General features: G+C 40.8%; 2 protein-coding genes across 6 annotated transcripts in view; both read left to right on the top strand.

The window, feature by feature from the left end:
* The first annotated feature begins 762 nt into the window (after positions 1-762).
* On the top strand, positions 763-35,450 carry LOC106875735 (uncharacterized). Of its 4 annotated transcripts, none has more exons than XM_089360213.1 (17): positions 763-902; positions 1,825-1,938; positions 3,773-3,942; positions 6,962-7,414; positions 13,362-14,123; positions 14,577-14,807; positions 16,017-16,244; positions 17,340-17,576; positions 18,810-18,936; positions 20,037-20,146; positions 21,309-21,458; positions 23,472-23,596; positions 24,492-24,586; positions 25,807-25,861; positions 26,054-26,224; positions 27,813-27,960; positions 34,262-35,450. In XM_089360213.1, exons 3-17 carry the CDS (start codon positions 3,776-3,778, stop codon positions 35,370-35,372), a joined length of 4,170 nt encoding a protein of 1,389 aa, XP_089216339.1. In that variant the 5' UTR covers positions 763-902; positions 1,825-1,938; positions 3,773-3,775; the 3' UTR covers positions 35,373-35,450. The 4 variants fall into 4 exon arrangements, with proteins under 4 accessions (XP_089216339.1, XP_089216340.1, XP_089216338.1 ...); XM_089360214.1 differs by having other exon boundaries at positions 763-1,086; XM_089360212.1 differs by lacking the exon at positions 1,825-1,938.
* Positions 35,451-51,024: 15,574 nt separating this feature from the next.
* LOC106883360 (transforming growth factor-beta receptor-associated protein 1) overlaps positions 51,025-60,948 on the top strand; it is an 83,077-nt gene continuing 73,153 nt past the window's right edge. The window contains exons 1-4 of one of the 2 annotated variants that reach the window (XM_052971885.2): positions 51,025-51,313; positions 56,518-56,570; positions 59,105-59,201; positions 60,495-60,593. In XM_052971885.2, the coding sequence (XP_052827845.1) occupies positions 51,239-51,313; positions 56,518-56,570; positions 59,105-59,201; positions 60,495-60,593 (324 nt within the window). In that variant the 5' untranslated portion in view covers positions 51,025-51,238. Of the gene's footprint in view, positions 51,314-52,001; positions 52,226-56,517; positions 56,571-59,104; positions 59,202-60,494; positions 60,594-60,948 lie in introns of those variants that run through there. The other variant, XM_089360211.1, reaches the window with a different exon arrangement.

Genomic DNA, 60,948 nt, shown 5'->3' with positions numbered 1-60,948 from the left:
AACCCATGCCAGCATGGAAAATGGTGTTAAATATTGATGATGATGATGATGATCTTGCATGCAGATCTTTCGCTAAAATACATTCAGCATTTAAACAAATTTATACTAATGTTACTATTCATCTCACAAATAGTTAGGTTATGCACACCTCAATTTGCTAAGCATTATTTTAAAGCAAAAGTTGAACTAGCGTCATCATTTGTCCCTTGTAAGCCTTGACCAGCTTGAAATTCTGCATATGAAATGCATACCATAATGTAGGAACGTAAGGAGGAGTTGGGTAGTTTCCCTCGACTAGAATCACCAAAAGATAATGATGACAGGTATTAGGCAAACACATTTTGTTGGGGACAAATGTAGTCAACTGTATAGGTCCAGTTCATAACTCTTACCTATTAAATCAATGTCGAAAGGATAAAAAAACATGAAGCCAATCCTGGTGGGATTTGAACTCAGATAAAATATAAAAGGATGTAACTAAAATTTGCAAAGCATTTTGTCCTTCACTTTACAGCTCCAACGACGGGGTTCTCGTGAACATTTGACAGGTTCTTAATATATTAGTCCTTGAAAGTCGAAAAACTGAATTAATCCCGGACAGTGTTTGAATTCAAAACGCAAAGTGTTGAAACTAAATACTGTTAATTTAATTTATCGGCGACTCTGCCGTTTCTGCCGAACCAACGTCCTGAAAGTTTATAATAAAAATGTTCTTATTTTATTGGTGAATTAATTTATTGTAACACCGTCTATTCCGCTAACGAAGATATATGTGCTTCAGTAATCAAGATGGCAGCATATATGTGATTAGAGGGTTGCCTCGACATAAACGGAACACGCGTACATGGAATATTGACTTTGTATTTATTTTACTACATCAATATTTAATACAATAATTGAAGGTATTTAATAATTTCCGGCAATTCCTTGTAGTTCATCTAATTCCACGATACGTGCATGTGTCAATGCGTGTGTTGTCTTCTTTAAAGACTTAAATTATTTCTTTATTTACACGTCTTACTCATAGATATTTAAATTCAAATTAATTATTGCAAATACTACTCATAACTATTCTGAATTATTAAGGTAAAACGTTTTTGTTGTTATGTTACGTATCGTTCAAGATAATTATTATTTCTGACTGACTGGTATTGCTTTTATTAAATAATCTTCATAAGCCGTTTTCTATGACCATTCATGCTTCACCGTGTCGTGTGTACACACCGATAACGAAATAGCTATTAATCCCATATATATCATTCTTTAGATAATAATTTTAAAACGATAGTATATACCGCAAAATAAAGAGGTACTCATTTATTATATCCATATAGTACCTTTAGGTAATCTTCAATAAGATTGATTTTTAAAATTACTTATATTCATTTTTTTTTTTTTTTTTAGATAATTATGTCACGTCGGCATTCTAAATGGTTATTTTCGCTCGTCCTATCTCCATGAATTTAACTCGCCAAACCATTTTAAAGTTATCAACGTTTTATTACTAAATCATTTGCTTGTGTTTTCTTTTTCTTTCTTAACTAGTTTTAATATTCTCCCATTTACTGGTTCACTTGGAGATAAATACTTCTAAGTACATTTTCCACTACTCTAACGTGACTCAAACAGTCCATTTGACGTAGACTTTATTGTAAATATTCTAATTAGTTGTCTGATAGTGAGAAAGGGACATTGGTTTATGTCTTAAGTTAATGCTCTCAGCCAAAGTTTTATAGGTTGGACAAATTTTCATTTGCTCAGAAAGTTCATTAAAATAGGTACCACTATTACATTTCGGCCCGTTTTACACTGTCTTTTCTATAGGAATAATAAACGAAGACCAGAATTTATGACATTTCTGCATATGTTCAGGGAGTGGAAGCTGAATTCTGTGATACTGTTTTAGAATATATTTGGCTATTGAAGTAAAAGATCTTTGTAAGTTTTTTTTTTTTAATTAAGTGGTGGCGAAAGTAAAAACAATATATAAGGGTTTTTAATATTGGTAGAAGACCCTAACATTTGGCGATAGGGGAAGTGTAGAATCGATTAAATCAACAGTTCTTTTACTGGTACCTATTTTTATTTTATACTCCCACCCCACCCCGAAGAATAGAAAGCTAAGTAGACTCTACTGTATGGCTGACAGAAATACCTCATGGATGTGTTCCGCATGCTGAATACAAATACAGTAGCGTTTCAGGAGACTTGACAGTATTCGACTTTATTGTGCTTTGAACTCTGACTTAAAAGGACTTAACTAAATGCCGCAATGCATTTATTATAGTATTCTACCGTTTCGGCTATTATTTCATCATCCTAGTGATAATAGTTACAGTGATAAGATATTTATTCCTCCAGGGATCACGGATGTAGATCATTACTGGGACACTCGGCGAAGATAAAGAATACGCACACCCGGTGTGTAAGGGGTTAGGGTTAGGGTTACGTCGAAAACGGGTGGTGTGCGTATTCTTTACGTCTGCCGGACACTCGATTTACATTGTAATCGAATGGGTGGGGGTGGGGTGAGTTTTCGTGGATAGCTTCCTTTTAGTCCATTTTCTTTAGCTTGATTGGCTATTCTTGTAACTTATTCCCGATTTTTCCACCTTGTTGATAACCCTCTACATTGGATGGCATGTAGCAAAGATTACAGTGGTCAGAGTTCTTCCTCACAAAGATCAATCCTCAGTGATGGCAATGGTCAAGAACATGTAGAGGTTATAGAACACATAACAAAACTATAAACAACAGGCATAGGCGTGGCTGTGTGGTAAGAAGCTTGCTTCTCAACCACATGGTTCCGGGTTCAGCCCCATTGTGTGGCACCTTGAGCAAACCTTGTGAGTGGATTTGGTGTGTCTTTGTGTCTGCTTCCTCCCTTCTGCCACCGCTTGACAACCGGTGTTGGTTTGTTTTCGTCCCCGTAACTAAGAGGTTCGGCAAAAGATATTGGTAGACTAAGTACCAGTCTTAAAAATATATATGTACTAGGGTCAATTCATTCAACTATACACATTCGTCAAGGTGGTGCTCCAGCATGGCCACAGTCTAATAACTGAAACAAGTAAAAACTAAAAGAACAATTCTTTTCTACTCTAGGCACAAGGCCAGAAATTTTGTGGGAGGGGGCCAGTCAATTAGATCAACCCCAGTATGCAACTGGTACTTAATTTATGAACCCCGAAAGGATGAAAGGCAAAGTCGACCCTGGTAGAATTTGAACTCTGTATGTAAAGACAGACAAAATACCGCTAAGCATTTCATCCGGCGTGCTAATGTTTCTGTGAACTTGCCACCTTAAAAGTAAAAGAACAGAACAATTGTTGGAATTGTTGTTGTTGTTAGGGTGATGGATTTGTAAAATTGTAAGAGCATCAAATTTAAATACTTTGTGAAATTTGTACCTGCTCTTGTTGTTCCGAATTCAAATCCTGCTGAAATCATCTTTACCATTCATCTCTCTAGTCTTGATAAAATCAAAAACTAGCCAAGTACTTTGGCAGAAGTAGAACAGTCAATAATACTGACCCGTTTCAGACCTTATACCTCTGTTAGAATCAGTTGTCAGTGGCATTTTGTCCATCTTTCTGTTACAAGTTCAAATTTTGCTGAGTTTGACTTTGCCCTTTATCCTTTTGGGGTTGATGAAGTAAATACCAATTGAGCACTGGGGTCACTGTAATTGACTTACCCCCTCCCCTGAAATTGCTGGTCTTGTGCTAAAATTTGAAACCATTGTTATTATTATTGTTGTTATTTGTTGTAGACAATGACTGCCAGACGTGCCAAAATACAGATAAAACCAAAGATTGTTCCAGGAATCTCAAAACGGGATCCAAACCGAAATGGAACAAATAAAACTTCAAATGAAATTCCAGGAGAACATTCCACTCTTCAAGAGTCAAGTTCTGGACCATCTGATACAGATAAACAAAGGTATGATTGTTTGTTGCTCTAGTTATTTCTCTTGTTGATTCTCCACCCCTCGAGTCAGCTTTGATCCAATAGACCTGAGATTAGATTGTCTAAATATATGCAAATCATAGAATTCTTGATATGTAGTTGGGTAAGATGTTAGAAATTCAGCCCTCACTGTGGAGATAACATAAAACCAAGATGTTAGTAAACGCATCCAGCATGCACCAGCATGAACAACAGAATTTAGAATGTTGAATTTCAATAAAAACTGTAGTTTGGTGCAAAGCTATGATACAGACCTCATACAGAAAGGACCTACACAAATGACTGGCATAAAGTCATTCACAGTATCTGGCCTATAGTGCTGTCAAGAAATTGTAAGCAGGAGAAACAACTCCAGTGTTTGTTGTCCAGCTATCTATCCATCTCTCCAGCAGAGAAAAAGTATAAAGGGTACTTGGAACTGATATTAGGATTCATCTTAAAGTGAGACTAAAGAGAAACGAGCTGTATTGAAACTCCAGTATGCACTGGCGCTTTTACATAGCACCTGTATGGACACTTTTACGTGGCACCAGCACCCATGAGCTTTCAAGACTAGGATATCTTGGCTGAGAGAGGGACGTAGAGGACATGCCTGTATGCATGGACAGACATAATTTTACTTAGCTTGATGTCTTCTCAAGCACAGCAAACCATCAGAAGCTTGGTCTCTTGCCATCTCTTCTGTGAGGCCCAACATCTGAAGATCCCTTCTCACCACTTCATCCTATGTCTTCCTGGGCCTACCTCTTTCACACATGTCCTCCACTATTAGAGATAGGCACTTCTTTATGCAGCTGTCCTCCTCTATATGCATCATTTGACCATACCAGCATAGTCTTCTCTCTTGCACACTACATCTGATGTCTCATGTACCCAGTTTTACTCTCAAATCACTTACACTCTGTCATCATCATCGTTTAACGCCCGCTTTCCATGCTAGCATGGGTTGGACGATTTGACTGAGGACTGGTGAACCAGATGGCTACACCAGGCTCCAATCTGATTTGGCAGAGTTTCTACAGCTGGATGTCCTTCCTAATGCCAACCACTCCAAGAGTGTAGTGGGTGCTTTTATGTGCCACCGACATGAAGGCCAGTCAGGAAGTACTGGCAACAGCCACGCTCGAAATGGTGTATTTTACGTGCCACCTGCACAGGAGCCAGTCCAGCGGCACTGGCAACGATCTCACTCGAATGTCTTTACACGTGCCAGGAAGGCAATGCTGGGCACAGGTGCCATCATGATTTTGCTTTCATTTGCCCCAGACATTACCAGTCCAGCGGGGCATGCTGACTTCATGTCTTTTAAGCCTTTGCATGTCCTCAGTAATCACAGCCCATGTCTCACTGCCCTGTAGCAAGGCTGTTTGTATACAGGCATCATACAATCTGCCGTTCACTCTGAGTGAGAGGCCCTTTGTTGCTAACAAAGATAGTAGCTCTCTAAACTTTGCCCAGTCACTTCAGTACTCTGACAGTTGAAAAGGAATTCAGCTTGGGTTTAAAAACCACGCATTTTGTAAACCCAGAATATATTGTACTGAAGTAAGTGACAACATTATACTGGAGATTTGTGGTGATGAGAGGATGTTCAAGGAACTTCTACCTGCTGAAAATACCTTATTGCAGTTGAAAATCAAGTATTAGTGAACCAAAAGCTTTAAAATGTCTTCTTTTAGCCTTGAAGGGTTTAGATGAACACATCAACCCCAATACTTATTTTTTTAAAGACTGGTACTTTTTCTATCAGTCGTTTTTATTGAACTGCTAAGTTACGAGTGCTTGAACAAACCAACACTGTCAAGCAGTAGTGTGGTACAAACGCAGACACACACACACACACACACACACACACACACACACACACATGTATGACAGGCTTCCACACAGTTTCTGTCTATGAAATTCACTCAGAAGGCATTGATTGGCCTAGGATTACTGTAGAACAGTGGTTCCCAAACTTTTTCAGGCTGCCGTCCCTTTGACACCAACCTCACATTCCTAGCACCACCACCCCCAACTAACAATCACAAACATAGACCTGTTTCTGAAGCAAATTCAAAGCAACTGCATTTCACAAATAAAACTTAATGAACCCATTATTGTGTTGCTTTTACATGAATTGCTACCCCATTATAGCCCAACATTTTACATGAATCGCTATCCCATTGCCCCCTTGGGAACCACTGCTGTAGAACACATGTCCAAAGTGTTGTGCTGAACCTGAAACCCAGTGGTTGTAAAGTGAGCTTCTTAGCAAAACAGCCACACCTACACCTAGATAGTAAAATGGTCTGCTCTGTGTTTAGTGGAATATCAAGAGAACTTGACCAAATCCTTGACATGGAAGGCAGCAAGTGTTTTACAAAAATAATGATGCAAACCAGGGTTACTTAGCCAGGGTTTGTATGCCCTCCCCACTAGGTCCATCTATGATTTTTGGGGGTCTACAGATGCAATATAGTAAATTGAGAGTCCACGGTAATTTTTCAGGGGCCATAAAAAAGCTGTGCTTCAGACCAGTAAAGTTTATGAGTAATAAATTGGTTATACATCCATACACAAAATATTTTAACAATTTTTACACAAGTCCTAATAATATTTAAGTATAAAAATACCAAAGGATGGATTTTTTAAAACATGGAATGACTATGAGGGTCCACCCAAGGGAAATAGGAATCAAAGGGTCCATAAGTAAAAAATGGTTTAAGAACCCCTGGTGTAAACGGTAAGTGATATGAATTAAAATTACTTCAACAATTGAAAGTTTACTCTGATTTACCATATTTTAATGTGTATAAGGAACCCTTTTTTGTCAAACATTAGGTTGAAAAAATATGGGAGTTTCTTATACATGGATAGTATTATAATCTGTTACAAAATCTTTTTTCCAAATTAGGGGATTCCTTATACATGTTAAAATACGGTAGTTTTTCCTTTAATGCTCTTCAAAATTTTGCTAAAAAGAAATGTTTTTTCTTTATTTCTTCAGTAACACTAAACCCATTCAGCAACAATCTGCATTTTCTCTTCGACCAAAAACTGGTTTGCGTGGTTCTGTTGCACCTCGTCTACATGGCTCAATGGACTCAATGAAACACATTCCAACAGCAGCACCTGGTAATGCGCCATCTGACCCGAATAGTGAGGCTGCAGTTTCTGTTGCAACTGACCAGTGTAGCAGTGGTGGTACAACATCTAGTACTGTAGTAGCTGCTGACCAGAGTATTAATGCAGCACCTGGAAATCAGGTGGCTGAGCTGTCTACTCCTGTTGTAGCCCCAGTTAAAGACTTAGAGAAACAACCCGATCAGGCTATTGAAGGGACCCTCACTGCAAATATTTTGGAGGCTGAAAATGCTGAGAACTCTTCCCAAGTATCTTCTTCTGTTAAAGAAGTGGAAAAAGGTCCACTGACTACAGGAAATACTTCAAAACCTGCTGTGTGAGTAACTTTATATCTTATAAACAGTGAAGTTCTTCCAGTTTTTTTTCTCTCTCTCTCTCTTTTGTGATATGTTTCTTAGATATTTTTTCTAGTGAGATCTCTTGATTTATAAATTATCAAATGGAAGTATGATGTGTGGTAGTGGATGTTGATTAAGAGGAATGAGTTAACTATCATTTGGATATGCAAGTTTAACTTTTGAGAAAGTTTGCGTTCAAATGAGTTAGAAGAAAAAAGGGATTTGGTATCAACAATTAGATCTAATGTCTGTACAAGAGACTTATATTGGTTTGGACTTTTAATGTAAAAGGGTGATACATACTTGGTAAAAGATGTTGGTGTCACAAGGTACACTTATTTTCTGGATAACTAAAGGAAAATATTTCAGTTTTTGTATACTGTTTGCAAGGTACTTGACATGGACTTACGTTGAAACAGATTTTGTTGGAAAAATTGTTAGGCCTAATAATAAACACGTGCACTAGTTCAATTTCACTTATTTATTATTCGTTAATAATTAACCAACTAACTAATTGATTGTTTGATTAATTATTCGGTCAATCAATCAATCAGCTCAGTTTGTCATTTGCAGCCTCATCAATGATATACTGTCTCTACCCCAGGTTTGGAAGCAGATGAAAGGTGATGAAAAGACTTTTAACAAGTCTAGCTGATTAATTGAATGAATGATTAATCAAATAATCAACTAACTAATAATAATAAAAGTAGTGAAATAGAACCAGAACATGTGCTTATTATTTCCATACCTTATATACTATAACATAAAATAATGAGATCTTTTTTAAAACGGGGGCCACATTTTTCATTAATGTTTTACGTAGTGTTTTTGGTACCGAAAGACCTTCAAACTTCGTATACTTATCTATTTTGTGTTATAGAACAGAAAAATATTTTTGTATTCGAATTTATTTCATGTAAAAAATTGTCTTATTTCGATAATTTCAACCAATCACTGACAAGTATTCAGTTGTTTACATTTACTCCTTTGGCTCATTAAGCGATGTAAAGCGTATTTAATCTCCATACCTTCGTTTTATTTGCTTTTTTCATTTTAAATTTGCTTTAACCCTAACCGTGGGGTTAGGGTTAGGGTTAATTGTTTCAGAAGCGTTTGTTTATGTAGTCGGCACTTAATGTATATCGGCTGAATGGACGTCAGTGATTGGTTGAAATTACAGAAATACAACTTTAACATGGAATAATTTATGGATTTCTTTTTTTTTTAAGAAGACTAAGAGAAAAAGATGTTTTATATGACACATTCTACCAGTGTTCCAAGTTTCAAAGTGTTTCGTTAATGAAAAATGTGGCCCCCGTTTTAAAAAAGATCCAAATAATGTCCTAGTATACTATACTATAACATAAAATAATGTCCTACAGAAGATCACAGTGCAATACCAGCCATAAATATCAACTGGCAACATTTAAAGCAATTAATCACAGCACAATTATGTGCGTGTTAGTATGTAATCCATTTGACAATCACACTGACTGATTTATACTTTCATTTTATAGTTTATTATTTCAGTGTGATGCCTTCTTTGTTGACCTCCCCCCATGTTAGATGATTTCATGTTGATGTTTTTGCAAACTAAATTATTCATTTTCTAATGTTGCTTAAATGAAACAGCTCCCCATTAAAATTGTATTCCTCCAATGATTTTGCAAGGTCCCAAACTTAGTTTGATTGTCTCTTATAAATCTTCCAGTCTCAGTGAGTCATTGGAGAAAGTCTCTTCCTCAGCTCTTATTAAAGAAAACATTCAAAAAAAGATTTTTTTTTTAAGAAAGAGCCAGAACCTTCTTGTTGATGTAAAAAGAAAGACAGACAAAAGGTTGTGTTAAGACTTTTTTTCATAAACAAAAAAAAAAATGAAGATATATGTGCTTTTAGGAGCTTATTAAAATCCAGATGTATTCAAATGATTTGACAAGAAATCTAAATGAAACATATTTATATTATTTACATTTGACTGATATCTGTCCTCATCTTGTTTGTTGTTAACACAATGTTTTGGCTGATATACCCTCTAGCCTTCATCAGGTGTCTTGGGGAAATTTCGAACCTGGGTTCTCATTCCTAAGGTATTTTTTGATGTTGTTATTATCATTATTATTATTATTATTATTATTCAGGTCACTGCTTGGAATCGAACTCGGAATCTTGGGGTTAGTAGCCCGTACTCTTAACCACTATGGCATATGCCCTTGGGCAATTATGGAGTGAATTTTAGGGCTTATAAATCTAATATTCTCCTATCCTTCCTTAATACTGGTTCCCATATGCTGTTCATATCTGCACTTGGTCTGCTTAGGCGGTTGTGTCCTAGCATATGTGCTGCTTCTTTTAGTTTTCGTATTTTCCAGTAGTGTTCTCTGTCTTATTTTAACTTCATCCCACTATGCCATATGCCCACAGGCTTATGGCGTAGTGGTTAAGAGCGAGCGTGGGCTACTAACCCTAAGATTCCGAGTTCGATTCCAGGCAGTGACCTGAATAATAATAATAATAACAACAACATCGAAAAATACCTTGGGAATGAGAACCCAGATTCGAAATTTCCCCAAGACACCTGATGAAGGCTGGAGGGTATATCAACTGAAATGTTGTGTTAACAATAAAGAAGATGTGGACAGATATCCGTCAAATGTAAATAAACTAAATAATGTACATAATTCATCATCTTTTAAATATAGAACTGAAACATATTTAGTTAACCTGACTGTTAAAATTGAACTCAGTGATCAGTCTTGGTTAATTCAAGAGAAATGGAGTCAGTAAAATATTTATATTGTAGTCATTGTAGAAACAATTCTTGGATATCAGAGCAGAAAGTAGTGACCTGACATTATGTATTTCTTTTATTGCTTATTCAGGAGGAAGGAGCAGTACCCTTGACTCTTTCTAGGGCCTCTGAGATTGATGGGAGGGAGAGAGAGGAAGGAGTCCTGAAGCTGGAGCCTTAGCTTAAATGTTAAGGTGCAGAAGTACCTTACTTGGAGACATGTAAGGGTTGGGAACAGGAAGGATATCTGGCCATAGAAAAATATACCTCAATGCATTGCCTCTGTCAGGGTTAGGGTTAGGGTTAGGGTTACCATGCAAGCATAGAAAAGTGGGCGGGTGATAGGAAAGGCATCTAGCTGTAAAAACAATCTGCAAAATAATGTACGTACCAATAGCAGTGTTGGGTGGTTTTTGTTGTTGCTGTGTCAGATAATGAAAAAATACTGAATCAATGGAAATTCCTGTATATTTACTATAGAGAGAGCGAATTATAAAGATAAGACAATAATATAACAGAAGTATAGAGAGTGAGTGAATGATATTGAAAATATGGTAGTGAAATTTGTATGATATCAAACTCTGTGTAGTGTAGGTGTAGTATGTTAGGAAATGAAGAAAAGGGCAAGAAGTAGAATTTGAATGAGAAAACATTATGTAGATAGAGAAAAGTATGTGAGTGAGAATAATGGTGAATGAGGGAATGAAAATACAAGGATGAAAAGTGAAGAGCCAACTTTTCAAATATATGACAGGTAACTGCAAGTCAGTCACAGAAGTTCTCAGTCACAATGACTCTAAACTTGGAATACAGAAGGAAGATGACTGTCACAAAAAGGGGTCAGTGCTTGGCATGATTTTGAGAGAAATTCTGCAAAACAAGTAACACAGGAAGAAAGAGAAGCATAGTTTGAAGTAGAAAGAGTAACTGGAAGAAGACCAAAGGAAACACAAGAAGAAAATGGAGCAAGGCTTGAAAGATTAAAAGAAACAAATAAATCCCGTCATTTTTGACAGGTACTATGCTAGTATATTTATCTGATATATCTCTTCTAGCAATCTTCCTACAGTTATGAAATAGACACTTCATGATGGCAGCAGGCAGATATAGATATTATCTTTTACTTGTTTTAGTCATTGTGCTGTAGCCATGCTGGGGCACCACCTTGAAGGGTTTAGTTGAACAAATTGACTCTGGTACCTATGTTTTTTTAAGTATGATACTTATTTCATCAGTTTCTATTGCTGAACCACTAAGTTAAGGGGACTTAAACACACCAACATCACTTGTCAAGTAGTTGTGAGTGGGTAACCAACATACACACACACACAGGGTTTCCACTCAGTTTCCACCCACCAATTTTACTCACATGGTATTAGTTGGCCTGGAACTATAGTAAAAGACACTTGCCCAAGTTACCACACAATGGGACTGAACCCAAAACCATGTGGTTTCAAAGTGAGCTTCTAATCCATGCAGCCATGTCTGCAATTATATTATACAACTGCTTTTATTTTGGGTTTTTTTTTCTCTTTGTCTGGCTATTCCTCAGTTCTATTTGTCTATTGGTGTCACAAATCTGTTTGACTGTTGCCATGTGTTAAAAACAATATAAATTGTCACTGTGCCAATGAATACTTATAAAGGGGAATGAGTTGGCTGCTGTTAGTCTGATGTGCAAAGTTAACTTGTTATAAAGTGCCAGTGCAAATGAGTTTAGAAAGTAACTGGATGTCAAATGTATGCATGAGACAACCTATGTGCTATAGGGTGTGTTTGTGCATATGGACATTCACATGTATGCTTCTTGTAAAGTAAGGAATTTGTTTGTTGTTAATTACTATGCTGTTTTCTCTACTTAGTTTGCTCTATTGTAACAGTGGAATGCTGATTTGTCTTTGTGTGAGTTTCATCTTTGAGAGGTTAGCTGAGACTGGTAACCAATTTTAGAAGTTTTCTTTACTAGTAAGATGGCAAAATAGTGATAAAGGTTCAATAATGTATGGTGGTGGTTGCTGCTACTAATAATAATAATAATAATGCTTTCAAATTTTGGCACAAAGCCAGCAAGTTTGGAGAATGGGACTATTCGATTACATTGACCTCCAGTGCTCGACTGGTACTTATTTCATCAACCCTGAGAGGATGAAAAACAAAGTCAACTTCAGTTGAATTTGAACTCAGAACATAAAGACAGACAAAATGCTGCTAAGCATTTTGCCTGGCACCCTGACTGTCCTGCCAGCTCATCACCCTATTACTACTAATAATGATGATGATGATGATTTTTAAGAAAATGAAATATGATTTAATAATATATGTACTCAAATTATTTTTTATCCATGTAGCACTAAACATTACACTCATTGACTTAATCCACAATCACTGACCATGCAGATAGCTAACCCCTTGAGATGTAGCAAGTTATTTGCTAGCATTTAAGCAGAAATGTTCTTTCATAAGATGTTTTTGCTGGAGTTAATTCATATATAGGTTTCAGTGCTCAGTTTTTATGTAAAATATACATTAGTAGGAGTGGCTGTGTGGTATGTCAAATGACTGAAACATGTAAAAGAGTAATTAGTAAAAAAATTAATCTTTAATAATTAACCATTTCTCTTCCACTGACCTTTATATCCAAGTACTGTTCATGGTTTAATAGTTTCTACTGATACAGAATCCAGCATTATCCAAAATGATATATATCTGACCCATGCAAGCATAGCAAAGTAGACATTAAAATGATGATATATCGTGATCTTCACTATAAATTTGACTCTTCTCTCAATATCATCACATTACCAGTAAATATTCTCCTGTTCTTAAATATGCTTTAAAATAATAGCTTTAAGTTACACATCTACATATATATAGTATATGTGTTTGTGTGAATTTTGAAATGGTATGAAAATTGAAAATTATGTCCTTTTCTGTAACTTTAAGTTTGTAGTTTTCTCTTTGTGATTACCAAATTGGTTAACATATTTGAATTATCATGGTATGAATGAAAAATAGTAAAGGAAACATCTATAAAGAAACATCTTTAATGGAAACATCTATAAAGATTTTTGAGACAATCTGTTAATTCTGGTTATTTATTATGAAATGCTAATTTCAATTGGTTTGTCATTTTTCAGGAAACCTGTTATTTCTAGACGGTCACGGTTCTCTGTGCAACCAAAGATCAGGACAAAAGTTCCAAATCAGTCTGGCGGCAGCAGTAACCCCAGTAAACCAGCCATTCCTTCTGTGTTGGAAAACCAACATGTTTCTTCAGAAGTCCAAAAAGCCTCTCCTGCAACAAAGAATGATGAACCAAAATTGCACTCAAAACCCGTGTCAGAAAATAATGATACGACTGAATTGGTAGAAGGCATAACACAAGAGACTCGGATAGATTTATCCAAACCTAACACTGATGCAGTTGATAAGATTGAAAAAGATGTATCTAATGACAAAACTTTGTCCAGTAGTGATAAACCAGCTATAGGTGCAACAGCAGATGGTAAAAGCTTAACCAACAGTGGTAAAACAGCTAATGATATAGTATCAGATAACAAGACATTACCTGTCAGTTGTAAGACACTCATTACTGCATCACCTGATGATAAAGACTTAGGTAGTAGTAAGACAGCTAATGATGTGACAACAGATGGTACAAACTTACCTGCCAGTGGTAATACAGTTACTGTTGCGACATCTGATAAGAACATACCAAGCAGTGGTAAAACAGTTGCTGATCCAACATCTGATAGCAAAGCCCTTCTCAGCAATGATAAACCTACTACCGATGCAGCATCTGGTGGTACGACATTACCCAGTCCTGGTAAACCAGTTACTGATGAAACATCTAATGATAAGACCTTATCCAACAGCAATAAACCAACTATTAATACTCCGTAAGTATATCCTCTCTCAATGTCATTGTAAACTTTTTATTTTCGTTTTTTCTAATACATTCTTTTCCATCCCACTAACTAACATGGGTTGAATGTTTATGTAAATTTAGATGTTTGCATCAGAGTTTCTGCATTAGTTCCTACATACTTTCCTTGTCATTTTTTTGATTAGTACTTAATGGAGGAAAAGTTTGTAATCAGTAATTAGAATTGAGTGGCAAAACTAATTTCAGCAGGATTTGAACTCAGAACGGTTACTACCAAGCAATCTATCTAATGAGCAAACAATTCTGCCAATTCACCACTTTATAATCGAGGTACAAGGCCAGTAATTTTGAGTGGGGGAAAGTATCATTATCATTATTTATGTATCAGAATCCCTACGAACAAGAAAAACCCAAATCCTCCAAAATGCAAGCAAAATAACTCCAGCAATTTTTTATTTTATTTCAGTCAAAAAGTTATTTCCAGGAGGTCAAGGTTTGCTCTTCAGCCAAAAATCGGTGCCAGGCCAGGCAATCGTCCTTATTGTACAAGTAGTCCCCAAGTGAAACCAACTGTTAGATTTCAAGAGCTGGAGAGAAAGCAACAGTTACCAGAACATATAAAAAAACTTTCTGAAGAGAAAACAATTGGATTATCAACCGTAGTGGTGTTTCAAGATGGTAAAGAGTGTGAGTTGATGTAAGTGTTTTGTTGATTCCTTCCTTGTTTTACACCATTTTTTAGTTCTTGTAGTGGTGGTAGTGGTAGCAGCAGAAGTGTCTGCTGTGTGTATTTGTGTGTGGGTTGTGCATTGCTGTTACTCACAAATGGGGTTGACATGGTAACATGTGCCATGCTTTTGCTAATTGTTTTAGGTGTTTCTCTGTTTGTGAGCAGACCCAGACGCTATCTTGGCTCTCCCTGCCTTGACCCAGTAAACATCAAGCATATGACAGCTGGAAGGAGAGAGGGGGCTGCACCAGTGCTGAGTTGGTTCCGATCTCCACCAGAGTAGATTGATACAACATGTTACAGAGTGTCTTGCTCAAGGAGGCAATGCATTATCCAGTCCAGGAACTGATCATGTGATTGTGACCCCACACCCTTAACTATGAGGCTTAGTGCCTTCACAGTAGTTGTATTAATAGCATTTTATAGAATATAATAGAGGCAGATGAAATGTTGATGTGACAGTCTTTGAATGCTTTTAATGATGTTTGAGTGTGACACTGGCTGTGGTGTTGTGCTGTGACTCTTATGATATTGCTGAGCTGCACTGTTTTTGCTCATCAGTTGCATTTCAGTTTCAGTCTGTGATTCAAGTAGAAGTTAGTTTACGCCTCATCGTCAAAACTTAATACTGATATTTCCTCACGTTTCCTATATATTGTCAGCCATCACCCACTCTCTCCCTTATAAGTACTTATAACTCAGGGGTATCAGAGGTCACCCTCACCCCTTATCCACTCCTCAATCCTACCCAGTCTCTGCAGTTGCCACTTACTCTTTCCTATCTCCCCTACTAAACGTCTCTCTACATGTATCCAGAATGTAGAGAGTTGGAACAAATACTGCAAAGCATTCTGTTCAACATTATAATGAGTCTCTCAGTTTGTCACATGTGAGAGGATATTGGTATCTGCAGTAGAGGGAGCTAAGAGAAATTTAAGAGGATAGTATTTAGTTTAGACCTGAAAAGATGGGTCTTACAAAGCTTAAGTTAGATGCAAAGATAGACTGACTGGAAGTGTTTTTATTCTTTTTGAAGTTAAGGCTATGCTTCCTGTTAGGAGCACCAAAATGACTTATCTTAAGAATATAATAGATTAACCAGTTGAAAGTAGACACAGATATAGATTAACAATTTCCACTTTATCTAGCAACTGAATATGATTGATCAATTTTCAGTGACCCGACACCCCTTTCAGCTGAACCTGAAGCATCTCCATCACCAAAAAGTGCCACTTCAGAAATATGTTCAAGCAGTCAGGTGGAATCCCTCAGTCCATCAGCAGAATCTGGTGATGTGACAGACTCATCATCACTAAGTGAGAAAAACAAACTGATTCCACAGATAAAATCTTCTGATGAAATTGTTGCTGCTGCTACAAATGTTTCTAAAAGCCAAGAGCTTGAGTAAGTTGTCTCAATATTTTCTTCATCTTTATAATTGGAACTATTTCTGGTTTTCTTTCTCAATTTCAGTAGTTTTATGTTTTCAAATTATGATATTTTCTTACAAATTGTTGGAGCAAGTTATTTAGACTATTGATGTTTTACCTACTTTTAACTCTTCAACTGTGAAAAGTTTTCAGCGAGGCAAATGAAGCAAGCTGTGTGATACATCCAGATAAATTGCATTGTATCCCTATATCACAACACAATAGATTTAGTAGGTGTTCAACTTTTAGACAACTGTTCTGTTTGGTAATTCAATGTAATCAACTATAAAGGTGGGGAGAAGTTATACCCAATTTTCAGCTGAGAAGATGGAAGAAATGGGATCATGCAGTGATTTTCAACCATTTTCATCCACAGCACGCTGAAGAAGGCACTAGAAGTGTCAAGGAACACCAGAAGCATTAAAAAAAAATTTATTATGCCTGCACCATAAGTGTATGTTTATCTACGAGGCATGTCAAACTTGTTTATGAAGATATCACAATACAGTTTGTGTGCCTAATTTTTTTTTATGTCCCAGTCTTACTCGTGTATTTCATTTATGTTGTTATGTATTCACATGACATTAAAGCAAAAGTACAACATCATACAAATATGATTGATGGGGTAGGTTGAGTCAGTCAATCCATTTAGTTTCCCCTCTCCTCTTTTATATTACTGATTTATTTTATCAACTTATGAACAAAAAGAAATTATACTTGCCAAGATCTGAATTCAAGTTGTGTGGTACTAAACTGTAAATTATTCATAAGCTGAATTGTTTTAAAGTACATGGCCGTATTTCATTCTTTCTAAGGCAGCTAGCTAACAGAATCATTAGCATGCTGGGCAAAATGCTTTGTGGCATTTTGTCCGTCTTAATGTTCTGGATTCAAATTCTGCCGAGGTTGACTTTGCCTTTCATCCTTTCAGGGTTGATAAAATAAATACCAGTTAAGCACTGGGGTTGATGACACCAACTTAACCACTCCCCAAACTTGCTGATCTTGTGCCAAAATTTGAAATCAATATTTCAGTCTTTCTCCATTTTCTTTTATATTTTCTGTCTAGAACCAAATCCCCTGTTTCAAGACGTTCAAAGTTTCAAGTACGACCAAAGTTGGGAATTACTAAAAGACCAGAGAACACAACTGAAGAATGTGTAAACCAAGAAACTCAAAAGTCAACAAAAAATTTGAAACCAACCATCTCCAAATTACCTTCAACCAAAGCTGTTAAAAGTTTGGGAACTGCCAATAGCTTTACTAAGCTGGTCAATTCAGAACCAGATGGATCTTCTACAGACCAGTAAGATATCTCTGACTTATATATATATCTATATATATAGTTTTGCATGTTTTTATTTAAATATTGGAAGAGAAAAATGTGGTTTGAAACAGCTATTTCAAACAACTATTTAAAAAGATAGTTATATTATGTTTCAAAACCTGAATTTTTGTTTTTTTATTCATTCAGTTACCACTCCTGTGTAAGATAAAAAAGAAAAATACATTCAATAGAAAAATCTTCTGCCTGATTAACATACCTTTTCTTAGTGAAAAAAACATCAATTTCTGATGCAGCTCTTTTAGATTAAAAATTGCAGTCTCTGCATGAATACCACCAGTGGTAACTGGAGTTCTGTTTCTTGCTATCCATAATTAGTTTCTTCCCCTAGACCATACAGCAAACATTTCTTGCTGTCTTAAAATACTTCAGACCTGTGGGAGATGTTTCCATTTGTTTTCATGGTACACTACTTCACATTTCAACTACCTCGATTTTCTCATCATTCTTTTGATGTAAGAAGGCCTTCGTTGGCTATCAAGCTACATATTTGTTCAGATTAATCACTGAAGAAGTTTATTCTCCTAATTTCACTAATTAGTATATGTCTTATGACTTTACTGAACACTTCCCCCTCCTCTATTTAGAACCCTCTCTTCTGACACACACTCCTACATACCCTCTTTCTCTCACACAGTCATCTCTGCATATTGGGTTGATAATACTTCTCTAACTACCATTTTTAATGGCATAAAAGACGCACAGACATATTAGAATCCCCTCCATTTCAGCAGCACATATTAAGGCCAATGAAAGGTTTTAGTGCATTAAAGCTTATGGGAAGCATGATTCCTTTTATAGTATCTGGGATGATTCTTTGAAACATATCTTTGGGGGAAATGCTACAAGTCCTATGAAGTAAGTATCTTAAGACTTTAGGGAGGTGGTTGGGAAGATATCATTATGCTGTTATTTGAAATGAAAAGATTTTTGGTATTCTACAGTGAAGACTCTATTGAGTTGATATATGAGATATCTTTGTGTCTTGCATTCTATATTCTATTAGTAGCACTACTACCACTAAACTATTACTAACACTTCTACTAGCTCTGTGACCACAATAAACTACAAATAACACTACTAGTACAGTTGTAGCTCTACTACTACTACAACTATTATCACCACCACCACTACTACTAGTACAACTACTATTACCAATATTCTATCACTACTAATACCATTTTACTATTGCAGCACTCCTCCCAAAGTTCCAAGGACCATGAAGGATGATAGCCATGTAGACAACACCAAACAGAAGGATTATCCGGTCACCTTGCCTAAGACAGTTACAAAATCCAGAAAAACTCTTCCTCTTCGAGAGGTAAAGTCTTTTTTCATTCACTGTTTCTCAAATAAACATTTGTGTGACTTTCATGTGGGGAGTTAATTGAATGTTTTTCATTGATCTTTGTGGTGGATTCCATGGGGTTAACCTGATGTTCTTTCATCACTTTGCTTACTATATGGAACTAACTATTTGCTCTCCTGCTTCTATCAACCATTTGGTACATTGACCAATTGACCTTTTCCAGTTGCTAATTAAGAGGCCTTTCTCATTCCTTGCCATCTAATGAGGCTTATTAATTGGATGTTCCTCCTCATCCTCCCCTCATTGTTCTCCTTCTCATCCTTCTTCCATATCAGTGAAAATACTAACCAGACATAACTGGTTTTAAATTTTAGCACAAGGCCTGCAATTTCAGGAAAGCAAGTAAATTGATTACACTGACCCCACTGTTCAATTGGTACTTCTTTTGTCAACCCAGAAAGGATGAAAGGTGAAGTCGACCTTGACAGAATTTGACCTCAGAATGGCTGAAATGCCACTAAGTATTTTGCCAGGTGTGCTAACGGCTCTGCCATCTTGCACCACCTTAAAGGCAGAATAAACATTGATTTCAAATTGTGGCACAAGGCTAGCAATTTGGAGGGAGGGGTTAAGTTGATTACATTGACCCCAGGGCTTAACTGATACTTATTTTATCGACCCCAAAAGGATGAAAGGCAAATTTGACCTTGGTAGAATTTGAACTCAGAACATAAAGGCAGACAAAATACTGCTAAGCATTTTGTCCAACATGCAATTAATTTTTCCAGCTTGCCATATTATAACCAGACACAATAAACCAATACAGACTACACAAGATACATTAGGATTTAGAAGAATGGTGATTTGTCCAGTGTGCTAACAACCACCTTATAATTTGTAAATCTACAACTTATATTAGCTGGATCTTTCTTCTTCTGCATTTAAATGTTAAGGAATTTGAACATCTCAGTGGTTAAAATCGGTAAAAAAGTTTAAATAATTGTTATGAGTGACAAAACTAGATTTAAAAAAGAAAATTTATAAAATTCAAATTAAAAGGCAAAACAACAAAAAAACTAGTTGTTAAGAAACTTATTCCTGGATGCTTTCAGAAACAAAAGAAGCCTGACCTTTCCGAACATCCTGCTGACAAGCCACCAGATCGATCTAAAATGAAAATGAGGGATTTAATATATTGGAATCCAGTATCAAGTCCTATGAAGTAAGTATCTTAAAACTTTAGGGAGGTGGTTGGGAAGATATCATTATGCTGTTATTTGAAGTGATTTAGAAGAGATTTTTGGTATTCCACAGTGAAGGCTCTATTGAGTTGATATATGAGATATCTTTATGGTAACTCCATATTTTAAAGCTGCTCAAAGCTGACAGGAGGTATGGTTATTCAAAGAGAACTGACCATCTATTAGCAATATCCAACTGTAGAAATATTCGCCCCATCAATTTATATACTTGTATTAAGATGCAAGAATCTTAATACTAGTATGGTTCTAGGTTGTCTCACTGTGTGACCCACTGGGCAAGTGTCTTCTTATATAGTACGTGACCAATCAAAGCCTTGTGAAAGGATTTGGTAGATGGAAACTGAAAGAAGCCCATTGTATGTATGTGTCTCCTTCTCTTGACATTACATGATTGTCACTGTCATAGAAACAGTGTCATTTATTTCTAATATTCTGCAAAAATATGTCTAGCCATGGAGAAATATTTGCCTTGCTTCGAAACAGGTAAGAGTTTGCAACAGGAAGGGTATCCATTCATGGAAAATCTGCCTCAATAAACTCCTTCCAACCCATGCAAAAGTGGATGTTAAAATGATGATATTAAGTCGGTCAAAATTATCAAAAAGGAAAATGGTGAAAATTGCAATGGATTGGCTCCTGTGCTAGTGGCCTGTAAAAAGCACCATTTGAGCATGATTGTTGCTAGCTTCACCTTACTGGCACATGTGCCAGTGGCATGTGAAAAACAACATTCGAGCGTGGTTGTTGCCAGTGCCGCCGGACTGGCTCCCGTTCAGATAGCATGCAAAAAACACCTTTTGAGTGTGGTCGTTGCCTGACTGGTCCTTGTACTGCTGGCACGCAAAAGCACCCACTACACTCTTGGAGTGGTTGGCATTAGGAAGGGCATCCAGCTGTAGAAACTTTTCCAGATCAGATTGAGCCTGGTGCAGCCTTCTGGCTCACCAGTCCTCACCCTAACCCTAACCCTAAGCCTCACCAGTCAAACCGTCCAACCCATGCCAACATGGAAAGCAGACGTTAAACGACGATGATGATGATGAATAATTATGAAATTTTGTAATGTATTAATATCTGCTGTGGTTTTATCGTTATCCTTCTTCTCCATGTTTAATTTTACAGATCTCCCGAAAAGAAAACTACTCGGACAATACGAATTGGAGAAGAAACGCCACCTAAGGTCCCTGAAACACAAAGTAATGAAAACGAGCCTTTTGCAGTGCCTCAGGTTAAGATTGGTGCCGATGGAAACATTGTTATCAATGAAGAAAGGTAATCCATTAAAGTTAATCCAAAGTCATATTGCTATTTAACTTCTAGGATGTACCCGGTGCAAGCTATGGACACATAAGAGGTGCAGCAACATCAAAGGCAGGTTGACTAGCAAGTTAGTTTTTGTTTGTGGCAGATGTTCAGGTGCAATAAAGACTGTAAACAAACAGGAAACAACTTCTATCTCATTCCAGGGTGAAAAACTAGAGGTAGACGATAGCTTCCGCTATCTGGGCGACCAAGTTAGTAGTGGGGATGGGTGCGCTGAAAGTGTAGCTGCTAGAATAAGAATAGCCTGGGCAAAGTTAAGAGAGCTCTTACCCCTGCTGGCGACAAAGGGACTCTCACTCAGAGTAAAAGGCAGACTGTATGACGCATCCGTACGAACAGCCATGCTACATGGCAGTGAAACATGGGCTGTAACTGCTGAGGACATACGTAAGCTCGCAAGGAATGAAGCCAGTATGCTCCGTTGGATGTGTAATGTCAATGTGAATACCCGTCAGAGTGTAAGTATCTTGAGAGAAAAGCTGAACTTTAGAAGCATCAGTTGTGGCGTGCAAGAGAGACGATTGCGCTGGTATGGACATGTGGTGAGAATGGATGAGGATAGCTGCGTGAAAAAGTGCCACACCCTAACAGTTGAGGGAACCCGTGGAAGAGGTAGGCCCAGGAAGACCTGGGCTGAGGTGGTGAGGCAAGACCTTCGTACATTGGGCCTCACCGAGGCGATGACTACTGACCGAGACCTTTGGAAATGTGCTGTGCGTGAGAAGACCCGGCAAGCCAAGTAAGATCGTTGCCAGCGCCCCTGGACTGGTTCTTGTGCGGGTGGCACATGAGATGCACCATTTTGAGCGTGGCCGTTGCCAGTACCGCCTGACTGGCTCCCGTAGGATTTTCGAGCGAGATCGTTGCCAGTGCCCCTGGACTGGCTTGTGCGGGTGGCACATAAAAGACACCATTTCGAGCGTGGCCGTTTTCGTGTGGGTGACACGTAAAAGCACCCACTACACTCTCTGAGTGGTTGGCGTTAGGAAGGGCATCCAGCTGTAGAAACTCTGCCAAATTAGACTGGAGCCTGGTGTTGCCATCCGGTTTCACCAGTCCTCAGTCAAATCGTCCAACCCATGCTAGCATGGAAAGCGGACGTTAAACGATGATGATGATGATGATGATGATGTTAGGTAATTCTCTACTTTAATAAATTTGTCAGAATATTTTAGAATTCATATTGAGGAAACACTCTGTAATACAGTGGAACCTTGGTTTATGAATGCCTCTCATCACAGACAAATCAGTTTGCAAACAATTTTTTAACATAAAACATCTTGGGTGATGAATAGTATTTCAAGTAACAAACATGCATACCAGCAACAACAGTTGGCAACAAGCTGGGCGTATCAAAAGGAGAGCATCAGTTGTCTAGCTTTCACCCTGCACATCTTTGCTCTGATTAACTGCTTCCTCTTGACTTTCTTATGGGATAAATAGTTTCATTTTACAACCATTTTGGGTGATGACCGGCCTTCAGGAACGCATGAAATTCATAAACCAAGGTTTCGTGTACTTACACTACTGCTAATTTTATTCCTATACCAGCGTCATCTTACCGGCAGTGTGATTGTTACCAGCGTTGCCTTACTGGCACTTGTGCCGGTGGCATCTGAAAAAACATTTGAGCGAGATTGTTGCCAGTGCTGCTAGACTGGCTCTTGTGCAGGTGGCACGTAAAAAACACCATTTGAGCGTGGCTGTTGCCAGTACCGCCTGACAGGCCCTCGTGCTCGTGCTACGTAAAAGCACCCACTACATTCTCGGAGTGGTTAGCGTTAGGAAGGGCATCCAGCTGTAGAATCTCTCCCAGATCAGATTGGAGCCTGGTGCAGCCATCTGGTTCGCCAGTCCTCAGTCAAATTGTCCAACCCATGCTAGCATGGAAAGCAGACGTTAAACGATGATGATGATCTTCAGTTTTCTTCTGCTGTAAATATTTCTTAATTCCTTCTACAGTTTAGTAATCAGCAATACTCAACCATCAGCTCCTATTTGCTCTGAGACTGTAGACGAGACGGATATTTATTCAAATTATGGTAGTTTCCGGAAATATACTCCCAAGTCTAAATGGTCTCTGAAAGGTAAGTATTTCCTTTGGAAATTTTTTTTTTTTTTTTAACAACCCTGCCCTGTTCTTTGGGATGGCTAAGATTCTGAAATATTGGGCTGAAGGTCAAACCTTTACTTAGCCTATCACCAGTCAACTTTAGTCAGTGTGTGTCTAACTGAAAATAGAATTCACCTTCACAACAATGTTGAGTGTTGGTTATCTGTTTGAAAGACATCCATCCATTTGTTTTCACTACCTACTATTGCTGGGAAGGTCGTTGTGGTAGAGTCCTCAGGCATTTCTTCTATAAATTTTATCAGAAGCAATTACCATTACATTTTATGGCTGAATTCCAAGTATGACCGACTGACACTATGGATATCCTTCAACCATCTTGCTCTTAGGTCTCCTGCCAGTTGGATTGGCTTAAAGAAGAATCTGTCTTGCAGTCCTTCTCTGTGGCATTTTAACCACATGTCCATAGTACCAAGCTGTAACCTCTCAGTGAACTAAAATTATTTGCTCTAACAATTCTTGAAATATATTACCCAGAATTTTCATTTCATGATTAATAGAATATTGGAGAATTTATTGACAAGAATGTTGTATAGACTTGATATTTTTAATTTCAATTAAACTGACTATACCCATGTCAGCACTGAACTGATCTTTTAACTAGTCAAAAGAAACATATTTTGTATTGTAAAAGTGTGGTAACTAAGTTTTGTTAAAGGACCTTTTTTTTAAATACATAGTGTCTCGTTAGTATAAGGGAGATAATAATTTCTTGCATAATATTTAGTGGGATTAGAAATTTGAAATCGAGGTTCAAAGAAGATGTATTTCTCCTTTTCAAATTCAAACTTCTAATTCTGTTTTAAATTTTATTTTTCATTTTGTTCCTTTTTAAATTTTGTTATCTTCAGAAACAAAGAAATTTTTCTTGGCTCTAAGTACAGTTGGAACTGATTTCTCAATGATGTCAAATTTGTTTCCCAATAAAACTAGGAGAGATCTAAAGGTCAGTATTAATTCTATTAGAATTTCATATTTGTCATGTTGTTCAGTGTTTATCCAAATACAGTTGTATTTTATATATGATCCTTTACATTGAAGTTTTATCACAAATAAATAACCAAGGTGTTACATTGAACTTGTAGCTACCATAAATAGACTCAATCATGTACAAGCATGCAAAGTGAATGCAATAATATTGACACATACACACACAGTGTGTGTGTGTGTATATATATATATATATATATATATATACAATTTAAATATAGGATAAAATCTTTATAAGAATTTATCAATTAGTTAGCGTGAAAAACCTCATAAGGGAAAAAATTTATTAATTATTCCCTATAAATATATTTATTTATATTAAGGGCATTACTATACATAAATGCCTCATGCTAGGAGGGACTCTGAAAGTCAAAACTACCATAATAAACACATTTTACCGAACGCGAGGGAATGCAACTCTTGAAGCGAGCCTTTTAAAACCAGACTCAGCTGCAGATCATATGATTTCATAATTCGGTACAATGTGTTTATTATGGTAGTTTTGACTTTAAGAGTCCCTCCTAGCGTGAGGCATTTATGTATAGTAATGCCCTTAATATAAATATATATATATAAATTAAAAAAATGTATTTGTGTATGTGTACCCTTGTTGTGACATAATGTTTTTGAATGATCATCATAGTCATAGCATGTTTGACCATGGGAAAATATTACCTTGTTTGGAAACAGGTGAGAGTTAGTATCAGGAAAGGATTCAACCCATAGAAAACCTACCTCAACAAATTATGTCTGATTCATGCAAGCATGGAAAAATGGATGCTAAATGAAGATGTTGATGGCTTGAATGTTTAATTTTCGTTTTTAATTCATTTTGCATGTAATTCTAGTTTCATATTTCATAAGCATTTTGTGATTTGACAGAACTAGTGAAGATTGGCAGAGAAAATACCTTGTTGTATTTAGTTACACCCCTTCACATTCTAAGTTCAAATCCTTTCAATGGTTATGACAAGGTAGGAGTCTATAAACTAAATACCAGTCAAATACTGGGGTTGAACTAATTGACTGTACTCTCCACAATTTATAGCTTTGTGTTTATATTGGAAAGTATTTTTTGTTTTTGTAAAGCAATGCATTTATTATAACTAATTCAGTGCTTTAAAGAAAATGTATTTTATCCTATTATTGCTTATTGAATATTATTTTATATAATAGAATAAATTTAAACGTGAAGAGAGAAAAAACAGATGGCTGATAGACAAAGCAATAAGTAAGTAGTCACTCAGTTTTTCCTCGGTACTTAAGATCACTAACACATTTACACTTGAAATATGTGAATAGTATTTCCTGCCAAGATGAAAAGATTTCCCTTTCATCTTACATTCATTATTGACCCAAATATGCTTCTCTTTTAAACGGTTTGAGAATAAATTTTTGCTGTTGTTTATGTGTTTATGTGCAGAACAACAGCTACATTTTGATGAACATTTGTTTGAAGACAAATCTGAGAGTGAAGATGAAGCAGACGAAGAGGAAGCTTCTGCCAAGAAGACAAAGCAAGAGAAAACTGCCAAAATAAAGAAGAATAATAAAACAGCAGCTGCAAATACTCCCAAGAAAAAACAAAAGAAAGGTTAAATTTTTTGTTAATGGTTTTCATTTCTTCTTGTCTTTCCCTTTGTACCTTCAGTATTGTGTAACAACTGAATTGTCAACACACTCTTTTTCTTATGTTTTCACACTGATTCTTTAACACACTGTGTTTGTCTGCAAATTAGGTCATGCATCTACACATAGGCTGGCACATCTATGCACTGAGTGACATAGTTGTTGTGAGCTATATAATATGACTGGCCTCAATCAGTTTCTGTTTACCAAATCCACTCACAAGGCTTTATTTGGACCAGGGCTATAGGAGAAACAACACTTGTTCTAGGTGCCATACAGTGGGACTGAATGTGAAACCATATGGTTGGAAAGCTAGCAACTTGACCACACTATTGTCTCTAGGTGAACGCATGGAAGTGTGATTAATAAGTTTGTTTTGTAACCATGTAGTTTCATGTTTGGTACTACTTTGTGCCATGTTGGCAAGCATCTTCTGTTATTTCACTGGCTTGACTGAGACCTGTTAGTGAAATTTGGTAGACAGAAACTGTACAGAACCTCGTGTGTGTGTATTTATATCTGTGTTCAGCTTCACTCTGGTACCATTTATCAAATTGTTTTCATTTTTACGTTCCACATGTTCCAGGTCTGCTGTTTATGTAAAGTTATGAAATAGAGTACTATACTTGAACAAAAAGGCTAACTGACCATATAGTACAGCCCCATTTAGTGGTGGCAGCATGTTATTGAAGAGAGACAGACACAGAGCTATGACTAGACTAGTTAACAGAGTATCAAGTGATGTAATCATTTTCAGAAAAGATGACATTTCATATATTGTCATAGGTTATCATATAGAATTATCTCTGTGTGCCCATTCACCCATTTCACTTTTTTTTTCAGAAGATTTAACTTCTGTTGGAAACAATTAACGATCACATTTTAGCTATTATATGAAATGTAATTTATAAAAATCCTCCAAAAACTAGTTATTAAATCATTAATCAGTGATTTTTCTTGGGGTTGATAAAATAAAGTACCAGATGAATACTGGGGCCTCTATAATCAACTAACCCCTTTCCTGTAAAATTGCTTGCCTTGTGCCAAAACTTGAAACCGTTATTATTATAAACATTGAAATGTAAAAAAAACGTTGTTAACCCTTTAGCATTTAAACCAGTCATATATTCTACCTGTTTTATGTTCAAACCAGCTAGATCTGGTCTCTCACACCTACCCTATAATATCACCATTTCATCATTTTGTCTATGTTCCATGTTGGCATGGATTGTACAGGAACTGGCAAGCCTAAGATCTGCAGCAGGCTCCAGTTGTCTGTTTTGGCATGGTTTCTATGGCTGGATGCCCTTCCTAATGCCAACCACTTTACAGTGTACTGGGAGCTTTTTACGAAGCACCAACATATCATTCTAAAAATATACAATCCTATCATTGAAATCTGAAAGCTACGAGGTAATGCATGATAAATTCAAAACAATTTGAATAAATAAGCATTACATTTGACAATAATTTAAATGCTAAAGGGTTGCTATTATAATTGTCTCAAAAAATTTTTTATCTTCCATTCAACAATGAATTTTTATCCTGCACAGTTTGCAAAAAGGATTTCATCATTGAGTCAGAAGCTGGTTCCTCTCCCACACAAGAAGTTGTTATGGAAGAAGCTGTCCAAGATGATATACTCATCATACCAGAACAGGAACCTTATTGTGAAGGCAATAAGACCAACCATGATTCAAGGTTCGTTTGTCATTTTTTCATTGAATTCGCTTTCCTCTCCTTATCTACCTTCACTGTTTACTGTCTTACAGTCGGCCACCATATTTTATCAATCCCTATATGTTTTTTTTGTTGTATGGTCAGACTTGTTTGTTTAGTAGTTAGTGGCCTTTTAAGGTGGGGGAAGAAAAAGAAGAGAAAAAGAAAAGGAGTTTTAGTATTTGAATTAGTCATGGTTTTAATTTAAGATTTTGAATTTTCCTTCACATATCTCCAAATGTTTGCTCAGTGGAATTTTCTGTAGCTCCTCTCGTCAGATGTGTTGTTTGTGGATTCTTGCATGTTGGCAAAGGGAATTATTGGTTTCGCCAATATAATTCTCTTTGCATTTGGGGCGAGTAATGCAGTATATGCATTGTGTTGTTTGTCTTGTTTTCCATTTGTGTCTTTCGTTGTTTGAAAAATAGTTCATATTACATGTACTCGTGCTTCGTATTTTTTGCTGTACATGTTTCATGACATCCATGCCCACATATGCATATATATATATATACGTATAGATGTATGTACATGTACGTATGTATATATGCACATATATATATTATTTATATTATATATATATATATATATACATATACATATATATATATATATATATATATATATATATATATATATATATATATATATATATATCTACCTACCTACCTACAGTTATCACATTCGGTTAAAATGTCTTACGGTTAAGCTGGTTCCCATGTATTTCCCTGATGAGAAGATTACATCTTTATCAACATCACTTATTCCTTTGGAAGGAACCATTTGTAATCTTTGAAACATATGTTGGAAATAAAGGAATTCATTAAACATATGCGTATTACTCCATTTATTAAATTTTTATATTTACTCAATTACCCAAAATAACGGAGTTTCTACCTCATAAACAGAAGTTACACCACAGTCATTTTGTGATCTTTGCTACCCTGGTATCTATTAACCAATTTATTTTGTCGGAGTTAATTATTAACCAAGAGAAAATAAATACATATAATAATATATATATATATATATATATATATATATATATATATATATATACTTTATTAAAAAGCAGCAGAAATATCACAAAAACTGTTACTCAGATTTTGAACAGGAATAGTAACAGTTTTTGTTATATTTCTGCTGCTTTTTAATAAAGCATATTACTCTACCTCTGGTATTCAAGTACTATTTTTTCCACCTTGTTTCACATTTATGTGCTTATTCCTGTATATATATATATATTTAAAGATAAATGTAAATTATGAACCCTCAACTTCTTTTCAGTAGTTCTCTTTGATTTTTACCAGTTTCAGGTGAGACCTACAAACCTATAAATTATTTATGTAACTCAGGTCTTACATCTTTCCAATCATATTTTTTAAACAAAGTTTTTTTTTTTTTCAATTCTTGCATTATCTTTATTTTGAATTTCTCTCTTATTAGGTTGATCTTTCCATTATTTTGTGGGTTCAAAGTTGGTTCCTATACAAAAAAGATTCAGTGGTTTACATTTGAGGTAGTCCATAACCAATGAGGTTCATTTGATAGTCATTGTGATCTGTTGGGAATAAATGTTTTGTTTTTATGGGTGTAACTGAGATTTTATCATCCTGTGGCACTGCCTCAAAGGGTTTTATCAAAGAAATCGACCCTAGCATATATTTTTTAAGCCTGGTACTTATTCTATTAGCCTCTTTTGCTGAACTGCTAAGTTATTGGGATGTAACTCTGTATTTTTATTTATATATTTTCTCAATATTTCATTTTTTAGAACTTTAGAATTTAGAAAAGCTTGAAAGATCTGAATTGATTCAGTTATAACCATGGAACTCAAAGTTGGTGAAGCTATAAATAATAGCATGTAATAGTGGAATGTCTGTCTTGTTTACTGGAGATGTGGGTTCAAGTTTCACAGGCACCAATCAACTTTTTATACCCAAAGGATTTTTAAACCCAATATTTATATACTATTATTTATAGCTTTATCTACTTTGAGTTCCACTGTTGAAATCAAATCATTTCACTTTTACAGTTGTACAGTTTTACATGTACAGTTGTTGTTTCTGTCAGCACATATTCCTAGTTGGTTGCAATTAACTAAATTAAATGGTGAGATTTCTTAATTGCAGTTGCACAAGTCTGTTTGCACAATAATTTTAGCATAATATTTGGGTTTACTAGGCATTGAATTTTGAGGTAAATTCTTGCCTGCACTGTTATTTAGGGATCAATTATACGGGGAATTTTCTGTTTTTATTCCAGACAGCATAGGTGTGTACCTGTGCACATATATCAGTGATTGTTTACTCACAGGTTCTCCTCTTTCCTTCTATATCTACACAGAACTATGAATTTAGAATTTGGCACCTCACTGTCACTACAAGAGAAAGTTGTTTGCCATATTGGTATCATCTTCATTTTCATGATCGTTTTTTTTTTTTTTTTTTTTTTGGTAACTGCTTGTTTCAGTCTTTGGACTGAGGCCTTGCTGTGGCACTGCCTCAAAGGGTTTTATCAGAGAAATCGACCCTAGCATATATTTTTTAAGCCTGGTACTTATTCTATTAGCCTCTTTTGCTGAACTGTTAAGTTATTGGGATGTAAACAAACCAATACTGGTTGTCAAGCAGTAGTGAGGAGACAAACACAGACGTATACACACATACATAAATATATACTGACTGTCCCACACTTTCTATACTGCTTGCTCCCAACACACTTACACTGACTCCTCCCTTGCACACACCTTACACTGCCTGTCCCCCAGACACTCAACACTGCTTGTCATACACATTCTACACTAGCTGTCTCCAGACATCCTTTAGTACCTGCCCCTAACAAACCCCACAATTGCTACCCCCCCCCCCCCCCCCGCCTCCTGCACCATCTGCCCCACCACACTCTAAACACTTATGCAATGCAGAGGAAATCACAGTAGCAAAATCATCTTTATATTAACAAAGTCTTTGTCAACATGTTTTGGAAACCTTTCAGTGACATCCTTTTTTCTGTCCTATCTATACTCTTAGCTGATCCTCTAAACATGTGTTGTTTTAACTGACCATTCTATAGCTACTCTTCTAATTGACTATACTGTAACTACTGTCCTGACTGACCCATACTATAATGTCATTGTCATCATTTAATGTCCATTTTCCATGCTGGCTTGGGTTGGACAGTTTGACCGGAGCTGGCCTGTTGAAGAGCTACCCAGGCTCCATGCTGTTTTGGCATGGTCTCTACAGCTGAATGTCCTTCTTAACACCAACCACTTTACTGAATGTACCGGATGCTTTTACACAGCACCAGTGGAGGTGCTTTTATGTGGCATTGGTACAGGTGCTTTTCACTTGGCATCAGCACTTGATATCCATTTGCATGCTGGCGTGGATTGGGCAGTTTAACAGAACCCAAAGGACTGCAGATCCAATGTCTACTTTTGCATGGTTTCTATGGTTGGACACTCTTCCAAATGCCAGTCACTTAACAGAGTATCCTGGGTGCTTTTGACATGTTAGTGAGATAATATAATGTATATATCCCTTTGGCAATATGTCATGCTTGAGAAGACCTGTCAAGCCAAGTGAAATTGTAATCATAGCCTATGCCAGTTTTGCACCTTTCAAACTTTGGGCCTCACAGAATCAGTGACCATGACCTTTGGCAATATACTGTGCTTGAGAAGACCTGTCAAGCCAAGTGAAATCGTAGTTGTGGTGTTTCGTAACTGGCACCCATGCCGGTGGCATATATAAAGCACCCACTACGCTAACCACTCCGCGAGTGTAGTGGGTGCTTTTACGTACCACCGGCACAAGGGCCAGTCAGGCGGTACTGGCGACGGCCACGCTCAAAATGGTGTTTTAAAAATATGGAACGCTTCACGAATTTGCGTATCATTCCAATTTTAGTATATGTATTGCTGAAGCAATGCTCGAGTATTTCAAACAGTCTTTTATAATCTTATTTCTCATTAAATACATTGCCTGTGTTTTTCACATACCATAATAATAGTAAGACCATTCATATAATTGATCATTTACTATGCTCAGTTAGGCAGTAGTGGTCATAGTACAGTCAGTGTTGACTGTAGTGTTAATGTACAGTCAGTTTAGGTAGCAGTGAGGAGCCTTGTCTTGTGAGTTACTGGTGACCTCACTTGTGCCAGTGCTTTGTGGTTGGCATTAGAAAGGGCATCCAGCTATAGAAAACCTGCTAAACAGACACTGAAATGCAATACAGTCCTTGGGCCCATCAGATCCTGTGAAATCAGCAAACCCATGCCAGCATGGAATGGGGACGTAAAAGGATAATAATGATAGTTCCAACCATTTATTATCCAATCATAGTGCGTTAACGTTTGCATCATTCAGTGCCTCATCTTTTTAACATAGGAGGGTGTAATCTGAAGATTTGGTTGCTATTTGTCTGAGGTCAGATGAACCTGTAGATCATTCAACCAACCACACAGGTACTTTCTTATTCATTGGTCTTCCAGCTCACTTGACAATTGTGGATTTAAAATTTATTATTTTTCTCTGCTGATGGTCTTTTTTTTTTTTTTGGTGTGTGTGTGTGTGGGGGGGGGGGGGGGCTATCACATTGATCTAAAATTTGGTCAGTCTTTGTCTCTGCTATGTTAGTCTATCTTTTTGTATGTCATGTTGGTCTAGAACAAGTACAAGTAACTTTTTTCCAGAAGTGGGCTACATGAGACCTACTTCATCATCAAGTAGGCTATGCTACTTTAAAAAACTCAAAATAATTTTTTGTTGGGTATGCCATTCAGAAAGTCCTGTAGGTTGCAATTTGCCTGGTCTATCTTTTTTGCTGCTGTTGTGCTGGTCTAATATTAGGTCTGTCTTTTTTCTCTGAGAGCTTAGTCTGAATTTTCCATTTGCAATATTTAGCAACATCACTAACCTCTAACTATACTTCCATCTAACTTACTTTCATCAGTAGCAGTGATTCGAATTTGATGTGAAAATACCATCAACTAATTATTATAATTAACAGCTCATTGTTTTGTCTCCTGAAACTGTTATATTACATGACTTATTGTCTTAATTACTCATTTTCTTAATGACACTGATTACTCTATTGCCTTCAGTTAATTCAACTTATTATTCATCATCAATGTTACCTTTGTCTTAACGTATTTTTCATGCTGCCATGACATGGACCAAATTTTCATTCATCTATTTAATGCAAGCACTTTTACTACTTAATATCTGGACCATTAATATTAATTGTTGCTAAATTATAATTTGATACAGGAAGTATGAAATTGTTTCTTTTTTTAATTCTCATTATGACATTTTTTGTTGTATCTTGAGAGGGTCATTATGCTGATAATACACACATGCACTGGTTCTATTTCACTTGGCAAACTAGCAGAATCGTCAGCACACCAAGCAAAATGCTAAGCAGCAGTTTGTCCATCTTTACTTTCTGAGTTCAAATGCTGCCAAGGTTGACTTTGCTGTACATCATTTTGGGGTTGATAAAATAAGTACCAATTGAACAGTGGGGTTGATGCAATCAACATGCTCCTTTCCCCAAAATTGCTGGTCTTGTGTCAAAATTTGAAATTATCATTATTATTAGCCAATTAGTTAACACCAATTAACTAATCAATTGTTTGATTTATCATTTGGACAATCAATCTATCAGCTATGTTGGTCAAAGTCATTTAGTTACCAATTGTGATATTATCAATGATATTCCCTCTCTACTCCAGGTCTGTTTGCCTAGCTGATTGATTGACTGAAAGATCAATGGAAGACCAGTTAATTAATTGATTAAATGTTAGTCTATTAACAAATAGTAATTCAAGAAGCAAAATAGAACAAGTGCATGTATGTTTGTTATTGGCATAATGACCTTTCCAAGATACAACAAAATCTGTTTCAACACATGAATTCACAACAAGAATCTTACAAACCAAATGAAAAAACAAAATAAAACATCTTTACTGTGTATATATAATAACATTGTACTGAAATTACGTTTAAAACAAAAGAAATCTAATAAAATACCAGATGCAACTCATGTTGTCTCTTTCATTTTCTCCCTATTTTTTTCCTATCTTATTTTCTCTCTCTCTCCCACCTTTTTGACTAGTTTCATCATTTTGGTTGTCTCGCAAACATCTATATATATATATAGCCCATGATTGTTCTTGAATCTGTATAGTTATTGCTATTTTTATAAAAGCCAAAGAGATTTTTGATATATTGTCTGTTCTTCAATTTGTTGATTTCATGAACTTGTTTTGCAGCACTGGGAATGAAACCGGTAAAAAGCCTAACAATGTGGTCCAAAGAGCTCAACAGGAGAAAGTCAGCAACAACCAAACAAATGCAGAGGAAGAGGTTGTGGGCATATTAATGGAACTTGGTCGGAGCGGATCAATGAGTACGGGTGAAGAGAATGCTACAACCAGTGCTGTGGACAGCAGCAAGACTTGTCCGTCCACTATCACAGAGGAAACTCCAGAGTCAACCAAAGCAGTTGGTGGCAAAGAGATTCCTGCAACTAATCAAAATGCCACACCAAATTTGGTGGATAACTCTGCTGAAGTTGTTAAAGATAGCAGTTCATTGGCAAGAACATTTCTACAGCAAATGGGCTTGAACAAACACATCAATACTTTACAAGATGAGATTGTCAGCATCACTGAAGCTGAGATTAGCAATGATAACGGCACTCAAAAAGTAATATTAGTTGAAGTACGTCCTAAGAATCAAAAGCAGACTGTTGTTCACATGTACCTTGTGTCTCCAACAATGGCATCAAAGACAGATGCAAGTCAAAACAGCTCAGCTGAGAACCCAGCGAATGTAAATTCTGGTGTTCCCCAGATGTCAGTACCAGCACTGGTAACAACAACTACATTACCTCCTCCTCCTCCACCAACATCCACACTGGAAACTGCAGCATTACCTCCCACTCTTGTGCAAGCACAAGTAACTTCAACATTACCACCCCCTCCTGCACAAATACTGGCCACCACGTTACCTCCTCCTGCACCTACACAAGTAACCTCTGTGTTACCTCTCCCTCCTACTCAAACACAAATAACTACAACATTACCTCCTCCTCTTCCTGCACAAACTCAAGTAACCTGTATGTTGCCACTGCCTCCAGGACAAACACTAGTAACCTCTACAATACCTACCCCTTCTACGTCCACTCTAGTAACTGCAACGTTACCTCCTACTGTGCCTACAGTGGTAACTTCAACGTTAACAACTCCTCCCTCTGCCCCCAAACTGATAACCCCACTGTTACCTACACAAACAGAAGCAACAACAACTAGTTCTACAGCTATTACTACTAATGTTACTGCAGAAACTGCTTCTGCTACAGTATTTGCACCAAGTAGGTGACCAAATCTGTAATTTAAGTCTTATGTTAAATATCTGTATGTTGAATCCCTGTAATATATTTACTGATTATCAAATGAATTGATTGTTATATGTTGTCTGTCATACATACATACATACATACATACATACATACATACATACATACATACATACATACATACATATACATATATATATATATATATATATATATATATATATTACAATTAAGAGGAATGACCACTAAAGTGGATTCCTATATGCTAGAGATAGATGTACATTTTGGCGTTTGCTGGTTTTTTATTTCTTGAGAACACACTCTTTGTGGTAAGGCGATTTGACGTCTATCTCTAGCATATAGGAATCCACTTTAGTGGTCATTACTTGTATTAATTGTAATATAATTTTTAAATCTTTGGGGTTTTTTTTAATATGCTAGACCACTGGTTTAAATTGATGTTACTTGATTGATATCTATTTCTACTCTCATTAATTTGTGTGTGTGTGTGCGCGCGCGCACATGCATGCATGCATCTATGTATGTATGTATGTATGTATGTATGTGTGTGTATCATTTAGAAAAATTGACAAGAGAGAAATTGACTAGAGAGAAATTAAAAAGAGTCAGTAGCAGAATTTTCCTAATGTAGAGAATGTAAAACTCTGCAGTCTCTTAATTTCTCTTCTGTCAACTTTTCCTCAGAGAAAAAGACTGTCCAAAACTTTCGGTTTTTCCACTCCCCATGATGGAAATTCAGGCACAGACCAACACAAGTCTCATCTCTTTTTGGAGTCGTTTTGATCACACACACACATGCACACACACACACACACACAATGAAGGCATATGGCTAAGTGATTAGGGTGTTGCACTCCCAATTGCAAGCTTGTGGTTTCAACTCCCAGACTGGTGGTGCATTGTGTTCTTGAGCAAGACACTTCATTTCATATTACTCCAATCCATTTGGCTGTAAATGAGTATCTTGCAATGGACTGGCATTCTATTTCAGGGAAATGTCGACCTGCCTGCCTTGCCACTGGAGTGACATCATTTGAAAGCTTCAACAATGCAATGAGCTGCCATTCTAGCAGCAGTGTATAATGCTACCAGACAGTCTGGTTAATAACAATGACACATATATATATATATGTATATATGTATGTATATGTATTGATTGATTGATTGTCATGTTTTGTTTGGTTTATCACATGTTAAAACTGAGGGCCATATTTCATCTGAAAAATAAATGGTGAATGACTTGGTACTTCATTGTTAAAATTCTGCCAGTGACCTTCTATGTGATCTAGATAAATGTGAATGTATTGCTGTGCCATTTCATGTGACACCAGTACCATTCTCAACTATGGTCATATGATATTTAATGCATTTAGTCTTGAAAATTGTAACAAATAAATGTTTTCTCTTACATGGTTCTCACTGCCAAAAAGAAAGACAATGATGAGGATGATGAAGATAATGATATTAATAATAATAATAATAAAATGCTGAGATAATAATCTTCCCAGATTATTTTTCAAACCAATAATTTATTCTGATTGCTTAATATTTTCTCTTTATTTGACTGATAAATATAGATATTGAATCATTGGAGATAAAATGATACGAGGGAATAATAAATAAAGACAAAAAAAAAAAACTGGTGTAAGACCAGATGAGTTTTTGATTAATTCATTTCTTTAATTCTATATATTGTTATCTTGATGTCTACTTTTGACATTCTATAGACTCACTCTTTTTATTATGCCATACCTTTTCCTTTTCTTCCTTCTTGTCTTCTCTCTTTGTTCTTTTTTCCCTTTCAGATGCAGTCACATACATTCATTTTATTATTTACTGAATAACTACTTTTTTTCATTCACTTCATCACCATCATCTTTCTCTCTCTGTCTCATTCCTGCCACATCCTAATTGTTTTCATAGACCTTGTATAATGTGAGTAGAAGCGGTTGACGGATAATGTGTTGGTCGAGTGAGTCGTAGCAGTGAGAAGGAAGGTAGCAAGCAAGTAACCGACGATGAGTGCTCCAGATAATGAGTTGGTCGAGTAACTTGTTGCAGTGAGAATTAAGCGAGCAAAGAGCCGTCCAATGCTCTGGCGGCGGTGGCCGCCGGCAAAGCCGTGGTGCGATCGATAGCCTGTCATGTAGGCGGTGTACCAAGCCGCATGAGAGATGCGGTCGATACCACGACACAGTCCAACATGCAGTTTTCCGAGACACTAACGGCTCATAATGAGCCTCACACCCAAAGGAGGCGGGGTCGGACTATATTAGGGGGCAAGAGACGGCAGTTCGATGCTTACGAACTTGGCCATACCACGGCAGTACACGCCGATGGTCGCCGCCACTTACACGCAGCGTCGTTTGACACTAGCGAACTAAGTGCACATACTTCGGCGGCAGCTGCAGCCAACGGACCACGGGTGCAATCGAAAGGCCATTGTCTCAGCGGCGATATTGACCACGAGTGTGTGTGTGTTCGTGTGTTACACATGCTTGAGCACGCTGTCGACGGATAATGAGTTGGTCGAGTGACTCGTAGCAGTGAGAAGGAAGGAAGCTAGTGAGCAACCGACGATGAGTGCTCCAGATATGGGCAGCTGAAGCGTTTTCCAGGGGTGGGCAACCAAGGTAGAGTTTTCCACATGTAGGCAACCGATGAGGACTACTTGAGACGAGTAATAAAACAGCAGAGGAGTGATCGAGACGGAGCAAAATGTGTCTGAGACTTGCAGTGGAGGGACACGCTAAACTGTCGATCGGCGGTCGCTGCCGCTTACCCGCAGAGTCGTTCGGGGCGACCAAATTCAGACCGACGCTTATGCGCTGGTCGAAGGTTAGGTGGCAAGCTGCCGGTGCGATCGGAAGGCAGTCGTCCCTGCGGCGATTCTGAACGCGTGTGTGTGTGTCCATGTGTTACGCACGCTAGGACACGCAGTCGACGGATAACGAACAGGTCAAGCGAGCGAGCGATTAGGAGCAAGCAAAGAGGCTGCAGACGCATCAGCGGCGGCCACCCGCAGGCGAGGTGGCAGTGCGATCGAAAGGCCGTAGTCTCGGCCGCGATATGAGCGGCGGGTCGGACTCAGCGGAACAGTCACGGGTCAAGGTGATCCTCATACCCCAAGTGGATCCAGACTATATTAGGGGGCAAGAAACGGCAGTCGGACGCTGACGCGGTCGGACCCAAAGTAGATGGACACGCCGACGGTCACCGCTGCGTACCCGCAGAGTCGTTCGGAGCGGCCGAATTCAGACCGACGTTTAGGCGGTGGCCTCCGCCGGTGCGATCGAAAAGCCGTCGTCTCGGCGGCAATGCCAATCGCGAGTGTGTGTCCGTGTGTTGCACACACACTATATAACTCTGGGACACGCGGCCGAGGAGGTCGACGGACAACGAGCAGGTCGTGGGAGTGAGAAGGAAGCGACCGAGCGATTAGGAGACGAGGAAAGAGCCTGCAGAAGCAGCGGCGGCGGCCTCCCACCGGCGAACCGCTGGTGTGATCGAAAGTCCGTCTGCACCGTTCAAGAGGAATTCGAACGTATGTGCGTCCGTTCGGCCTCCCTGCGCACCGGTCGAGCGGAATTCAAAACTACGTGCGTCCGTTCCGCCTCCCTCTGCACCGTTCGAGCGGAATTCCAACGTACGTGCGTCCGTTCGGCCTCGCTCTGCAACTTTCGAGCGGAATTCGAACGCACCTTCGTCCGTTCGGCCTCCCTCTGCACCGTTCGAGCGGAATTCGAACGTACGTGCGTTCGTTCGGCCTCCCTCTGCACCGTTCTAGCTGAATTCGAACGTTCGTGCGTCCGTTCGGCCTCCCTCTGCGCCGTTCGAGCGGAATTCGATCGTACGGCGTCGGCTCGGCCTCCCTTTGCACCGTTCGAGCGGAATTTGAACGTACGTGCGTCCGTTCGGCCTCCCTCTGCACCGTTCAAGAGGAATTCGAACGTATGTGCGTCCGTTCGGCCTCCCTCTGCACCACTCGAGCGAAATTCGAAAGTACGTGCGTCCGTTCGGCCTCCCTCTGCACCGTTCGAGCGGATATCTAACGTACATGCGCACGTTCAGCCTCCCTCTGCACCGTTCGAGCGGTATTCGAACGCACGTTCGTCCGTTCGGCCTCCCTCTGCACCGTTCGAGCTGAATTCGTACGTACGTGCGTCCGTTCGGCCTCCCTCTGCGCCGTTCGAGCGGAATTCGAACGTACGGCGTCGGCTCGGCCTCCCTGCGCACCGGTCGAGCGGAATTCAAAACTACGTGCGTCCGCTCGGCCTCCCTCTGCATCGTTCGAGCGGAATTCGAACGTACGTACGTCCTTTCGGCCTCCCTCTGCATCGTTCGAGCGGAATTCGAACGTACGTACGTCCTTTCGGCCTCCGTCCGCGCCGTTCGAGCGGAATTCGAACGTACGTGCGTCCGTTCGACCTCCCTCTGCACCGATCGAGCGGAATTCGAACGCACCTTCGTCCGTTCGGCCTCCCTGCGCACCGGTCGAGCGGAATTCAAAACTACGTGCGTCCGTTCCGCCTCCCTCTGCACCGTTCGAGCGGAATTCCAACGTACGTGCGTCCGTTCGGCCTCGCTCTGCAACTTTCGAGCGGAATTCGAACGCACCTTCGTCCGTTCGGCCTCCCTTCGCACCGGTCGAGCGGAATTCAAAACTACGTGCGTCCGTTCCGCCTCCCTCTGCACCGTTCGAGCGGAATTCGAACGTACGTGCGTTCGTTCGGCCTCCCTCTGCACCGTTCGAGCTGATTTCGAACGTTCGTGCGTCCGTTCGGCCTCCCTCTGCGCCGTTCGGGCGGAATTCGAACGTACGGCGTCGGCTCGGCCTCCCTTTGCACCGTTCGAGCGGAATTTGAACGTACGTGCGTCTGTTCGGCCTCCCTCTGCACCGTTCAAGAGGAATTCGAACGTATGTGCGTCCGTTCGGCCTCCCTCTGCACCACTCGAGCGAAATTCGAAAGTACGTGCGTCCGTTCGGCCTCCCTCTGCACCGTTCGAGCGGCTATCTAACGTACGTGCGCACGTTCGGCCACCCTCTGCACCGTTCGAGCGGTATTCAAACGCACGTTCGTCCGTTCGGCCTCGCTCTGCACCGTTCGAGCTGAATTCGAACGTACGGGCATCCGTTCGGCCTCCCTGCGCACCGGTCGAGCGGAATTCAAAACTACGTGCGTCCGCTCGGCCTCCCTCTGCACCGTTCGAGCGGTATTCGAAAGTACGTGCGTCCGTTCGGCCTCCCTCCGCGCCGTTCGAGCGGAATTCGAACGTACGTGCGTCCGTTCGGCCTCCCTCTGCACCGATCGAGCGGAATTCGAACGCACGTTCGTCCGTTCCGCCTCCCTCTGCACTGTTCGAGCGGAATTCCAACGTACGTGCGTCCGTTCGGCCTCCCTGCGCACCGGTCGAACGGAATTCAAAACTACGTGCGTCCGTTCGGCCTCCTCTGCACCGTTCGGGCGGAATTCGAACGTACGTGCGTCCGTTCGGCCTCCCTGCGCACCGGTCGAGCGGAATTCAAAACTACGTGCGTCCGCTTGGCCTCCCTCTGCACCGTTCGAGCGGAATTCGAAAGTACGTGCGTCCGTTCGGCCTCCCTCCGCGCCGTTCGAGCGGAATTCGAACGTACGTGCGTCCGTTCAGCCTCCCTCTGCACCGATCCAGCGGAATTCGAACGCACGTTCGTCCGTTCCGCCTCCCTCTGCACCGTTCGAGCGGAATTCCAACGTACGTGCGTTCGTTCGGCCTCGCTCTGCAGCTTTCGAGCTAAATTCGAACGTACGTGCGTCCGTTCGGCCTCCCTGCGCACCGGTCGAGCGGAATTCAAAACAACGTGCGTCCGCTCGGCCTCCCTCTGCACCGTTCGAGCGGAATTCGAACGTACGTACGTCCTTTCGGCCTCCCTCTGCACCGTTCGAGCGGAATTCGAACGTACGTGCGTTCGTTCGGCCTCCCTCTGCACCGTTCTAGCTGAATTCGAACGTTCGTGCGTCCGTTCGGCCTCCCTCTGCGCCGTTCGAGCGGAATTCGATCGTACGGCGTCGGCTCGGCCTCCCTTTGCACCGTTCGAGCGGAATTTGAACATACGTGCGTCCGTTCGGCCTCCCTCTGCACCGTTCAAGAGGAATTCGAACGTATGTGCGTCCGTTCGGCCTCCCTCTGCACCACTCGAGCGAAATTCGAAAGTACGTGCGTCCGTTCGGCCTCCCTCTGCACCGTTCGAGCGGATATCTAACGTACATGCGCACGTTCAGCCTCCCTCTGCACCGTTCGAGCGGTATTCGAACGCACGTTCGTCCGTTCGGCCTCCCTCTGCACCGTTCGAGCTGAATTCGAACGTACGTGCGTCCGTTCGGCCTCCCTCTGCGCCGTTCGAGCGGAATTCGAACGTACGGCGTCGGCTCGGCCTCCCTGCGCACCGGTCGAGCGGAATTCAAAACTACGTGCGTCCGCTCGGCCTCCCTCTGCATCGTTCGAGCGGAATTCGAACGTACGTACGTCCTTTCGGCCTCCCTCTGCACCGTTCGAGCGGAATTCGAACGTACGTGCGTTCGTTCGGCCTCCCTCTGCACCGTTCGAGCTGAATTCGAACATTCGTGCGTCCGTTCGGCCTCCCTCTGCGCCGTTCGAGCGGAATTCGAACGTACGGCGTCGGTTCGGCCTCCCTTTGCACCGTTCGAGCGGAATTTGAACGTACGTGCGTCCGTTCGGCCTACCTCTGCACCGTTCAAGATGAATTCGAACGTATGTGCGTTCGTTCGGCCTCCCTCTGCACCACTCGAGCGGAATTCGAAAGTACGTGCGTCCGTTCGGCCTCCCTCTGCACCGTTCGAGCGGATATCTAACGTACGTGCGCCCGTTCCGCCTCCCTCTGCACCGTTCGAGCGGTATTCGGACCGACGTACGTCCGTTCGGCCTCCCTCTGCACCGTTCGTGCGGAATTCGAACGCACGTTCGTCCGTTCGGCCTCCCTCTGCACCGTTCGAGCGGAATTTCAACGTACGTGCGTCGGTTCGGCCTCGCTCTGCACCGTTCGAGCTGAATTCGAACGTACGTGCGTCCGTTCGGCCTCCCTGCGCATCGGTCAAGCGGAATTCAAAACTACGTGCGTCCGATCGGCCTCCTCTGCACCGTTCGAGCGGAATTCGAAAGTACGTGCGTCCGTTCGGCATCCCTCCGCGCCGTTCGAGCGGAATTCGAACGCACGTGCCTCCGTTCGGCCTCCCTCTGCACCGTTCGAGCTGAATTCGAACGTGCGTGCGTCCGTTCGGCCTCTCTCTGCACCGATCGAGCGGAATTCGAAAGTACGTGCGTCCGTTCGGCCTTCCTCTGCACCGTTCGAGCGAAATTCGAACGTACGTGCGTCCGTTCCGCCTCCCTCTGCACCGTTCGAGCGGTATCGAACCTACGTACGTTCGTTCGGCCTCCCTCTGCACCGTTCGAGCTGAATTCGAACGTACGTGCGTCAGTTCGGCTTCCCTCTGCACCGTTCAAGCGTTATTCGAAAGTACGTGCGCCCGTTCGGCCTCCCTCTGCGCCGTTCGAGCGGAATTCGAACGTATGTGCGCCCGTTCGGCTTCTCTCTGCACCGTTCGAGCTGAATTCGAACGTACGTGCGTCCGTTCGGCCTCCCGGTGCACCGTTCGAGCGGAATTCGAACGTACGTGCGTCCGTTCCGCTTCCCTCTGCACCGTTCGAGCGGTATTCGAATGTACGTTCGTCCGTTCGGCCTCCCTCTGCACCGTTCGAGCGGAATTCGAACGTACGTGCGTTCGTTCGGCCTCCCTCTGCACCGTTCGAGCTGAATTCGAACGTTCGTGCGTCCGTTCGGCCTCCCTCTGCGCCGTTCGAGCGGAATTTGAACGTACGTGCGTCCGTTCGGCCTCCCTCTGCACCGTTCAAGAGGAATTCGAACGTATGTGCGTCCGTTCGGCCTCCCTCTGCACCACTCGAGCGGAATTCGAACCTACGTACGTCCGTTCGGCCTCCCTCTGCACCTTTCGTGCGGAATTCGAACGCACGTTCGTCCGTTCGGCCTCCCTCTGCACCGTTCGAGCGGAATTCCAACGTACGTGCGTCCGTTCGGCCTCGCTCTGCACCGTTCGAGCTGAATTCGAACGTTCGTGCGTCCGTTCGGCCTCCCTGCGCACCGGTCGAGCGGAATTCAAAACTACGTGCGTCCGTTCGGCCTCCTCTGCACCGTTCGAGCGGAATTCGAAAGTACGTGCGTCCGTTCGGCCTCCGTCCGCGCCGTTCGAGCGGAATTCGAACGTACGTGCGTCCGTTCGGCCTCCCTCTGCACCGATCGAGCGGAATTCGAACGCACCTTCGTCCGTTCGGCCTCCCTGCGCACCGGTCGAGCGGAATTCAAAACTACGTGCGTCCGCTCGGCCTCCCTCTGCACCGTTCGAGCGGAATTCGAACGTACGTACGTCCTTTCGGCCTCCCTCTGCACCGTTCGAGCGGAATTCGAACGTACGTGCGTTCGTTCGGCCTCCCTCTGCACCGTACGAGCTGATTTCGAACGTTCGTGCGTCCGTTCGGCCTCCCTCTGCGCCGTTCGGGCGGAATTCGAACGTACGGCGTCGGCTCGGCCTCCCTTTGCACCGTTCGAGCGGAATTTGAACGTACGTGCGTCCGTTCGGCCTCCCTCTGCACCGTTCAAGAGGAATTCGAACGTATGTGCGTCCGTTCGGCCTCCCTCTGCGCCACTCGAGCGAAATTCGAAAGTACGTGCGTCCGTTCGGCCTCCCTCTGCACCGTTCGAGCGGCTATCTAACGTACGTGCGCACGTTCGGCCACCCTCTGCACCGTTCGAGCGGTATTCAAACGCACGTTCGTCCGTTCGGCCTCCCTCTGCACCGTTCGAGCTGAATTCGAACGTACGTGCATCCGTTCGGCCTCCCTGCGCACCGGTCGAGCGGAATTCAAAACTACGTGCGTCCGCTCGGCCTCCCTCTGCACCGTTCGAGCGGAATTCGAAGGTACGTGCGTCCGTTCGGCCTCCCTCCGCGCCGTTCGAGCGGAATTCGAACGTACGTGCGTCCGTTCGGCCTCCCTCTGCACCGATCGAGCGGAATTCGAACGCACGTTCGTCCGTTCCGCCTCCCTCTGCACCGTTCGAGCGGAATTCCAAAGTACGTGCGTTCGTTCGGCCTCCCGGTGCACCTTTCGAGCTGAATTCGAACGTACGTTCGCCCGTTCGGCCTCCCTGCGCACCGGTCGAGCGGAATTCAAAACTACGTGCGTCCGCTCGGCCTCCCTCTGCACCGTTCGAGCGGAATTCGAACGTACGTACGTCCTTTCGGCCTCCCTCTGCACCGTTCGAGCGTAATTCGAACGTACGTGCGTTCGTTCGGCCTCCCTCTGCACCGTTCGAGCTGAATTCGAACGTTCGTGCGTCCGTTCGGCCTCCCTCTGCGCCGTTCGAGCGGAATTCGATCGTACGGCGTCGGCTCGGCCTCCCTTTGCACCGTTCGAGCGGAATTTGAACGTACGTGCGTCCGTTCGGCCTCCCTCTGCACCGTTCAAGAGGAATTCGAACGTATGTGCGTCCGTTCGGCCTCCCTCTGCACCACTCGAGCGAAATTCGAAAGTACGTGCGTCCGTTCGGCCTCCCTCTGCACCGTTCGAGCGGATATCTAACGTACATGCGCACGTTCGGGCTCCCTCTGCACCGTTCGAGCGGTATTCGAACGCACGTTCGTCCGTTCGGCCTCCCTCTGCACCGTTCGTGCTGAATTCGAACGTACGTGTGTCCGTTCGGCCTCCCTCTGCGCCGTTCGAGCGGAATTCGAACGTACGGCGTCGGCTCGGCCTCCCTGCGCACCGGTCGAGCGGAATTCAAAACTACGTGCGTCCGCTCGGCCTCCCTCTGCATCGTTCGAGCGGAATTCGAACGTACGTACGTCCTTTCGGCCTCCCTCTGCACCGTTCGAGCAGAATTCGAACGTACGTGCGTTCGTTCGGCCTCCCTCTGCACCGTTCAAGAGGAATTCGAACGTATGTGCGTCCGTTCGGCCTCCCTCTGCACCACTCAAGCGGAATTCGAAAGTACGTGCGTCCGTTCGGCCTCCCTCTGCACCGTTCGAGCGGATATCTAACGTACGTGCGCCCGTTCCGCCTCCCTCTGCACCGTTCGAGCGGTATTCGGACCGACGTACGTCCGTTCGGCCTCCCTCTGCACCGTTCGTGCGGTATTCGAACGTACGTTCGGCCTCCCTCTGCACCGTTCGAGCGGAATTCGAACGTACGTGCGTTCGTTCGGCCTCCCTCTGCACCGTTCGAGCTGAATTCGAACGTTCGTGCGTCCGTTCGGCCTCCCTCTGCGCCGTTCGAGCGGAATTCGAACGTACGGCGTCGGTTCGGCCTCCCTTTGCACCGTTCGAGCGGAATTTGAGCGTACGTGCGTCCGTTCGGCCTCCCTCTGCACCGTTCGAGAGGAATTCGAACGTATGTGCGTCCGTTCGGCCTCCCTCTGCACCACTCGAGCGGAATTCGAAAGTACGTGCGTCCGTTCGGCCTCCCTCTGCACCGTTCGAGCGGATATCTAACGTACGTGCGCCCGTTCCGCCTCCCTCTGCACCGTTCGAGCGGTATTCGAACCTACGTACGTCCGTTCGGCCTCCCTCTGCACCTTTCGTGCGGAATTCGAACGCACGTTCGTCCGTTCGGCCTCCCTCTGCACCGTTCGAGCGGAATTCCAACGTACGTGCGTCCGTTCGGCCTCGCTCTGCACCGTTCGAGCTGAATTCGAACGTACGTGCGTCCGTTCGGCCTCCCTGCGCACCGGTCGAGCGGAATTCAAAACTACGTGCGTCCGTTCGGCCTCCTCTGCACCGTTCGAGCGGAATTCGAAAGTACGTGCGTTCGTTCGGCCTCCCTCTGCACCGTTCGAGCTGAATTCGAACGTTCGTGCGTCCGTTCGGCCTCCCTCTGCGCCGTTCGAGCGGAATTCGAACGTACGGCGTCGGTTCGGACTCCCTTTGCACCGTTCGAGCGGAATTTGAACGTACGTGCGTCCGTTCGGCCTCCCTCTGCACCGTTCGTGCGGAATTCGAACGCACGTTCGTCCGTTCGGCCTCCCTCTGCACCGTTCGAACGGAATTCCAACGTACGTGCGTCCGTTCGGCCTCGCTCTGCACCGTTCGAGCTGAATTCGAACGTTCGTGCGTCCGTTCGGCCTCCCTCTGCGCCGTTCGAGCGGAATTCGAACGTACGGCGTCGGTTCGGACTCCCTTTGCACCGTTCGAGCGGAATTTGAACGTACGTGCGTCCGTTCGGCCTCCCTCTGCACCGTTCGTGCGGAATTCGAACGCACGTTCGTCCGTTCGGCCTCCCTCTGCACCGTTCGAACGGAATTCCAACGTACGTGCGTCCGTTCGGCCTCGCTCTGCACCGTTCGAGCTGAATTCGAACGTACGTGCGTCCGTTCGGCCTCCCTGCGCATCGGTCAAGCGGAATTCAAAACTACGTGCGTCCGATCGGCCTCCTCTGCACCGTTCGAGCGGAATTCGAAAGTACGTACGTCCGTTCGGCATCCCTCCGCGCCGTTCGAGCGGAATTCGAACGCACGTGCCTCCGTTCGGCCTCCCTCTGCACCGTTCGAGCTGAATTCGAACGTGCGTGCGTCCGTTCGGCCTCTCTCTGCACCGATCGAGCGGAATTCGAAAGTACGTGCGTCCGTTCGGCCTTCCTCTGCACCGTTCGAGCGGAATTCGAACGTACGTGCGTCCGTTCCGCCTCCCTCTGCACCGTTCGAGCGGTATCGAACCTTCGTACGTTCGTTCGGCCTCCCTCTGCACCGTTCGAGCTGAATTCGAACGTACGTGCGTCAGTTCGGCCTCCCTCTGCACCGTTCGAGCGTTATTCGAAAGTACGTGCGTCCGTTCGGCCTCCCTCTGCGCCGTTCGAGCGGAATTCGAACGTATGTGCGCCCGTTCGGCTTCTCTCTGCACCGTTCGAGCTGAATTCGAACGTACGTGCGTCCGTTCGGCCTCCCGGTGCACCGTTCGAGCGGAATTCGAACGTACGTGCGTCCGTTCCGCCTCCCTCTGCACCGTTCGAGCGGTATTCGAACGTACGTTCGTCCGTTCGGCCTCCCTCTGCACCGTTCGAGCGGAATTCGAACGTACGTGCGTTCGTTCGGCCTCCCTCTGCACCGTTCGAGCTGAATTCGAACGTTCGTGCGTCCGTTCGGCCTCCCTCTGCGCCGTTCGAGCGGAATTTGAACGTACGTGCGTCCGTTCGGCCTCCCTGCGCACCGGTCGAGCAGAATTCAAAACTACGTGCGTCCGCTCGGCCTCCCTCTGCACCGTTCGAGCGGAATTCGAACGTACGTACGTCCTTTCGGCCTCCCTCTGCACCGTTCGAGCGGAATTCGAACGTACGTGTGTTCGTTCGGCCTCGCTCTGCACCGTTCGAGCTGAATTCGAACGTACGTACTTCCGTTCGGCCTCCCTGCGCACCGGTCGAGCGGAATTCAAAACTACGTGCGTCCGCTCGGCCTCCCTCTGCGCCGTTCGAGCGGAATTCGAACGTACGGCGTCGGTTCGGCCTCCCTTTGCACCGTTCGAGCGGAATTTGAACGTACGTGCGTCCGTTCGGCCTCCCTCTGCACCGTTCAAGAGGAATTCGAACGTATGTGCGTCCGTTCCGCCTCCCTATGGGGAACTCTTGGTGAAGCTATCAGGAACACAACAATTAAAAATAAAGAGCATTTGTAACACAAGTTGAGAAAAGAATGGAGTAAAATTGTGCCTAGCACCTGCAAGAAAGTAGCTGATTCAATGCCTAACCGTATAAAAGCGGTAATTGATGCTAAAGGAGGGTCAGCCAGATATTAAACTAATGTATATTGTGGAATATACCATAATGTGCCATGTGCACGAGTTTCAGAAATTATGAGTAACCACTTTATATCCGTAGGATGACAGCCATGGAATTCTATGAATCCACGTTGCACTTTTGTTTTTCTAACAGTTTCAACTATAAAGGTTGTGTTAGTTTAACGGTCAGGAAAAATGGAAGAAATTTGTGTCGTTTCGTGCCTACGCTCATCTACAGAAAGGAGTGCGGAGAGAAAACAAGACGACAGAAAATAAAATGTCTGAATTAACGGTTACATTGTTTGTTTGTTTATTTGTTTGTGTGTGTGTGATTGTGTGTGTGTGTGTGTGTGTGTGTGATTGTGCTTGTGTTTCACTACTGGTATCAGTTCCTTTACTTCGTCGTATGCTAGCGGTTCAGCAAAAGAGTAAGTGATAGACTAAGTACCAAGCTTAAAAATAATTACTGGGGCTGATCTGCACGACCACACCAAGGGTTCTCAACGTAGATGGTACCGGCCCAAGGGGACGCTGGGCATGTCGAAGGGAACATTTGGGTTTAGGGGGCGGTGACGTAACATAATATACTAAATTTTACTTATAGTAGTGATTATATTATACAAGATAAAGCTAGTGATAGTGAAATAAAATGTGAGATAAGTATATATATCACTGCTATAGCACGTGTGGCAAGAAGATTGCTTCTCAACCACATGGTTCAGTAAACACTGCGTGACACTTTGGGCAAGTGCCTTCTACTATAACTATGGGCCAACCAAATCCTTGTGAGTGGATTTGGTAAACGAAACTGAAAGAATGTTTTATCGGGTTTAGTTCACTGCGTGGCACCTTGGGCAAGTGTCTTCTACTATAGCCTCGGGCCTACCAAAGCCTTGTGAGTGGATTTGGTAGACAGAAACTGAAAGAATCCCGTCGTATATATATATATATATATATATATATATATATGTATGTATGTATTATGTGTTTGTGTGTCTGTCTTTGTTCCCCCACCATCGCTTCACAACCGACACTGGTGTGTTCACGTCCCCGTAACTTAAACCGATATAATAAGTACAGGGCCCACAAAAAATAAATCCTGGGGTCGATTTGTTCAACTAAAGGCGGTGCTCCAGCATGGCCGCAGTCAAATAACTGAAACAGATAAAAGAATATATATGTTTGTATGTGTGACAACCGGTACCCGTTTGTTTGCACCCCTGTAAATTAGAGACTCGGCAAAGAGATCGATAGGATAGGTACTAGGCTTTAAAAATAGGCACAGGGGTCGATAAATTCGACTAAAAATTTTTTAAGGTGGTGCACCAGCATGGTCGTAGTCAAATGACTGAAACAAGTAACTTAGTGGTTCGGTAAAAGAGCCCGATAGAATAAGTACCAGGCTTAAAAAGATTTTTAAAAAAAGTATTGGGGTCGAAATATTCGACAACAAATTTTTCAAGGTGCCACCGTGTATGTATGTATGTTATCAATCAGTTTCATTTCTGTATTTCTTGTCCATAGAGAAAGAGCCGGACTCTAACATAGATTCAAGGCTCCTTCATTGGAACTTTTATCAACATCATCTAGGTATTTGTGCATATGTGTGTGTGTGCAGTATTTGGTGTTAGTGTATGCGCAGATTTGTATGTTTGTTTTATGGATGCGTTTTAGATGTTTAGGAAAGTGGGTTATACATCATTAGATGTACACCTAACTTTCCTATGTTAAATTAGAAGTGAACTGAACGCAGAAACTCCAATCTGATCAACAACAACAAATATTTATTGTATGGTGGAAAATAAAACAGCTTCCAATTGTCCGGTTTTTGAGTAGCCTGAAATGTAGATGTACGGTTCTTCGAGCTGGTGTCGTTGTAGAGACAACTTCGTTCAACCACACTCAAATAAGAGAGCTTGCTTTGACGTCTTGCTTGGTCGCTGTCTGCGGGAAAAGAGACAGAAGAGAAGCGGGAACGCTTGGATGTTGAAATCCACGCATGCGTGGATAAGGATTCAGCAATGGCGACTATGCCTTTTTGGCGCCAATATGACGTCACTACAGATGCATGCTTATGTATTTATGTGCTAAATTTTTGGAAAGTTTTACATATCTCTACAGTTCCATTGATGGCTTGAATCTGTAGTCTTCTAATCAGCCTTTTTTTTTCAGGTTTTGAGAACCCTAATTTTTCCAGGTTTTTGTTGAGGCAGTTCGTTACATATCCCAATGCCCCAACAATCACGGGTATGAATCTGAACTTGTAGTCTGGGTGGAGTATCTGTAAATTTCTCAGTAGCTCGGCTGTATGTATGTATGTGTGTATGTATGTATGCATGTATGTGTTTGTATGTATGTATATGTGTGTTTGTGTAGGTATTTTTTGCTATCAAACTCTGCGTATTTGACCCACCTTGTGTTGATTAAGTACCTGTTTCAATACGAGCAGTAACAAACCTCGAGTCTGCTCTCTTTATTCAAGTCCTCAAGTAGTTTTGTGCGTAGGCACCAAAGCCCAATGAAAAGTTTACGGATTGACCTTCTCACAAACCCCACAACAACCTACTTCGGTGGTTCCCAAACAGTGGGGTGCAATTTAATGGCGATTAAGATGCTATTTCAACAATGTGGAATGACCGCGTGAATATAAATATAACCTTTTTCGACAAGCTGGCTGCACAATTAAAAAAGAAGGTAATTTTTCTTAGGGCGTGCTATTCAGAAACTCCTGCGGACCGCGGGCTGCTCATGATTAGAGAAGTTTTACTTATCGATTCATGAGGAGGAAAAGCTAGAGTTATCTCCACCTGAGGTAGGAGGCGTGTCAGTGGCGTAACCCAATATAATGGCGACTGATGAATACAATTAAGTCTTTTGTGTTCAGTTTCTCTGTCTTTTTACTAATACCGAGTTGGATAAATAAATAAGCGATAACAGAGTAAAATAAACTGCAACAACGTAGTTGAATCCTTAATTTCGAACCCTGGTATCATATCTGATATGATTGTTTATTAAATACGTACAATAACATTAACATGTCTGTGAAAGCTTTCGAGCTAGTTTCCGCTTTGGAGCGGATCAAATTGATGTCAGACAGAGCCAAGACACAGGTATATATGCTTAATATATTCATTATGTTTACTGCCATCTCCAATTTTCCTTTCATATACTCCTCGCTCTCATCCAATGTTGATATACACATTCTAACATGTATTCCTTACCTATCTACCTCTGTCTTCGATGAAATACTTGTGTGGGGGTGTATAAACACACCCACACACTTAATAACATGTATGTATGTTTTCACATACTACTCCTTTTATTTGTCTTTACATACCTGCCTTCGCGTATACTGTTCTCTCATATATATATATATATATATATATATATATATATATATATAATAATATTAGGGACAATTTTATATACATACATATACATACATACATACATATATATATATATATATATATATACACACACATATATATATATACATATATATATATATATATATATATATATATATATATATATATATATATATATATATATATGAACACACACAAACGAATATTTGGTCATCCAGTGTAGTGCGTCAATCAATAATCGCTTTACCACATTACGGTGTCAAATTGTGATGAGATAACCACCAGATATGGCCTTCCCCATCTCCTCCGCCTTCCTCTCATAGGAATCAGCTGGCGGAGGGGATTATGGATAAAGTAAAGCTGTAGACGGAGGGAAACGAGAGAGAAAGTGAAAAAAGAGAGAGAGAGAGAGTGAGAGAGAGAGAGAGAGTGAGTGAGAGAGATAGGTCAGTTCGCAATGCTTCTTAAACACGTGATCAGCTTATCTTCGTACTTTTGTCTCCATAAAATGAAAGTACAATTTCAGAAAGTTAAACAATACCTCCAGGGTGATGGTGGTGACGTTCTTGTTTATCCCCCAAATCGACACTGATCGGGCAAAAATATTGTAAAAGACGCCCCTGCTGTGACCATCCTGTCACTTTTTTCTTCGTAAGAAATAATGTCCTCTTGTATACATTATGTAATATGTTCGCTTTTAAAAACAGTGCGTTTATAATTTGAGATAGTTTAGTACTAATTGATAACGCCGAGGCACCCCACCCACCATTGCCTCATTGTTGTTCAAATGATTGTTTTACCTCAGGTCAGCCTCGATCGAGAAAACCTATGATAAAAGGTGTTCCAGTTTAACCATTTCGTTTTATTATTTTTGTTATGCAAACAATATTACATTATCCTGTATATCCTGTACAGTGTGATTTGAGAAATATCTGTTTGCAATTTTTAGCAGGTCAATCAGCAATATAGGTGACCCTCCTCCTCACAGACCTCTGCTTCTTCCTTGTGATTTTTAGTCCATTGTTTGTAGATATGACGTTATTTATCCCCTGTTCAGCCCTTTTGTGTATCCATGTTTGCATTATCCAATGTATCCCACTTTTTTTTTAAGATATGTTTTAAGGGAATTCAGTTTCCATTCCAAATGGGCTTAATGGTATTGCTATCATGCAAATAGTGAGTATTGTGATAGCTATGCTGGCAGAATAGCACTTTGTACAAAATGTTTAGTGGCATTTCTTCCAACTCTTTACATTCTGATTTCAGATCCTGCTGAGGTCAACTTTTCCTTTCATCATTTTGGGGTCGATAAAATAAAGTACCAATCAAGTACTGAGGTAGATGTAACCAACTGATTACTTACCCCTAAATTTGCTGATCTTCTGGCAAAATTTGAAACCAAATTGGCAGTCACTAGCACATTGGAAAAAATGCTCTTTATGTTCTCACCTCACATCTCACACATAAACTTTGCGTTTTGTCCTCTTAGGGATAGATGTGTGTGTGTGTATATATATATATATATATATATATATATATATATATATATATACATATACATAGGTGCAGGCGTGGCTGTGTGATAATAAGTTTGCTTCCCAACCAGATGATTCCTGGTTCAGTCCCACTGCGTGGTACCTTGGGCAAGTGTCTTCTACTATAGCCTTGGGCCAACCAGAGCCTTGTAAGTGGATTTGGTAGACAGAAACTGAAAGAAACCCATCGTATATATATATATATATATATATACGTGTGTGTGTCTTTGTTTGTTCCACCACCATCGTTTGACAACCAATATTGGTGGGTTTACGTCCCCGTAACTTAGCGGTCCGGCAAAAGAGACAATAGAATAAGTTCTAGGCTTACAAAAAATAAGTCCTGGGGTCAATATGTTCAGCTAAAGACGGTGCTCCAGCATGGCTGCAGTCAAATGACTGAAAGAAGTAAAAGTATATATATTAAGCCAGAATATTATTGGCAGTGACTTTGAAGTTTCAACCAATTAAGCCATCATTGGATTGTAATCCCATGATGGCTTAGTTGGCCAAAACTATGATGTCCCTGTCAATGATATTCAGTATTTTCGTTTAAAAATAATAAATTTGTTCTCTACAAAAGTAAAGAGTATCTATGTAAGTTGTCCCTCAGGATGCCCTAATACAACCTGTCACATAGTCAGGTCATCAGCGACTAAACTGGCAACCCCATCAAGCTTGCTTGGTGAGGAGGGTGATTGTTGGACACCCTGCGGGATGAAAAATAAAACCTGTCAAAGATGGAAGAACTACTGTGTAGTCAACGACCAATTCAACAAGTACCTCGTTGCAGTGAAGTGCCTGTGTGCTCCATTGATCTGGAGAGCTATGCTGGAGGAAGAGAAATCTTCAGGCAGGTCTTATCAGGCCAAACAGGTCGAAGGGTAAGAGACAGACTAGAGGAATAAACCCCAATGACAATAAATCAGTGCGTCAGCAGCAGGACATGGAATTAGTTTTGGATCTTTTTTAAAACGGGGGCCACATTTTTCATTAACGAAACACTTTGAAACTTGGAACACTGGTAGAATGTGTCATATAAAACATCTTTTTCTCTTAGTCTTCTTAAAAAAAAAAGAAATCCATAAGTTATTCCATGTGAAAGTTGTCGTATTTCTGTAATTTCAACCAATCACTGACGTCCATTCAGCCGATATACATTAAGTGCCAACTACATAAACAAACGATTCTGAAACAATTAACCCTAACCCTAACCCTAGGGTTAGGGTTAAAGCAAATAAAACGAAGGTATGGAGATTAAATACGCTTTACATCGCTTAATCAGCCAAAGGAGTAAATATAAACAACTAAATACTTGTCAGTGATTGGTTGAAATTATCGAAATAAGACAATTTTTTACATGAAATAAATTTGAATACAAAAATATTTTTCTGTTCTATAACACAAAATAGATAAGTATACGAAGTTTGAAAGTCTTTCCGTACCAAAAACACTACGTAAAACATTAATGAAAAATGTGGCCCCGTTTTAAAATAGATCCTTAGTTTTCAGCAAGACCTAACAGATCAGATTCGTGGCTTTTAACTAACTGGATGTCATGCAGAGGATCTTGAATACAAGACAATGGATGAGACTCTAATATTCCTCGCTAGATGGAAACTGTGGGACCACATGGAGCAGTGCCCTGTGACTCCTATAGTATGCTAACCGAAACCCTAGTAAAGAGTAACCCATCATATTAATGTAAAATTGTTTTTATTGTAACTGAACAAAAAAAACAAACAAATCAAACATATACAGTAATACCTCACTTTACAAGGACCCTTTTTACGAAACCCTGGGTTTATGAGTTTTATTTTCCAGTTCATTTTTGTATGGCGAGCTGAAATTTTTCAAGCACAAGATCCAAACTTTGAACAAAGTGCAAAAGTTTCTACTATCATAACAAATGCTTCTACATTTAACTGAGAAATTTATAGAAAGCGAAAAACTGCTTTGGAGCAAACAACTCTAGACTTGTTTTTTAAAAAGAAATCTACAAGTCTGTCTATGAGTGCTTGTGAATTGGCAATCACTTCTACAAGTCATGGTGTGCTCAAGTCTAGTGTGAGTGAAAGTGATTCAGAAAACGATTATAATAATATTTTTTATTATAAATGATCTTGACATTCTTTTTTACATAAAATATTGTTTACATTCTACTGTTGTTTTATTGCCATTTATTTACAAGTTTTATAAATTCTATAGGTAAAATATTTTTCTGGGAATGAATTATGATTTATGACATTACTACTATGCGAAATTATTGCCCTGCTTTAAGAGCGGTCTCCAGGAACATATTAACTCATATATCAAAGCATTGCTGTATTTATATATATCATCATCATTTAATGTCTACTTTTCCCTATTTTCATGGGTCAGATGGAGTTTACTTGAGTCATATTTTTGACAGCTCAATACCTTTTCTGTCGCCAACTCTCACCTACTTCCAAACAAGTTAATATTTCACTATGAACAAACATGAATGACACTGCTTGTTTGACAGTGACAATCATTTACAAACATCATGCAATGTCAAGACAGAGAGAGAGACACACACACACATAGATACTCACAGTTTCTTTCCATTTTTGTCAACCAAATCCACTCACAAGGCTTGATCAGCTTGAGGTTATAGTAGAAAACACTTACCCAAGGTGCCATGTGGTATGACTGACCATGTGGCTGGGAAGCAAACTTATTAGCACACAGACATGCCTGAACTTGTATACATTAAATATACTATATACTAAAATTCTTCAAGGCACTATTTGAATCCTACAACAAGGAAGTACACTGTGACCAGCTGTGTATAATCACATTTTGATAGCTTGGTCAGTACAGTGATATATGTGTATATTTCTAGTTTTGCCATAGTTTTGCATCTAGTTAGCTGAAATTTTGTATAAGGGTACATCTTTTAAAAAAAGGTGAGAAGACTTTGAATATTTTCTGTACTTTATATTAACCTGGGTATGACCAGTTACTGCTGTTACAATATAATTTATGTATATATATTTTTTCAAATATCAACTTGTTAAGGCCGAAACAATGTGAAATGAAATTCTAAAATGAAGACAGAACAGTAGTTGAACTTTGAACTCACATTTCTTCAATGTATCTTAGTTAGAATATACACAGAATCAATAGGAGATGGAATAATGCTATTGTTGTTGTTACCACATATCAGAGCCATTTCCTGATCAAGAGGCCCCAACAAAAGAAATATTGAAGAAATACTAAATGAAGTTAGCTTCAACTGTTCTGTCTTTATTTTTGTAGTTCAATTTAGTATTTCATTTCACAATGCTTTGAAATCTAACAAGTAATTTTCTTCCTTAACTAATGTAATATCACACAACGCTTTACGCAAACTACTATATTCTAATCTATTCATTTATTATTTAGATTGAATGCATTGAAGTCTGTGGAAAAAATTTGTATATTGGTACAAGTGATTGGTAAGTATTACTACATCTTGTCACTGTGATTGTTTTATTCATTGCATTGTCCACTTTATTTATATACATCTGTGTGACTTGACAGAGGATAGAAGCATTTTATACTCAATAACAATGTCCTAGAAACTGCACTAGAAATAATCTCTGGAGCTGCTCCCTCTACCCCACTTTTACACCTTGTACATCATCCCCTTACACTCACTATAGCCACCCTTATCTACCTCTGACTGCAATCTCTGTCACTGGACATCTCCCTCTTACCTCACTCTTATGCCTTGTTCATCACCCCCTTACTTTCTGATCTTTCCTCCTTCCTGAACAACTTTTATCTTTCTCACCTTACTCTGTACTAATATTTCCCATCAACCACACCTCCAACCTTGTTCATCACTCATGACTTTCACTCACTAGCATAACTAGGGGTGGATGGTGCCCAGGTGGTCCACTGCAAGTAGCACTTTTAAAGGGGTGGCACATTTGGGTCTACTGTAGGCAATGTATTGTTTGTTGGGTCCAGGGGCGGTAAACAGAAGGGTTCCCCGGGTGACACACACTCTAGCTATGCTAATGCTTTCACTTCTACATCTCTCTCTCTCTCTCTCTCTCTCTAACCATCTGTTACTCTCCTCTCATTCCCTTATGAAATTACCCCTTTACCCTGCTCCACTGTTTGTCTTTTCTCTTATATTTACCTTGGCTTAGTGGTTAGAGCATTGGGCTCACAATCATGAAGTAGTGTGTTCAATTCCTGGGTTGGTCTGTGTGTTGTGTTCTTGAGCAAGACCTTTTATTCTTTTATTCCACATTGCTCCAGTTCACTCAGCTGTACAAATGAGTTGTGATGTCACTGATGCCAAGCTGTATTGGCCTTTACCTTTTCCTTGGATAACATCAGTGATGTGGAGAGGGGTGGCTTGTATGCATGGACGACTTCTATAAATACTCTTGCTCAGACTTGTGCCTCAGAGGGGAATTTCTAGGTTTATCCCATGATCATTCATGACCGAAGTAGGTCTTTACACCTTCTTGTACCTCAAGAGTTCATTCTGACACCTCATCACCATTTTTATCTTCTTTTCAGCTTCTTCCAACCGTCCTTATTATATATTATATAATGTGGGGTAGCTCTATAGCAAGACACCAGTACTTGTCCATCTAGCATACTTTAGCCCCTCAGTACCTAATATAAAGTCACCTCTTCCTTTCTCAAATATACCCTTTGCTACTTAGTCGAGGTGAATTTTTCCCATTTCTTTTCTTGTCTTGCAAGTTACTCAGTAACCTTGCAAGTGCAGCTGTCCTGAAAAAAGCACTCTGTACACACTGTAGAGTGGTTGGTATTAGGAAGGATATTCACCATAGAAACTATACCAGTGCTGATACTGGAGCTCAAAGCACTTTTGCTGCTCATCAGATCCTGTCACACCATCCAACCCATGCCAGCATGGAAAACAGGTATTAAATGATAATGATAGGAATACAGGTAGATAGGTAGATAGATAGATAGATAGATAGATAGATAGATATTAGGTTGTCCAGAAAGTTCTGAGCACTATTTAATATTCAAAATGGATGTAAATAATTGACCTATCAATAAATTTTATTCAATGAAATAATTTCCATTATTATTAATGACCCTTGCCCATCTATCAGGCAATTTAAATATCCCACCAGCATAAAATTTTACTGGTTTTGAAGAAAAAAAGTTATCTGGATGCATTTTGACTCCGTCTAAATTGTTAAATGTTTTTCCTTGCAATGAGTTCCGTAGAGACAAAAACAAGTGGTAGTCGGATGGCACAATATCAGGAGAATATATGTAACTTGTAATTTGTTCAGGTACCCAAAGGCACGTGGTCAGGCAATGTCTTGTTGAAAGACTACCCCTTTCTTATTGGCAATCTACGGCCTCAATTCTTAGATCTTTTGGTTCAAATTAGCCAGCTGACAACAGTACACATCAGAATTAATGGTTTGGTTTTGTGGGAGAAGCTCATAATAAATAATGCCTTTATGATCCCACCAAACACGAAGGATAGCCGTTTTTTTACATGGATATTCGTCGTTGGTTGCTGTTTTAGGGGATCCTTACACAAACTCCAAGATCTTTTTATGTACTGTTTCATACACATTTTTCATCTCCAGTCACAAACTGTTTCTAAAAAGGCATGCTTTTATTCCGTTTCAAAAGCATATCACAAATGGAATACCAGCCCAAGCCATTCTTTTCTGAGTGTTTGTGAGAGACCCATACATTATAATGAGAAATGTATCCTAGCTTCACTAGGTATTCATGAGCTGTACTTTTAGAAACTTCCAACTCCTCTGCAAGTTCTCTAGTCGTGATATTTGTGTTTTCTTCGGTTTTTGCCTTCAAAACATCTTCATCTAAATTTGAAGGTCTTCCAGTGTGACTAACATCTTCCAAGCTAATTCTCCAGAGAAAGAGAGTGAGAGAGAGAGAATGTGTGTGTGTGTGTGTATTGATATTTACTAAACAGTGTTTGATTGCTGATTGTTCTTCTGTTTTGCAGCTTCATCATTCATTACATCCTCCAAGAATCTACTGCATCATCAAGTGGCAAAGTGCTTTTCTCGAGTGAGAAACAACAGCATAAGTACCTTGGAGTGGTATGTACCCTCACACTCTTCTGTTTCACACACTTACGCATAAATCCTCTTCCTCTGCCCTATACTCTAACATTCACTGTCTCTCTTTCTCTCTCTCTCTCTCTCTTCGCTATCACCATCACTCTCTCCTACACACTGTATATTTCTGAGGAATATTAGATTTCTTGGGTTAAACTAGGGGTTGGGGAACTTTTTTAACCAATTACACCAAAATATATTTATTTATGCCAATGTTGCCCCCCTTGATTTGAAAGGAAGAAAATCATAGATTCTTTGAATTCAAAAGGTTTATTGAATCTATCATACAATACAATTATAAATATAAAAAGTACGAAACAAATGTGATAAAATAAATTACTGTTCTCATTATGAAACGAAAGGATTTTTCGCAAGAAAGATTTTCACTTCAGGTTTTGGAGAAATGTTTCATTTTTGTTATGATTACATCAACATTGGGGCATTTTGATGCCAGAGCAATTTGGATAAGTCTTCAGGGTCCAATTAATTACTCTTCGGTGTCCAATTGATTTTATGTTCATTAGAACGGAAAATCCTTGATTCCCAAAGGTAGGTTGTTGCAAAAGACAGCAACTTTTTTACTGCCTTTTCATGCCAAAAGAAAAATTTCTGTCATAGCAAGGAACACATTTTTTAATGAAATTTTGTCTAATGAGTCCTTATTACCCCCAAGAATTTCATTTTTACCCCACTTGGGCTAATTTACCCCTGTTCGTCGATCCCTGGGCTAAACAGTTGTGATGTTGCTTATTTAGTGTTGCTGATTCAGTGATGACTTATTTGATATCAGATATTTTAATGTTTCTCACATTCTCTCTCACTCACTCTCTCTCCCCCTCTCTTTCTCTCTGTTTACATGTGAGTATATTTCTCATGGGCCTGAGGAGAGGAAAAGTGTTTATATCAATCTTGTTCAATTAATGAATTGCAATGTCTCTCCCCCTTCTCTCTCTTACTCTTCCTCTTTCTATCTGTGTGTATATTTCTGTGCATGTGTGCACTTACTCCAGTGCCAAAAAATAATGTTGCCAAAGCAGGTCGAATGTCCAGTCAGCCGTTGCCAGATTGCCTGTGGCACCCAAACCGTACCCTATCATTTAATTCTTCCTCTTCCATTTCTCTCTGTTGCTTACCATTTTCTCTTTCTCGTCCTCTCCTACACACTTTTTTCTCCTCTGACATTTCTCTCTCAGCACCTCCCCCCTCTCTCTCTCATCATTTTCTCCAGTAATATATGCTTTTACTAATTCAAGTCATACATTTTGCCTGTTTTAGAAAAAACCAATTGCACAACTGAAAGCAGCTTCTGCCCTCAACAGGATCTTGGTTCTTTGTGATAATGTCCTCACCTTATTGAACATGTTCAATTTGGAGGTAAGGCTATGTAATTTTGGTTATCAACATTAATGCCTTCACCATCCTTGTCACCATCACACTCTACTTCATTATTTCATCATCACCAACAACATATTATTCATCAGCATCATTCTGATAACAAGCATCAGTTTGTCATTTTATCACCATCATTACCATTATCATCATAATGACAACCACTGCCACCACCATCATCACAATCATCAATACCATAACATAATCATCATCAACTCTGTCCTTGTTTTCATTATCAGCATCATCAATACCACCATCATTATGACTTATATTCATTTTCACGGAGATGTGTGAGATTCAAGTCCTCTCCACTGCTATGGGTTCATCTATAAATAAAGAC

The sequence above is a fragment of the Octopus bimaculoides genome, chromosome 11, assembly GCF_046866305.1.
Source record: "Octopus bimaculoides isolate indiv1 chromosome 11, ASM4686630v1, whole genome shotgun sequence".
NCBI lineage: Eukaryota > Metazoa > Mollusca > Cephalopoda > Octopoda > Octopodidae > Octopus > Octopus bimaculoides.
This window is presented reverse-complemented; position numbering and strand designations above follow the sequence as displayed.

Bases quoted from the DNA above. Each gene is read 5' to 3' on its own strand.
- LOC106875735 (XM_089360212.1), top strand. From the start codon at position 3,776: ATGACTGCCAGACGTGCCAAAATACAGATAAAACCAAAGATTGTTCCA. The intron at 14,124-14,576 runs GTAAGTATATCC...ATTTTATTTCAG, and splicing joins AAACCAACTATTAATACTCC to TCAAAAAGTTATTTCCAGGA. The intron at 27,961-34,261 runs GTTCGTTTGTCA...CTTGTTTTGCAG, and splicing joins AAGACCAACCATGATTCAAG to CACTGGGAATGAAACCGGTA.